Source organism: Sodiomyces alkalinus (genome assembly GCF_003711515.1).
Source record: "Sodiomyces alkalinus F11 unplaced genomic scaffold SODALscaffold_2, whole genome shotgun sequence".
NCBI lineage: Eukaryota > Fungi > Ascomycota > Sordariomycetes > Glomerellales > Plectosphaerellaceae > Sodiomyces > Sodiomyces alkalinus.
The window spans coordinates 6,436,572-6,508,660 of NW_021167080.1; the positions used below are offsets into that span (position 1 = coordinate 6,436,572).

Here is a 72,089-nt window from a genome sequence, read left to right on the forward strand (position 1 = left end):
TTTTAATGTCTTAGCGCCCCTTTATAAAGATATCTATTAACTATATTATAGGCCTATTACTGGTTTATAGCGCGACTATAGATAGGAAATAGGATACTATCCATATAGTGGTATACCGCCTAACGAAGTACTCGATTTATATCCCCTCGAGTAGTAGCCTAATAGCAGAAGGACTTACTAAGTCCCTATAGCACTACGTTTTCCGTACCTTCGGCCTACCTAACGGTATCGTATTAGACTAAGGCTTATTATTTATAAGCCGTTTTTAGGTAATATTATATCGATATTTAGGTATAGTTAGGCGCCTATTTATAGCGTGGCACCCGTAGACGGATAGATAGACAGAGCGATAGAATTAGAACCTCGAGCACTACCTCCGCGTATTCTATTCGTAGGAATAGGATAACTAGGTTAACCGACTACCGTTAGCAGAGTTTATATATAATACGGTGTAGTACTCCGCGATACGCTATACCCCGTCCGATATATTAATAGGCTATAACCCTTAAGGCCCTAATAAAGTATAGCTCCCGAGGGCAGGTAAGGTCCGCGCCGCCGAAGCTAAGACTCGGGCGGAATACCTTATAGCCTAGCGCTAATCTATTTCGGACCTTATTAAGAGAGCCCAGGCTTCCTACGAACGGTACTATAATAACGGCCGGGCCTAGCGTTCCTTTAATGTAAATAAGTATATCTTACTATCCACGAAGAATATCCGATAGAAAAGGGTCTCTAAAAAGCTTAGCGATAAGTTTATCAGGCCGTATAAGGTGATTAAGATTATCAGTATATATAGCCTGGCCTACCAATTAGAACTACTAAAGGGTATAAGGATTTATAACGTCTTCCCGGTATCCCTGCTAGAATTATAGAGGTCCCGCGATAGGTTATAGCCGGAGCCACGCATGGTCGACGTCGAACTAGATTCGGATAAGTATAAAGTCGAAGTTCTTCTAGACTATCGAGATTAGGGTAAACGGCGCTAGTACCTAATTAAATAGGCCGGCTATAACGACGAAGAAAATACCTAGGAGCCGAAGCGGAACGTCCCCGATAAACTCGTCGACGCCTACTTTAAGGCAAGACTATCAGGGAACTAGACGGGTTTACACACTATTCCTATAGGAGACCTTATAGACACGATATAGGGCGTTACTCTATCCTCCCTCCTCCTTATGGATAATAAGACTTACTAGGAATATAATAGGTTCCTACACTATTCCCGCGGGGGACCTAATAAAGACACGGCGCACGTATTGGCTATATTAACCTAGTAAAACCCTTTAGTAGGTCGTGGAGATAAATTCTTAGTCAGGGACCCCCCCTTAATCTAGAAGGGGACTATATAGGCGTTACCGCCTCGGTTACTGTATTTCTCCCTATTTAAGCGTTTTAGTCTCTTCTTAAACGCGACGACCTAACCCCGTTCCTATTCTTCTAGCATAATAGCTTATCGCCTCGAGCTTTACTTTCCCCCCCGATTAACCGTTATAATAGAGACACGATTATATTATAATAGAAGTATAGTTAGGACCGTTAGAGTTACGATAGTAATACCCTAAAGCTAGTTAAAAAAAAAAAAGGAAAAACCTAACCCGAAGGCTGGTAAAAAACCTAAAAAAAAAAACGTATTCCTCTATATATACTATCACGGCCCATTCAGGGCATCCTTAAACCCGACTAACTTATTATCTAAAGGGGTAGGCTTATACCTAATCGCCTTATGTTCCTCTATATATACCTGGCTTTACCCCGCGGTAGCAGCTATTACCCCCTTTTGCTTACCACCCGCGGATAGCGTTAAAGGATAAAAAGATAGCGGCGTCTTCGCCTACTACTTTTTTTTCTTCTTCCCTAATAAAAGAGTTAAGGGCGTTAAAGCCTTTTTCCCCTTACCCTTCTTCACTAATAAGGTCGGCACTATATCGTTATCGTCGGGCACTTTATAAGGATCCGGGGGACCCTAAGGACTTTACGGCATAAAGCCTTAAGGTTACGCAGGGCCACTATCACTAAATATATTATTACCTATAAAGCTAACCCCCGCGGGAGCTAAGGTAGGCCCTAAGGGTATAGGCAGGTCTCCCTAAGCCTAGGTTAGGTTAAGAGCGGCTATCTACTCGAAAGTAATAGCCGTCCGCTCCTAGGCCGCGAGGTCGCGCTTATATAATATAAGGCGTCATTATTTAATATTAAGGCGTTTCTGCTTAATAGCTAGACACTACTATTATAACCCGACGAATTACTTAAGGAGCGACTCTATACTATTAAGCCTCTTATAGATATCTTCCGCCGTTTTTTAGCGGGCGTCGGTATTAGCTTAACGCCGAGTAGCTATAGCTTCCTTAGTAGACGACCGGTTAACCTTTAGCGTTACTTAACCTAGAGCCTCTCTAAGGATAACCTAGTATTAAACTACTATAGCCTAGTACTATATAGGATTAGTAAGAGGTTATAGTTAAAGAGGGTATAACACTTATACGACGACTCTTATTTAGGCCACCTTTCTCGATAGCGATAATTAAAACCTTTTATAGCTACTTAGTAGCGTTCTTACCGGCGATAGGAAGCTATTATACGTATTAGATTAACGGGGACTACGGGGTAGTCTATAAAGGAGGGGGCTATAAGGATAACAATAAAGATATATAACTTACTACGCGGTATTTAAGGCTATTATACTTAGAGTAATAGTAGTACTTATTTATACGCTAACCGTTATCGGCGTATCGGCACGTCTCGGCCTTAATAGTATACGTCTTTTTCTTAAAGTTAATCGTTACTAACTTACCTGTATAACGTATATAGGGGGCCCTTAGATCCCCGCCTATACCGATATCTACTACCTTCTAGCGGGGAGCGACTAACGGTATTGTAGTCGACGATAATATAGCCGTAGTAGAAGTAGGAGGCTTTAGTATAGCCGGAGCGATAACCTACGATAAGGTAGGCTATATAGCCGATTACGGGGCAGACTACCTAATAGACTACGAGGATAACGCTATAACCACGATCTTAATCCTCTTAGAGGATCGCGTTATACTTATAGGAGTAGCGGCACGCTTATTACTATCCCCCTAGGAAGGTATAGTGATTATATTAGACGCGTGGTTAGCTAGTATTATAGACTAAAAACGTATGGGAGCATTTATAGGACGGAGGATTAACTAATTAATTAATTAATTAATCAAGACTATAAATCGTTAGTACTCGATATTTTAGATTAGGCAGGACTTACCGAAAAAGGGTAATACGATCGAAAATTAAGTATAGAAGAGAAAGAAAAGAATAGGAAGAGGAATAATAGCAGGATTACGAGATATCCCCCTAATACTAGTTATATAGGCACTTATTTTTAGTATAAAGAAGGAAGCTACAAAGTCTATAGAAGGAGTAACGACGGGCCTTACGTAATACTATAAGAGGGAGTCTTTATAGCTAGATTGAAGGGATATCCTAGGTGGATAAAGGGACGAATTCGAAGGCCCGGGAAGGAACCTATCTAGAGCCTATTAGAGTCCCGGATAGGATATTAGCTTTTCTTTAGTCTCGGGTTAAGGATAGAGTAGCCTTTATTAGTAGATTTAGTTAATAGATTAAAGGGAGAGAGTATACCCCCGGGTTAGAGCTATGGCTAAGAAGGCTCCGTGTAGGAACCCGTCGGGGGCCTATTAGGGTCCTATCGTAGAAGGCTCTGGTTCGGGGTATCGGGGTTTAGGGGACGGACTCGGAGACTAGGTTTTCGGAGGAACCGAGAGGCCGGCACGGATTAGGCGCTCCTAAGGATAGGAGTATCCGGGGGAGGTCGCTATATTAGGTGCCTATAGTAGTAGTTATACTAGGTCCCTAGTATAAACCCACAGGGATCTAGGTATACCTAGTCTAAGACCCCTTAAGGTATAAATAAAGTAAGTTATTATATAGTAAATAGAATAATCCCTCGAAGTAAATAAGGCAGCCCTCGAGGAAGTAAATAAATAGTCCTCGAGGAGTAAAGCGTAGCCTTAAGAAGCGAGGGAGCCTCCTCTTAGAAGAGGGAGGCCAGCGATTAATCTAATTCTTTGGCTATACCCACGTTCTGACTCTATTATAATCCTATCGTGATCATAACTGGTTCCTTACTTGACCCTACCTTTTCACTCTTTGCGACTACCTATTTGACAGCATACCGCTAAATTCCTCTTACTATAGTAGTAGCGATACTCTTAAACCGAAAAGGGCTTTCCGTAGTAGTAGTACCTTACCTAGTACTTTGTAGCCTTATAGTATCTTTATAAACACTTCCTCTTTAAGGCTAGCATTGACGAATACGTTAATAGCGTCGAACTACCTTATTTCCAGGTTAAATTATGCGGCGATCGCTATTAGTATACGGAAGGACCGCGAGGCTAGTATAGCGGCGTAGTTATCTTTAGTCTCTAACTATTTTTATTAATGCCCTTACACTATAAGGCGTGCCTTATACTTAAGGAGGGTGCCCTCCTTATTAAATTTATAAGTGTATACCTATCTATAGGCGAGGAGTTATTACTTATTAGCCTAATTACCGCCTACCTCCTACTGGTAGTCTATCTACCAGTAGCCCTTAAGGTATTCCCCCTTAGCCTATAATTACCGCTCCCGTAATGGGTGGAAGCGTATATCGCGGTGGTAGTTTAGTAGAGGCGGGAGATCCTCGCGGGTTATATACGATAACGGCTAGGAGGCGTTAGAGGGAGAGGGATTTATAACACTAATATCGCCGTTATTAATAGCTTACTTCCTCGCGCGTATAGGGTTATAAGTCCTTCTAGCGTTAAAGAACGCCTTCTAGGCGTTATCGTTCTATACCTTCTTAGTCGTGTAAAGGCTTACAATAGATAGGCGCGCGGGTAATAGGCGTGCGGCCGATAGGCGTACGGGCGATACGCACCCCTTAGGGGTATCCGCGGCTGCCTATTAGTAGTTATCGTCTCCTTCCACCTTAACGCCCCTAACCACCGCTAACGCTATAAGAAATACGCGCGCAGAATCTTCCGGGGATATTAGAGGCGTAGGAAACGGCTTAAACCTCGTAGTAGTAAACCGTGGAGTATCTGTAGTAATAGTAGTGTCCTCTTCCGTAGTAATAGCGGTGCCGTTTCCCTAGCCCGTAATAATAACGGTATTATTACCTTTACCCGTAATAATAGCGGTAGTATAGTCTTCTCCTATAGTAATAGCAGTGTCCTCTCCCGTAGTAATAGCGGTGGCGTTAGAGTTATAAGGTTCTAAATCTATAGCCTAGGTATTAGGCTATAGATTTAGAACCTCGTAATAAGTAGTAATATAGTCTATAATAATAGTAGTAGCCTCTCTTATGGTAATAGCGACGGCCTTACCTTTATCCGTAGTAATAACGGTGGCGTCGCCTTTACCCGTAATAATAACGGTAGCGTTAGAGTCTTCCGACTTAAGATCTAATACGTTTACGGCTATACCCCTTAATAGTAGCCTATTCGTGGCCTTATTAGATTAGGTGATACGGATAGATTATAGGCGTTCCCCGATTTCCTCGGCGGAAGCTATAGCTTATAGCGTTTTAATCCTACCGTTAAATATCTTATTTTCGTCAAAGACTACGTCTCTCGTGGTAATAATATCTATTAGGTATAGTAGCTAAATACAGAAGCTATTCGAGGATTAGTATCCGATATAATAACCAATTTATACCTTTAGTTCTAGCCTTTATAGGCGGTTCCTTTTAGCTTAGGTATCGCGCGTTTTTATAAAGGCTTTATAGCCGTAAGCTTATACGTGCGTAAGGTTAGATTAACGGCCGTGTAGGCCTTCGTATAGCGTTCGCTAGTCGTTAATATATCGTAGCGTTCTGTTATATAGATATTTAGCAGTCTTAAAGATTTTAGACTAGATAGACGTGGGCAGATTGGCCCTAATCCTTATAGCCCTGGCCCTCTTTTTAATAATACCTTTAATCTATTCTATAACGCCGTTTTAATCCTATAAATATTATACCGACGGCTAGCCTTTTACTCCCTTAGTAGCGAGGAAAGTAACGACTTCTAGGTGCTAAAATATCTTAGAATCGGCCCGTAGAATATATAGCTTAACGTTAAATTAGGTCCTAAGTAGGGTAAAAACGTCTCTTAACGTATAAAAAATAGAACCTTAGTCTCTTTTCTATAGGTAATAATCCTACGTATAACCTATATATATATCTATAACGAATATAATAGACTTATATAGGCCGCCCGCTAACGACTCCGCCTCTTCAAGATCGTCAAAATTAATAGCCAGGGCCTCTCCGGGCTTTAACAGATAAAGGGATAGTATCCACCGGATCTACGTAGGCACTTACAATTACCTATACGCATTATAGTCGGCGGTACGCGGTCCGTTTATTCTTACCCCCTAAGTGGCGTTAACGATCCTTATAAGGGTATTAGTGCCGTAATAGCCGAGGCGTTTATACTACCGCTACGCTATAGTCTTCTACGGTTATCGCGGTTATTATGATCTTCTATACGGGTTATCGCGGGGGTACTTTACCGAGACCGCGAACGCGGTAGCGGCCGTGGCTTCCGCGCGCTCGATTATATACTAGCTATAGATATCTAGTAGCTTATAGATAGGCCGGTTATCGGCGGAGCTAATACTAGTATTACTTACGGTATTCTAGTAATAGCCTTATAGGCATAGCTAGTATTCCGAGATAATATTAGTAATGAATTTCTTATAGTATACGATGTTATAAAGGCGTAATAGCCTTTTTATACCTGATAAGGATTATACACGTAGCTTAACGTCTCCGTATCCAAGGATAAAAGCCTTATAAGTACCCACCTAAAAGGATAAAGATAAAGTATCCGTGGGTAGTCTAACGGTTATAAAATAGCCTCGATTATTAAAGATATAGATTAACGATCCTAAGTCTAGGATTACGTAGTATAATAGCGCTCTAGCTTAGTCTATAAAAAGAGATACCCCCTATTCTTATTATAATCTTAATAGTGTTATCGTACGACGTCGCGCTACCCCTAGGTTAGGTAAGCGCCTAGTCTCTCCGTCACGGTAACGGATAGGTCTTTTAAAGCTATACTTATAGGCGGCGTAGTAACCCCCCGATTTTCTTATTACGGTATAATAGTTATAATAGGCGTAATATTATAGAGTTAATCTTCTTAGACTTCCTCTATCATATTAGCGGTGATAGCCCCTAAGGCTTCCCGCCTCTTCTATATCACGGTATCCACGCGGCTTTTAAAACTATAATTACGTATCTTCTTTTCTATACCCTTTATAATATCTTCGCGGCTACGCTAGGTATAAGGGCGTATATCCGGCCTTATATACTAATAGGCGGCGGTAGTATAAGGGTTCTTATATATCTTATAAGGCCTCCTTATTATAGGAGGGATGGCCTTTATGGATATATTACTATGAGGACGCTTCTTTTTAATTCTTATTATTAGTAGTATCCTTAGTATCAGGGAGGTTCCTAAGGGTATTAAAAGTGCCTCTCCTAACTCTAGGCTTTATAGCGGTGAATTATAGGCTCTTTATATTACTAAGAACTGCCTATAAAGCCTTTACGAAGTCGTTAATCGTTAGCTTATTTTCCGTAATCTTATTATAGTTATTTACTAGGTAGTTATTACTTTATTCCTAGGTAATAGGTCTAATAGCTTTTGACGCGTCTTCTACCTAATAGTCCATGCTTAATAGCTCTAAAACGTCTATATATTTATAGTGTATTATCGCTATTTTCTAGCTTATAACCTACCCGTCTATATCCTTAGGTATAGCCTTTATAGGCGTGGTATATTATCGGTATAGGACTAGGGCTTCCTTACGGAGGTTTATAGGGGTTAGTCCTACGTGCGTGTATAGGAGGGTAATCTAAGCTTATAGGTTATTTACGTTATCGTCCTATGGTTATATAAAGAGGTTATATAATATAGTATAGATAGTCCTTTCGATATATAAGCATACCTTATTAAACTCCTTCTACTACGCGTCGTAGTCTGATTTTTCCTCACGGTATACGCGGCGATCTTATAGATAACGCGTACGTCCCTTTTTAAAGAGGTCGTTAATAGATATAAGCGTCCTTATCAGTGGTTCTTTTATTACGGCCGTAACCTTCCGGTAAACGGCCGTCTTCTTTTTACTAGCGGCCATGGCCGCTATAGTACCGGCTATAATAGCCGTGGCTATAGCGTCTATAGCATCTATAGCCTTATCGCCCTCTAGCGTAATAGTAGAAGACGGAGTAACCGTGACGGTAGAAGACGGGGTAGCTATAGCCTCCTCCGTATCGGGGTCTATGGTAAGGGCTTTATATTTACAGATATTAGGTAGTATAGGCTTAAGAAGCAGGTAGGTATCGGCCGCCTTATCGCTTAGCTTTAGATTAAGATAGTTTTCTTAGTAGGAGGTAGATTTACCGCGCACGGCGTGCTCCTATATTACCTAATCCCTTTAGCTAATAAGGGTAATAGCGGCCGCCTTCTATTCGGCGTTAGATATATTAGAAGATATCTTTATTTATTTATCGGTTAGTTAATTAATAGGTAGGTTAATTAATCTTTTAATTACTCTAATTAGGTTGATAGTAGTTATTTAAAAGTGCTTATATAGACGTGATTATTGTTTTATAGTAGAATAGGGGTAGCCTTATTAATATCTATCGTTTAGGCGTTATAAACCAGGCTTATAACTATCGTATATTAAAAGGCATTTAGATAATTAACTTAGTAGAGTAGAAATCTCGTATATATATATTATATCCAGTTATATCTAGGTAAGTCTCTTATACCCTTAATTTAGGTGGTGAAGACTCTATTATGGGTACTATATTATTTAGATCCTATCCGGTCTTTTCCGGTATCCGCCCCTATTATATCCGAAGCCCTTAGTTATGGCGTGGATCCCCCCTGGATCCCCTATGGACCACGTCGGGGTCCGTGTGCCCATGCGACAAGTTTGGCCAAGTCAGACCACCCCCCCTAACCACCCACCTAACCAAGACGACTTAATCCAAGAATAAATCTATTTTTATCTATAATATAGCTCTTCTAGTAGAAATTCTATATATATAGATTTAAATCTAGCTTCGTGGTCCTTAGGTAATATATTAATTAGCTTAATTAACGCCTCTCCCTTTATTACGCCCTTATCATTACCTTAATAGAGGTAAAACCGTTCGTTTACCTTTAAAGGCACTTTTACCCTTTTTTTCGGCCTTTCTAGATCTAATTATACCTTTAACTAACTAAGCTAGAACTGCCTCTTTACTATTAAAATATCTTTTTTATCCAGTGCCTTTACTACCTTTATAATCAGCCGCTAAGTATAGCGGGTAGTAGTATAAGAGGTTTTCCGGCTAAAAGATAGCTCTCCCTATATCTCCCGAAAATCCTATAAACCTTAGGGTGTTATCTATTAATTTTAGGTAGTACTAGCCTACTTTAAAGGAGTTATTAGGCGTGTGCGGGAATCCTTATCTATAAGCTATAGGCTTAGAAATACTTTTACCCGATTAACCAGCCACTACCCTAATACCCGTTATTCTGCCTTAATATTCCTCGCGATAATAGCGTTATTTTATACCTTACTGTAATAGGTAAGAAAATTCTATTTCCCGATTAGCGCGTTATCCGTAAGATACGATAGTTTTATAAGGTGCTTATAATAGCATGCCTTAAAAGGCCTAAGCACGGATAAATTAAGCGGCTAGGTAATGGATTATAAATAAGGAGGTAAAAATAAGAGGAGCATATTACTCTAGTAATATTTCTATATGAACTTATTAGAGAGGTGGCTCCTATAGCCGTTTAGTAGTAGTAAATATAATAAACCTGCTATGTCTGCTTTTACTTTAGTATAAGCGTTAAAGACCTTTTTAAGCTACTCTACGGCTATTTTATTAAAGGCTTAACCGCTTTTAGAGGCAGTAAAGCGCTAGCTATTATAGTTATCTAGATCTTTGGGAAATTATTACTATTAGACTAATTTTCCCTTAAAAATAATAAGCGGGGGTAAGGATTAGCCCTCGGTAAAGATATACTCGATAATTAAGGACTAGATCCGCGTACTAGGTATTTTAACCTAATACTCCTCCTTCCCGCGTGCCCTATTACTAGGCTATTTATTCATTACCCCTCTTATATCCCTATTTTATTTATATTATATTAAAATCGTGGTAGAATAGCCTTAATCTTCGGTTACTTAAGTAAGTTAAAGAATTCCTATAAAACTTTAGCTATAACGCTTTTAAGATAGTAGCTCTCGATTTGTTTACCTTTTATAGTCTTTAAAGAGGGATTCCTAGCTAAATTTCTAGCTATCTAGTACCTCCTTAAAGGATATATATTATTCTAAGTATATAAGATCTTTTAGGCGAATTCCCTAACTTAATAATAAGAGGGCGTAAACCCTAACACGGCTTATACCAATACCAAATCAGTAAGGGATTACTCTTAAATAGGCGTAAGCCTTTAAAACTACCTGTAGGCGATTTTCTTAGGTTAGACGCCTTATTAACGGTCGCGAAGAGTAGTTTAAGGGATACTCTAAACGCGTGAAGCTTAGTTAATACCCGCGCCCGAATCAATATTATAGAGTGCGAGTTATATATCACTTTCCGTGTATTTTAGTATAGTAAAACAGGATATATACTTTAATCAAGCGATTTTTAATATTATATTAGGATATTAACGCGTTTTTATTCGAAGTGGTGGGTTATAATATAGGCGGTTAGGGGGGGTGGTTAGGTGGGGGGTGGTCTGACTTACTTAATCGGCTTATACGTGTAAAACCCTGCTAAGACCTATTTCCTTATCTAGGATAAATAGACATAGATACTTCCTATAGAGGAACCTTTTCCCCTCTATAAGCGAGTACATATATAATTCCGCGTACCTTAATTTATATTCTGACAGGAGCTTCTAATGGCTTATTCAGGGTGGGGGGCATATTGCTTTTACGACATATTAGAATTTGCTATAATCTTTAATCAGAATATAGTTTTACCGCGTTAAAATCTAAGCGCCTACTTGCATTCGCTGTAACGTCGATTTAAAACACCATCTCAACTCTTATCTACGAAGCAACAATAGCTTCAGCTTAAACTCACTCTCGTCAATCTCGTCAACCTCTAATTCTCAGTAAATAAAATACCACAATATTCACAAGCAAAGAAGAATGCTCGACCCCAGCTCTCACCCGGGCGAGGGGTACGAAGAACCCCTTAGACTGTGCAGAACAGAAAGGGCCTTTTTACGACATTTCGAACGCGCTGCCCCTGGAGTTATGGGCTCCAAAGTCAGCACGCTACCCGTTTGGCCGACTCGGGAAATGGCCAGTGACATTGGTAGAAGTTTTGTTGAGACCATTATAACCCTTTGGTTCTCCTTACTGATGCTCTCTACGATGCATTCAGCTCTCCTGGAGTCTCGCTATTACTTTCCTTACCAGATCTTTCCTATTTTCACTTAGCCAAAACTCAGCCCAGTACTTCCCGCATCTGTATACTGAGGGCTTCCGTAGCCAGATCATGAGGCACCGCATTCCCACACTACTTCAGTATTCGAGTGGTCTGACTATCTTACTTGTCAAAGGCCTAACGTCTCATTGTCTCCTAGGCTCCTGCAAAAAGCCTGCAAATCGGCCACCAGGTCCTCCATGACCTTATCGTCCATGATTCCATCCTGCCAAGTCACCGTGCAGGTTAGTTCACCTCCCACGAGACCGACCAGGTTCAACATCACGGCGGCCGATGTTTTCAAGGCCGACTGCGAGAATACCGCCCTGGTAATCTTCCATCTATCCGCCGCTCCCTCAGCCGCCTCATTACCGCAGACACCATCGTCATGGGCCCCAACCTGCTGCTCCGACGCCGCTGTCGTTTTGCGGGGCGGGCATGGCAGCATCGCGCCGACATTACTAACCTGCCACGTCCAAGAAAACGGCTTCCCATCAGCATAACGGACGAAAGCACGCATGTCGGCGATGTACTTCAACAGCCCCGAGACATCATCCCGCGGCAGCGTAGCCACACGTTCCCTGAGACTCGCCGTCACGGCGCGCGCCACATCCCACATGGCCTCGTCCGCATTTCCACCCCCTCTCCCCACAGCGGCGTCGCGTAGCCGGGCCAGCGTCTCCAACGGCACGGAATGCGCGATAGAAGACACCAGAATGGCGAACTGCGTCTCCGGGTCAAAGGAACCTCCATTAGTCGTTCGGCGGTCGACGCAGCGGCGCAGGCTGATGGCGGACCCGGAGAGGAAAGAGCGCGCCTCGGAGGCGGGGAGGCGGCGCGCGAGCGAGGTGGCCGTGAGGGCGTGGAAGAGGCCCGTGGTGGTGGTGTCGTGGGCTCGGGCTAGGGGTACCAGCATCGTCGCTGTACCGGCTGGGATGCTGAAGAGGCGGAGATTCATCGCGTAAGCACGTGAAATATCGGCGGGGAGGAGGCCGCTCCAGGGGTGTGTGTCGGGTTTCGATTGGAGCCAGGAGGGGCCGTAGCCGCGCCAGACTGCTCTCAGGAAGTAGGGCCAGCTTAGGCGGAAGGGGACGAGCTCCTCCTGGGTGGGTGCGAGGTCGGCGGGCTCAGACAGAGTGAGACTAACGCCGCTGGAGAAGAGAGAAGAGGTGAGTGAAGGGTCTGGGCTGCTGACGGCTCGGAGAAGCTGGTCGTGGAAGATGGTGCCGCTGGTGCCGTCGCCCAGGGCGTGGTGGTAAGTGTACAAGACTTCGACGGCTGCAATGGCATCGGGATCATTGTTGTCGTTGTATTTGTCAGTGTCTTCTTTGGACTCGCAGATGATGAAGACGGTCACTTTCCATGGGGGTTGGCGGTCGAGGTTCTCCCAGGGGTAACTGAGCTGTTCGCTGAGCTCGCACTCCATGGTCCGGTCGATGTCCTGGGCGCCGAGAGGATCGAGCCAGCGGATGTGGCGAGACAGGTTGATGGAAGGAATATGAACGTAGGCAGGGTAGTTGGTGTCTTCGTCTATGATTCCGACGCGCATATATGGCTGCTCAAGGACGACCCGGGCAACGGCACGTTCGATGGTTGGGCGCAAGACGTCAAGCTTCGAGATGCGACGAGGGACGGCATAGCGACAAGCAACGGAGACTCCAAAATAGAGGCCGAGAGAGTGTCGCGCGGTTGAATACTGTTCCCTACATCGGGTGAGTTAGCACCTCCCAAGATGTATGAGGCGATCTAGCCGCTGCCAAGTACGTGTGACTACGTAAGTAGAGAAAGGGGCTGCGGACATCTTGCCCAGAACTCTCACAATCTGAGGGTCAGCCATTGCGAAGAACTGGATATGGACGTATAAGTAGTATCCTGTAATTATATGGAGCTAGTCAACAACAGATAAAAGCGACTTGGACGAGAAATATCCGTGACATGTCGGGGTATAGGACGAGCTAGCAGGCGGTTGACACTCAGTATGAGCAAATACAGCTTCAATCAAGCAGAGTTTTTTTTAAGTCCGGGGGAGCAGGATGAGCTCCGCCATGAAAGCTGCGAAAGACAGAAGATGAACGATGGGTCACGAGGCCAAAGAGAAGCGAAGGGACGAGAGGAAGCCAGGGACGGCGTCGGCGATGGGACATCATGGTTGTGGTTCATCACTGGGACCAGAATGCGATCTTATGTACTTCGTTTATTATTCCAGACGTTGGCAATGTTGGCAAGAGTGAAGTGATTAGAATTCGGGTATGAATGTAAGTTCGTGGATCCGACCTTGATATTGTTCTTGGGTAAGGGGCTCTGTCGTTTGTCTTTGTTCTTGTGAAGATTGACCAGGGGGATCGTTTTAGCGTATAGTAAGGTACTCAGTACGGATACAGTGTGGCACGTTCTCCATACAGTGGTGGGAAGTACTTCTTCGTATGTACCGTGTGACAACGGGAGTTTCTTAGTGGTCATAGTTTGTAGGCTTTTAGCCAATCAAAATCAAGAAATATAGACCAATTTCTTCCAATCAACATCCCCAATTCCCTACCTTGTAGATCCATCTGCACTAACCTATATCAGGACTAGTTCCTCGTCCCTCTCGACGTCCGCTTCGCGCTTTCGCGAACTCGACGTCTTATTGTTGCTCCTGCTGTCTGTGTTGCTCCTTCCTCTCGAAACTCCAACATAGGATCACGGCCCCTTCTGCTTTCTCTTCTCCTTCAGCCAATATGACAATCCAATAAGCCACGAAGAGCTGCCACCTTTCAACTCTCTATTATAATCCTTTTTTCGTCACTCGCTTTCCTCTTCTTTATTTCTCTTCGTCCAATCCCTCGATTGCCGCCTGTGTCATGACCCCCTTTTGGCCCGATACCATGCACTCAGCCGCTTCTTGATCTTCTTTGTGTCGTCGACTATCCGGTGTACTTTTAATCCATTGCAGAAGTCATGGATCGCAATCTCTCTGTAGGTGGTGGTCGTGGTCGTGGTGATGGCCGTCATGGTGGCAGTTCTGGTGTTCTGCCCCCTCGACACAATCGCAGCTCACTACCTCTCGTCGTCAATCGAGAAGACCGAAAGCCTCTATTCGGAGAGAAGCAAAATAAACAGCCTATCAGGCAGAAGTTGGCATTCAATACTACTTCGTCCGACGCAAGACCGAACACCGCTCTATCCGTATCGCCGGGTTCCGGGATCCCTCGACCCGGCTCAGTCTCACCCTCCCCCTCCATAACCTCCAGCAATGGCGCCGATGGTCCGTCCCGAATTCCGCGACCCAGTTCCGCTGCCGGCGGTGCCTTTTCCAAGTCCAGGCGTCCCATGTCCCTCGCCGACGCGTACCGTCTCGCCGCAGCAGAAGAAGGATACGTCGACACCACAGCACGCACGCGCAGACTCTCGCCCGTGCCCATCGACGGCTCCCCGAGCCCCGCTCCCCGCCCTCGGCCATCATCACGAGCCTCCAACGACCACAGGATCCGCCGTATGGTCAGCACTGGACCTCTCGAGCTTGGACGGGCCCGTCACCTACCCAGACCCATCGATGACGACCCGGCTGCCGACGACCAATCCATCCATAGCGCCTCCAGCTCCGCCAGTTTCGAAAGGCGGTTGAGCCAATTTGCCCGGGATACCAATCGCTTGTCCATCTCCCCTGGTCGCGTCGTCGCGGTCGCGCCCTCAAGCATCCCGAGACCCGGGTCGAGGCATCAACACCAATACACGGCGGACCCCGCCCTGCAAAAGAGAGCGAGCATGAGCAGTCTAAATAGCATGAGCAGCGTGCCGGGGACCCCTCGCACCGAGGCATTCGCTAAGGGACACGTGCCTAGAGGTTGGGTCTCTCATCTTCTAGCCAAAGAAGAGCAGAGAGCCGTCAGCCCCAAGCCGGGGAACGCGGCCAGGGAACACGCCGCCAATGTACCGCGTCCCTCCGTCGAAGGAGGCAGCCCGCTGCATCAGCCCGCACCGCCTTCTGCGCGGCCCGCCCCTGACGAACTACAGAACCCCTCCCCCAACAAGAGCTATGCCTGGCAAGTCGACCAGGATTTTACCGCTCGCGACCTTCAAGTCTCCGACAGCCCCCGCCTGAACATGGATCAGGTCACACTGGAAGATTTCACCGGTCGGAGACTAGTCAACCCCGCTGCCCTCGTCCAGAATCAAGGCACCCGGATGGGGAGCCCGAGAAAGAGCGGCATGTCGATCGGGGTCGGACGTGCTAACTCCAAGCTGGCCGAAATTCGCCAGCGCGAACTCGATGTCGAGCGGGCGCTGGAAGCCAGCCCTGCTCAGGACGAAAATGACCCGCACCATCTGGTGGAGAATACGAAACTTGATGATGTCCAACAGCGCGAAACCGAGGTTGAAGACCGGTTTGCGCAACTTTATCCTCAAGGGATGCGGAAGAACACCAAGCTCGACGAAATACGACAGCGTGAAATCAAAGTAGAAGAAAATTTTGCGGAGCCCGTTCCGCCGCAGGAAGTTCGGAGGAATACCAAGCTCGACGAGATTCGAGAACGTGAAAAGGAGTTTTCATCCAACAAGGCGTTAGCTGCGAGCTTCCTCGATGATATCCGAGAGCACAACGCATCCAGGTCGTTGTCACCCGATTCGATACCCCACAGGAACCGGCAGCGCGCAAAAGAGTCCACCCCCGAACCTCCCGCGCAAAGCAAGCCTAGGCAGCATGCTCCGGGTGACAACGTCACTTTGGGCGAGCAGGGCGAGCAGATTCCCAACACTCCGGTCACGGTATACCGGAAACAAAAAATACCGAAAGACGAACCAAAGGGAGAATCCCATGGCGGCGGAGCTGCGGTTTCGAGCAAACCGAAGCCCGAAGAACCAGAGCCTCATTTTCGGCCCACTCATAACCGCGCTGATTCAAGAGATCTCCTTCGACGTCTCGCGCGAGCCGCCAGTACCAGTCCTGCGCCCGAACAGACCCAGCCGAGAAAAGACTCGCTCGACAAATCTCATCCTGACGCCGAGAAGACCAGGGACAGCAGCAACCGCCCGGCACGTGCATTGAGCAGCGACACGAATAAAATTTCTTCGGACGCCCAAGAACCCGAACAGGCCAAGTCCTCCGTTGGCTTTCTTGGCATTCGCCGTGACCCTTCTGTCGACTCTAAGAAAGACAAGAGATCGAGCATGGCCATGTCTGATAAGTCTGACAGCGATCCGACTCTTCGGATCGAAGGGGAGATGAAGCTGTTTGCTCCACATGATAATCAGTCAGAGCGGGGATCCGTACGGGCACCTTCTGTTGGACCTTCGAGCGATAAGGACGATTTGGAGGACGAGGCAGATGGGGGGGATGAGGGGGACAAGGAGGACGAGGAGGACGAGGAGGACGAGGCCGAGGGAGAAGAGAAAGAGCCGAGGGAACAAGCCGCGGACGAGACGCCACGTCCCGTGAAACCGGATCCATTGAGTCTTCCAACCCCGAAAGTTACAGGAGCCTATGTCGAAACACCGGCGCCAGCGAAGGTAGAGGCTCCCCCAGAGAAAAAGGAGGACGAAGAGGAGCGGGGAGATCAGAAAAGCCAGGAGGAGAATCAGGTCATCTCGACTCGCTACAAGGCCAAGGCGCTGGCCACTCTGCCTGCGAGAGGAGCGTTGAGAGGAGCCTACAGTTCGGAAACATCAAACGAAGAAAAGTCAAAAGACGTCACGGTCGTGGTCGTGCCGGAAGATCGGGTGCCAAGGCAATCGGAACCGACAACAACGACATCGACGCTCCGTCGGCGCGCCCGATCCCTGCCGCGAGCTCGGCGGCCGCTGATAAATTCGGCGAAGCCACCTACGGTCAAGGACGATCTCCTTGAGATGCGTCGGACCTACCAGATCGAGGATTCGACGCTGGACGACTTGGAAGAGATCTTCAGGCAGAAGCCCAGCAAATTGCCAAGGGCACCCTCCCCCGAGATCCAGTTGATGCTCAACGCGATATCGACGAAGCGCGAGCAGGTGGCCAGCAAACCTAGCCTGGACAAGGTGAATCGTGATAGCGAGCTGGAGCTCTACGACAAGATGAGCAAGTCGCTCAAGGACGGTTTGCTGGGAATCCGGGCTGCCAAGATTGGCATCGAGCGACTGGAGGATAATCTCGCCCATTCGAAAACCCTGCCCGTAAAGGTGGAAGAGGCTGGGCCGGACGCCAAGCCTCCCAAGTCCGAGAGGACGATGGGTGCGGACCATAAGCACAAACATTCCAACCTCGACGACCACTCTAAGCCGCGGCCTGGCTACACGTCTCTCACATGCCCACCCGACGTTTTCGCCTACTATCATCTTCCCATTCCGCGCCTCTATCACGAGAAACCCTTCCGCCTCAGTCTCCTCGGATTGCTCGTCCTCCTCTTCTCCGTCTGGTTCGCTGCCGAGACGACGACTTGCAGCCTGTACTGTCGGCCCTCGACTTGCTCTGCCGCCGAGGCCCCCTGCTACTGGTCGCCTGACGATCCCACCTGGGGTTACTCCCTCCCCATCAAGCTGGACGAGTGGGTCACCGACGGTCACGGCCGACACGTGGCAGCCCAGCTCGCCGAGCAAGCCTCGGACCTTTACCTCGACGCATGGGATTACCTCAGGGGCACCGACATCCGCGACGTCGACACGGAGTCTCTGGATTTTCACGAGAAGCGGCAGCACCGGCGCCGACTGCGGAAGAAGGGCCTCCTCGAGTCATACGTGCCGCCCGAGGAATACCGCGACAAGTGGGAGTCGTGGCACGAGGTGCGCGTGGGGATGGATCGGGCGGACGAGATCAGAGAGGCTGGATATGATGAGTCTGAATCTGACGATGTCGAGACGTTTGCGGCGGATGAGGAAGTCTAATCGATGTCCATTTCCAATTTCCATTCACCAGGTGGACTTGGGAGGATCGGGTTAATTTGATGGATGTGCCAATATGACAGACATTGAATACCCTATCTCCCTTTCCCTCCCTTCTGAGCTGAACTTGGAAGAACACGCCTGTCCCTTCGGGCTCACGTTATCTTTTTTCTTTTCCTATTATTATTTCTTCCTTTCCTCCTCTTACTCTTAAGTGTTTGTCATGTCCTGGCAATCGTCATGTAATTAGCTAACACTATATGAAGCGAAGGTAGGAGAAAAGGCGGACTCTGAAGAGGGAAGAGACTTCTCAGTTGGCTCTACAACGATATGAACGGAGAATGGGGACCCATAGCGCGGCGTTCTCGGAACCAAACCAGGGGGAGCAGGAGGGTTGGTTTTGGGTTTGTTCTACAATTACGAATACCAATAGTATACGAGAAAACAAAAACATAATACGTAACGCGTTAACGGAGGACGTCCGAAGGCTGTGCTAACTAACGTATTTATCAGCAACAACAATTTTACGAATGGCTGCCGTCGTGAGAATGGTGGGTGGACCGATTTCGCCCCGAGTCACGAACGTTCCGGTGTCGACTTGTGGGCTCGGTCCACAGAAGGGCACTTATTCAAAAGAAGGACACGTTATCTTGTTTCTCGAACGGTATGCCCTTCGGAGAGTTTCCAGAGATTGATTCGTCTTACTCGCTACATCAGCCCTTTCCTTCGTCGTAACGGCGCGATTACTCCGTACACGTACGTGTACAAGGTGTCCAGGAGCCTATGTGCGGATCTCCTCCTATCCACCTCTGCTTTCGAGATGAGCTTGAGCTATCCTCGCGGCGGACGGTAGGTAGTTTACTTGGCTCTCTTCGATAAGCACGGGAATATCATAGTGTGGCCACTTCTTCCGTATTCGAAACACAGCTTACGAGGTCCGAGTGGATCAAGTAACGGGCGGCAAAGAAGGGAAAGGCACTGTACTCCGTGGAATATAGCAAACGAGTCATGCTGGAAGTTTATCTTATTTAACCTTTCCGCGTCGCCGAATGCGGGAGTTTAAAACCGTTGGCGAATGGCAAATGGCGAATGGCGAATCTCCGAGGAGCTTGGTTTGGATCAGATATAGCATCGGGACCTTGGGTGTGCCCCAAGCTCGTTTTCGCCTCGCCCGCCGTCGAGGCCAAATTTACGGACACCTGATTACCTACTGGTTGCGGCCATCAAGTGAATGACTAGGCCAGATCCAACGTTATTTCTGAGTAGACCGGGGAGGGGGGCAGTGCACTTCAGTGTGTAGGCCAGCCATCCCCCTGACAATCTTGCTTTCTTTTCGCTGCTGCCTTCGTCGAGTGGCGGACGGCCCCATCCAACTCGGCATACCGCACTTTGCGCTTCTACTTCATTCTAGTTGTCCCACAAAGTTTCCGCCGTCGAGTCCGGACCTCGTCCATCACCGGGGGCAGTTTCCGCGGAAGAAACAGACAGACGTTACAACGTAGATGGATGTTCGCACATGAATACCTGAACACCAGTTGAATGGGTAACGTGGAGGTTTCTCGGTGCTGGAGATGGCGCAGCAGCACAGTCTTGTACGTTCTTCAGCTTTGCGATACAGAGTATGTGTACGGAGTACGGAGTTCGGAGTAGGCATGTCGACCGGCTGACTGCGTGGTCATGCGGGCTGTTTTATTACATAATCTGGGAACTAGACCACACGGAGTCAACTCGAGAACCTGTTCCCTCAAACGTACCTTCTTGAAGTACATCCAAAATTCACATACCTTAGTATTACGGAGTGCAATTGCCTTATGCCATGTCTTCGCTTTTTTTTTTCTGGGTATCCTACTAAGGTACACAGGCAAAATCGAAGCAGTACCGGACCCTTGTACCCGTACATCCTACACTTACACAAGGCGGACCAGGGAACCAAAAGAGAAACCATGGCCCCGAGGCACTTTCATTGGGTGATGTGATGCTGATCCCAAACATATATCTAAGCTTATAATCACTACCGGTACAACACGAAGTACGAATATGGCCAGTGATGACCATGGGCCGACACGGGCCGCAGACGGGGGCCCGTCAGAACGAGTGCGCCTTCGCTGCGTGCTGCTGTACGGGGTATTCAACATCCGGAGTAGTGAACATCAAATCGAGGCTACCAGGTGTTAGATTCCCCGTGGAAGGCCCGGGACTTTTCACGAACAAAACAAATAAATAAAAACATGAGCCATCGGGCGTCGTCGACAACGCACACAAGGATCAAGACCGGATCCTCGGGACATCCTGTGAGGATAGGACTTTGCGGAATTGCTCACAGCACCGCCTCCGCCTTCCCCGCCGTTCTCTCGTGTTATATATTTGCATACCTATTCACACAAACCTCCCAGGCAGCAACAAAAAATACATTCACTGCGAAGGAGAAGAAGGGCTTTGAGAGAGACGAGATGCAAAGAGTAAAAGGACGGAAAATGCTGTATCAGAGAGGGGGAGCTTCTTCTGGTGCTCCCAGAATAATTCTTGCGGTTGTTTTTCTAGCATAATTCTTCTTGTTCGAGCCTCCCATGGCAAAATGAGCCCCAGGGTCGCTTTCCGTTCCAAAACAATATAACCTCCTGTTTCCCCAAATCCTTGGGTCCGTTTTTTCCACGCAAAGAAAAGAAAACATGTCCGTAACCGTCGTAGCCCGTGAAAAGAACTGGTGGGAAACACTCAAGTCTCGCTTGGCTCAGAAGCACGAAGCATACAAAACAAAACAAAACAAAAAAAAAAAAAAACCCCCCCATCGCTTGGTATCACGCCTTCCCACCCACGCTTTCCATTCTATTGTGTTTGATATTGTTCTTCGATGTTCTCCCCTTGCCTGGAAAGAAGAAGAAAAGATCCCCGCATCTAGGAGGCGGGCCACTCAAACGGGGCAACCAGTGCAGTTTGGCTTCCCCGACCAAAGTTCGCCATTAGAAATAATGGTATATGTCCCCCCCGGTGGAAAGAGAATATAGAAGACGAAAAGAAGAAGAAAAGGCCAATGAAGTGAAACGGAGGAAGAAATCGATCGTGCCGCTTTTTCCTGTCTGAATGTACGCCCGCTGCGCCAGCAACATTTTGCTCTGATAATCGTTCATCAGCTCGCTGATGTTTTTCAAGTTGGCCCGGCCACTTCGTGACTTTTTTTGAGCTGTTCTTTTTGGACTAACCCAACGAGCAACATCGTCCATGTTGTAAAAAAAAACCTCCATTGATTCCCAACTCCGCGCTGTTCGAAGAAAAAAGAGATAGATTTGAGTCGTAACAAGTGAACGAGAAAAGAAAAAAAGGAAATAAAAAAAGGCTCCAACGATCGGATCCGTGATATGGACGTGAGGTAGATCTCGCGGAATACATACAAGTCGAAGTTAAAAAAAAAAAAAAAAAAAAAAAGAGAACGTAAATGTAGACTCTGGACCGGAGCATTGGCCGGCGTCACGGACTTGTCCTGTCTTGCGGTCCGGGAAGTGACACAACACCCAAGACAACCATGGGTCGGCATTAGCTCCAATGACCAGACCCTTCCCGAGGTAAGGAGGAAGGTAGAAAGGGTTTGGCGTGCGACGTTATCGAGGCGCCGCCGGTAGAGTAGGATCCGACAGGGAATCCTAGACCAGACAAGTCCAACAATCCCAGGAAGGTTCTCCGAGAGAAGCATGAATCCATAGAGGTTATTCCAAGAACGCAATTCTTCGCCGACCCTCTCCTCGGCCAAGACAGCGGGGGCCGTTTTGCTCAAGGAATCCATTAGAGGGAAGCTAATAGCAACCTTGAGAAAACAGAGGGACCTGGTGGTGAAACGGAATGTGCGGTTGTATGGCAGGGCCCTGTTGTTGGACGCACTTAACCATGTCCCACCAAAAAGGGAAGTAGGAGGTCTTGGGTTGTTGAACACAAGCAACATGTGGAGCAACCGGCAATGGCGCGGGCACCTGCACAACCATGGAATCCCGCGAGGAAACAGGTCCTGTGTAATGTTGTCCTTGTCCTTGTCGCGGCGGTGGTGGTTGTTGGGGCACAAATTCCTGGACTGGGTAACCAAACGGCGCTGGGGTTTGTTCCTCCGGCTCATACATGCGCGGTGGCGGAGAAATCTGCCGCTGGTCATTCTGCTGCTGCTGCTGCTGCTGCTCCTGGAGAAAGTCCTCGTCAAGGTCGTCAAGTGTCGACACGCTCGAGGTGAGCGAGCTAGAGTCGTGTGAACAGATAGAGCCATCGTCATCGCTGGACGAGGCCGGAGAGAGGCATGCGTCGTCATGGTCTTGATCCACGACGGCATCCTCACAGTGAACGTATTCGAAGAATTGGGGGGTGCTAGGCGCCGGAGAGACCGGCGGGGTAGGCAGCGGTGCGGCGCCCGCCGCCGGGACGGTCAATCCGGAGCAACCCATAATGCGGGTCCGGAGTTCCCGCAACGTGATGCGCTGTTCAGGGTCGCGCGTGAAGATCCTTCCCAGGATGTCGTTGAGCTCATCCGTCACAGGCAGGATCGTTTTGAGAAATCCCGGGTTCCGGCTAAAGGCCCGGTACGTGGAGTCGTCGAAAGACGCCTGTTTCCATGGGTTGCGTCCACAGGTCAGGTTGACCAGGATGACTCCAAGGCTCCAAACATCGTTGGGCGCGCAAAGATAGAAAGGATTCCTGGAAGAATGGTCCAAGCATTCTAGAAGAAGAGAAAAGAGTGAAACGTCAGTGGGAAGTCACGGGGAGGGGAGCGTGAGACGGATGGGGCGAAGATGGGGAAGGGAAGAATGAATACAAAATGAGGAAAGAAGAAAACGCGAGTGTGTATGAATGTAAAAATCATCCCCTCGAAGACGAGAAACCTCCCCCCCGGGAAATCTGCCTACCTGGACTCATGTAAAAGGTTGAACCGCAACCGTAGTCCTCGGATCGATCATCGGCAGTGGCAAGGCCAAAGTCGGCGAGCTTGACAGTCTCGCCCTGGTCAGTAACCAAGATGTTTTCCGGCTTTAGGTCCCGGTGGTAGATCCCAAGGCTGTGGCAGTGTTCTACGGCATCCAGTATCTGGAGGAAGACTCTCCTGGCGAGGTCGTCCTTGCCCACATAGCGGCCACGCTCGGTGATGTTGTAGAAGAGATCTCCCTCGGGGCAATACTCCAGGATGACATAGATGCAGTCCGGGTCGTCGACGATCTTGAGCAGCGACAAGACGTTCTCGTGAGTTGAGGCGAAGTAGTGAAGGCGGATCTCCCGGTTCTGGAAGGCGACTTGCCGGCGATCGAGGGGGGTTCCGTCAGGGTTGAACTTGCTGAGGCACTTGACGGCGTACCGGAGGCCCGTGTTGACGTCGACGGCCGTGTAGACCACACCATAGGCTCCAGTTCCCAAGATGCTCGTCAGCTGCAGCTTTCCTTCCAGGAACATTCCCAGGCGCTCCTCTGGTCTTAGCGGCACATGTCCCGTTTGGCAGTGAGGTGGTGTTGTTACGGGTTGCTGGAGAGAACTCTTCTCGTCGTACACCGGCGATGCTGGCGGGGTGGGATATCCAAAGCCCAGGACATGCTGCATGGTTTGAAAAAGGAGGGAGCTTCCAGGGGTCGCAAAGCGGGGGATAAGGGATGGAGATTCCTTCTCGGATACCTGGGACCAGGGTGGAACACTCCTCAACGGCCGGGAAAAAAAAGAAGAAAAAAAGGAAGAGTCCAGATAGAGACGAAGAGAAAAGGAAAACCTGGCAACGTGACCAAAAACTTTCGGGGTTGGAACGGCTGATGGGGGCCTGCAACCACAAGTGGAAACAACAGCAAGCAAACAACCTGGCAGTACGGCCTAGAGATCTGGATGAGAATGGACCTTCAGAGCGGGCGAGATCGCGAAGGTATTGATTTGACGTCGAGTAAACGAGTCAAACAAGGTTACTGCTTTTGCGCTGGGAGCATCTGGAAAGAGTCGTTTGAAAGGAGAATAAAAATATAGAGGGTGGAAAAAAAAAAGGGAAAAAAAGGAAAGGGGGGACGTCGGAGAGGTATAGTTGAGAAAGTCGACAAGTCGAAATTAAAACGTATGGGCGACGGAGAGTAGAGGCGAGTAGTCGTAAAGGGTCCGAATTAACCACCCCAATGAGCCTATCGAAGGGTAGTGTAAGTTGTTAGAGCAGGGCGAAAGGAAAGATAGTCGTAGTGGAAGAAACGTTTTGAGCGCGACTACGGGAAAGAGCCTAAGAGAGCCGAAACAACAAGGCGCACGATGGTGGGATGTAGATGGTTGATATCTCTGGCCGAACACCGAAAAGGAAACGATCGAGGCGATATGGGAGCAGGCAGTGCCCCCCGGAACGAGTGGGCTGGGAGTGCTGTGTGGTCCGTGAGGCACCCACCTCTCATCACAGACCAGACACAGACCAGCGGCCAAGCGACCAGCGACACCGGCGTTCTCTCCCCTGGCCTCCATGGGAGCGGGGCCACAAGATTAAGTGACAGGGATGGAACGACGCGCATGTCTTAGCACATGGACCCACTCCCTCATTCGCCCAGGCCACTCTTGTTTCGACAAGGCCCAGCTGCCACTCGACCGGAGAAGAAAGGGGGTGTGTGGGTTTGTTCGAGAGGGTGGATGGTAAGGTAAGGTGTAGGTACGTTGTAAGTATCCAATCCGGAGACGAGGAGTGTTGCCTTTTTCACACGCACACACACACACCACACATCTTCTGTGTCTCCTCTTTCTCCCACTGTCTTCAATAAGCTCTCTCTCTCCTCCGCTGATGGTGGTGTGGAGGCGACCGCAGACAGGCTAGCCAACCAGTTGGCCTTCGCCGAGCCAAGCTAAGCCCTTAGAGGAGAGCTGCGGGTTGCGTGGTGACGAGTCGTGAATTTTTCGAGTTCACTCGATGACACAGAGCCCTTAATAACGCGTAGTGGCTAGGTTAGTGGTCAGATGCCCGGTCCGGTGCAATTACTGCTGCCACATATGCCTAGCCACTGCAGCCAGTCCTTCATACTTAGCCAGTAACCAGCCGGGGTGACGGCTCCACGCCTCTGACGTTTTGCGCCTGATGATGCTGCTGCTGCTGCTGCTGCCGCTGCCGCTGCCCTGTGCCCTGTGCCCTGTGCCCTGTGGCGGGCAGGGAGGCGACATAACCGTTAAAAGCGGGCCAAGTGATGAGACTGGCTGCACTGCATTGCACTGTTCAGAGTCGTTCTTCGATCCTTCCGGACGGGGTTGGGCGAGCACTCCTCGAAACACATAATGCCGGATCCATGACTTTTGCCAGTTTTGGCAAGATTCCCCTTCCCCTTCAGATGGAGTAGCGGTATCCCGCATCCCCCCCTTCGGTCCTCCGCAAGCGCCTATCCCATTTAGGGCGCGCTGCCGAGGGCGTTCCTCGGCTAGGAAATTAGCGTCTATGCCCAAAGTCCCGGTACATCGTGAGATCGTGGACTACTGCTATGTCGCTAGAGGTACTATCTAGGAAGCTAGCCATTATAATTGGCTGGGGGGGTACCTAAACGATACCTAAGACTGCCCACGTATCGTATGCCTCTACGGACTCGAGCAGGGCTCTATATATTAAAGCCCTTAAGGGCGTAGGCGGCTTCGGACAAGGGAAGGACATAGTGAGATTTTGAGGCTGGAGATTAATGTAAATATCTTAAAATAGCAGCGAATTCGTACGTTAAAGCATCTAAGGTGAGTCGGATGAAAATTCTTCGTCTTCCCTGTGTCCACGATCTGTACCGGGACTTTAGGTACAGACGCTAATTTCCTCGCTAAGGAACGCCCTCGCCTAAATAGGATAGGCGCTTGCGGAGGACCGAAGGGGGGGATGCGGGATACCGCTACTCCTTCAGATGGGATTCCGATCCTGCTAGGAAACTGATTAATAGATCAGCGGGCGTTTTTGGTCCTTTCGACCCCTTTCGGTGCGCCGCTTTTCCAGTCGAAAGGATAGTCATCTTGGTCTCTGCTTGGATCAGAACGATGACGGTTCGTTCTTACAAAAGGGTTGTGCTACCAACAAGGACGGATCCGTCCGCGTTGCGTGTGGTAACTGACCACACTCGCCGGCTGTAACGGCGGCAATGCTTCATGATGGCATGTCAGTCGGGTGGTTGGCTTAAATGGATGGCGCTGCTGAGGTCTCTCTGGGGCTTTTGTGCTGGTGACTTTGGTTACAGGTTGGGACGAGTTCTGTCGCAGCACCCGTCGGCGGCTGGCTCGTACAACTCCTTAGTGGTTGAGGGTTCCATCAGCCCATAATTCAGCAGTAACTGACTGGTTCTTTCGTTTGCAAACGTCTGTTTGTATACGAAGCCTCGATCTGGTGCAGCCACTGGTCACTATTGGGACAAGTCCCCGGGGGGGGGGGGGCGTATTGCCTTTGCCGTTTCCGGCCTAAACATTGCATGCCGACGAATGCAGACAGCAGAGCGGTGTACAAAGTGCTAATCATTCGCGTGAAGTCGCGGTCGACTTTCGTTAGGTATTGCGTCGTGCCGGGCGGCAATATAAAAAAAAGAAGAAGAAAAAACGGAGCCCGGTGCCGGTAATCATCGGTCAGCGGATCGTCAACTGGGAAGTTGCTAACATTTGCATTCGACTTGACCAAGGTGGCCCGGTGAGCGATCAACCAGAGGGCTCGCGTGTCTGTCCTAGGTTAGCGTTTGTCCGAGCTGTCACCCGCTGGTTACGTAGTAAGGAATGAGATGCGCAGAGATGCCACCTAACGTGGTCATGCGGCATTGCAGGGCTTTGTTGCTGCTGTTGTTTGGGATACATGAGCGAGAAGCTGGGAATTAACGGGGCGGGGCCGTGGCTAGGGAACTGGCTTCGTCTTCCGAGGAGGCTTGGTCGGTAAGCCCAGGTCGAGTCCAGCCCCAACAGAGTTAGCATGAAAGGTACGAAGGTACAGAAGTACAGAAGGTACATACATATGTACAGAGGGATACTGTAGAGTGTGTGACATAAAGCGTGTATATTGAGTGTGTGGAAAAAGGGAGCTATCTAGATCCCACGGCTAGACCTCGAGGAGGTTTTGTCGCATTGGCACACGCGAAGATTTCCCCCAAGTCAGAAGAGTCAGAAGAGTGCATTTTTGACGTGCAACAGGTTTGGCTACCTAAATGCGGCAACCTGATTAGTTAGCTGTGGGCACGGACCACCACCGCAACACTCCCCCGTAGGCAAAGCTCTAAAAAATAACTCAAACGGCTCAAACGGCCGAAAAGCTCAAAAAACGCGTAAAACGCAAAAAGCTTATAAACAATATTAAAATTCTTGTATAAGTATTATTAGTTAGGCACTTCAAAGGCCATAAGCTAACTTATACTTTTTTTCTCTTTTTAGTAGCTAATCACACATATAAATAAATACCGATACTTCCCGACTTCTTCTAATTAACTGCTATACCAATCGTTCTTTCGAGTCTATATTATATCGAACTACCAAATAAACCCTCTAAATAATAATCTCCAATACCCTTATTACTACTACTAAACGCTTTCCTCGCGTTTTTAATCTAATCCTCCTAGGTGCCACGATAAGATAAGGTCCGAGGTGCCCTCTCGCGCCGTTAAGTTATTGGCGTGTTAATTCGCTTAACGAGGTCGCTTAAAGCAGCCTATCGCTTCTCGCGATAGTGACGAATTAGGACTAATAGTAGATTAGGTTCACGGCCTGCGCTCCTATCTCTAAGGGCCTTACTATCGTAGCTTCTGTTATAGTCGCTATTCTCGTGGTTATTATTAGGTAATACTAATTAATTAGTTACCTATATAGATATCCAACGTCTCTAGGTCTTTAGAGATCGTCTATTATTAAGTTAACAGCACCTATTAGTACTCTATCATCTCTATAAACCGTGCCTAATCGTCACTAACGGTATCAGACTAGCATTTACGGCTACGTCTTAGTAGTCTATAGTAATCTATAGTAATCTATCGGCCTTTTAGCTCCTTATTAAGGATAGACTATACTAATCCTTCTCTCCGCTATATTTTGTCTCCTAGCAAAGCCAGTTCTTAACTGTTATAATAGCAGTTTATAGGTATATAAGGCCTCTTCTATCGGCTATAGGAAGAGGTGCTAAAATAGTCTCCTCTAACCGCCCTTACGGGGGTTTATTATACCGTTAGTTCTATATAGCTAAGCCGAGTTAATCCACGAATTCGCGGTGCTTTTAACGGTTAAGGGCTTTAGTAAGGCTATCTACGGCTATCTCTCTAGTACTAACGTGCTTAAGGTCGAATTAGCCTGCTTCTATCCATTAGATAATCTATTTATATCTCGTGTCAATATACCGCGTTCATACCGTGTTAAGGGTATTTAGTACCTAGCTTAAAGCTCTAGTACTATTAGTTATTAGGAGTAAAGGTCTATTAATTAGAGAGGTTATTGCCGCGACGGGGTTAGCGATCTATTAAAGATTAAGGGCTATAGGTATAAGATTGATAAACTCGGCCTCTATAGTGCCTAGAGTAATAAACGGCTGCTTTTTAGATTTCTATATAATTAGTCCTCCCGCGAGAAATACTATATAGCCGCCTATTAAGGTTCTGCTAACTATATCTGCGTGGGCGGTATCTGCCGCTACGTATAATCCTCGCGATAGTATGCCTTTAATTCCCTTACCTCCATAGGTGATATTATATCCTAATATGCCTTTAATATACCGCTATAGATACTTTAACGCCGTTTAATATACCTCTATTAGACCTAAATTTACTTCGTATAGCTTAGAAACTACGAAGGTAATATCGGAGCGTATTCTATAAGTAAAGTAATTAAGGCTATTAGTTGTTTATAGATACTTTATCTTAATGCCCTCGTTATAGAAAGGATCTGCTATAATGTTAGCTTTAAAGCTATCTAGTAGAGACGTTATTATAGAATTATAGTTAGTTATACCAAACCTATTAAGGATCTTCTTAGTATATTATTATTAATTGATTATAACTGTCTTTACTATCCTGTTTTTTATAATGTTAAAGCCCAGGAACTACTTCACTTCTCCGAGATCTCTTAAGGTATATACCTTTAATAGGGTATCGCGAACCTTTACTATAGCTTCCTTAGTTAGGGTAGCCACGTAGACGTCGTTAACGGAGATAAGAATAATAACTCTAGTAGTCTTATTAATTAGTATGTATCTATCACTATCTAGTAGTTTAAAACCGAGGTTCTTTATATACTTGGCGATATGTCGAAACCACTATAATAATGCTTCCTTTATACCGTATAACGCCTTCTTTAGAAGGCAGACCTTACCCGGAACTATAGGAAGGCCTTTAGGTTAATTAATATATACTTTAATACCTACGGGGGTATCTACCACGAGGAAAGCAGCATTAAAATCAAAGCTCTCATATTTAAGGTCTTCTATCGTAACGGCTACGAGGAATATCATAAGTAAAGCTATCTATACCACTACTATGTATAGATCTTAAACTAACTAGTCGCTAGCTTATTAATTTCTATAAACTATCTATCGAGCTCTATGCCTAACGAGGTTACCTTCCTCGTTATACTTATTGTTATAGACCTATTTACCTAGAAGCACTCTAGTATCTTAAGGTCTATTAACTAGTTCCTGGACTCGACGGTCGTTAAGGGCTTTTAGTTATTATTCTATGACGGGTTTATAGATTATTATAAAGTCTGATCATTTATAAGCTTCTTTATAGGTCTTTAGTATCTAGCTATAGCTCGAGGATATTAGTTAAACGACCTTATCTACAGTAGGCATACTAAAATAGGTAATCCGTTCTTAATTAATGGAATCTAGTAATATTAATTACGTGACTTTATTAGTTATTTGTTCTGGGGTTACTCTGTTAGTTTAAAGCTCCCCCGTAAAGAGACGATCCTACGACGCATCTAATTATTAGTGGCCGTCCTATGAAACTTATTAAGGCTATTAGGTAATAGTCTTAATAATATCGATAATCACCTTATCTATAGATATATTCACGTTAACTAGTACAGCTTCGTAATCTAGAGCGGACCCTTAAGATAGATCTTCTTAACTATTCTCCGTAAACTTAATATCTCGAACTCTTAGTACTTAGTCTAGTTTAGGTACCTATATACTATAGATATATCTATAGATAGAATCGTATCTAACTAGCCTGTCTTTCTACGCCCTTAGCACTATCTTATTAGCCTTAGGTGGTTTAAATTAACCCTTCTTATAAATATAGGCCACGTAGCTATAAGTTCTAAGGTATTTAATATAGAGTTTCCGTTAACCTTCTGGGCACTTAAGAGCTCTAGCTAGCTTTTGGTGAGGGCTAAGTCCTAGCAGAACTCCCTTATTTAAGGGCAGGAGATTTAATATCTCTGCCGAGGTCTTTAGGGTATATACCTTAATCTATTCTAGGAGGTAATTATTAATAATAAAGGTGCGTGTTATTTCTATAATAACAGCGTCTACTCTTTTGCCTCTACCGTTTTAGGCTAGGGTATAGATAGCTATAAAGAGAATCGTGATCCCTTCCTCTTTAAGATACTTCTTAAGGTTATCGTTATTAAATTCGCCGCCGTTATTACTATAGAAGGCTCTAATCTTAACGTTAGTCTAGCATTCCTATCTTACCTTAAAGTCTTGAATTTCCTTAGCTATTATTATTTTTTTCTTATCACGAAGCCACCGTATATAGTAATAGCCGGTATACTATTTAACCTAATAGATAACGTATCTATATTCTCTATAGACGATAGGCTTAACTTTAATAAGCTCTATATTAAATTTACTAGGAGTAGAGGGTACTGCTGGTTTAATTCTTAAGGGCTATTCCTTGGATTTAGCCAAGTAGCAGGCTTCGTAGTAGAACGCGTTTACTTAGACTACGTTAAACGTAATGCCCTTAGCTTTATAGGCGTTAACGATCTTAGTCCTACCAACGTGGCCGAGTCTTTTATACTATAGTTCGAAGTCGGCGTTACGAAACTTTATATTCATAGCTACACAGGCCAGGGCGTCCTATATATTGTAATTTCTATCTTCCACTTAAATAATAGCGATATCTGTTTTCTTACTAACCTTAACGAGGTATTACCCTGTTTTCTTTATATAAAGGACTTCCTATTCGTTACTATAGCTAATTCCTTAGCTACGAAGATATCCGGAAGATATAAGATTTACTAGAGCGAAAGGATAGTACTAAACCTATTTTATAGTCTATTCGTGAATTTCCTTAGTAGTAGGATCCTTAGTTTTAAGAAAGATAGAGCCTATTCTGTGTAGGCGAGAGTTACTACTATCTACGGTCTTTATATATAGCAGGTTATCCCTTAGGGTATAATTCTTAAACTACTTAAGGTCGTTAAAGGTATTAACCTAATAGCCTAAGTCCTAAACCAGATTATTATAAGCTACTATAGTGGATTAGACTACTATAATAAGGAGAGCACCGTAAAGAGATTATTAATTAAAGGCTAAGCCTCTAGACTTAACTTAGACCTCTTTTATATCCTTAGATATAGCTTCCATGAGCTTATTATCTAATACGCCAGAATAGCGCAGGACTATATGTATAGATAGTCCTCGCGCACTAGGCACTATACGCACGTATAGTGCCCGGGCCAGGTTCTCTATACGTATATATAGCCCCGAAGACTAGGAATAGACCGGTCGTATAAAGAAATAGATAGTCCGGGGCTTAGCGAGGATATATTCCCGGTAAGCCCGCCTTTAGATTAGTAGAGGATATCTTTATTATACCCTATTTTCTATACCTAAAGGTTATTATTCCGAACCCTAGAAGCCTTAGGTCCGATAATACTGGCTGGCTAGAGATATACCTGGATAGGGTATATTAAATAGTAGTAACTAAGCTTTCGAGTAAGGTTCGCGTACCGTCGCTTAACGCGAGCTATATATCCTACGATTATATAGACACGTAGTATACCGATAAAACCTTATAACCTTTAGAATGCTAAGCGAAGACGCCTCTCCTTTACTAGATTAAGGCGTAGAGTATATAAGAATTATAGCCTACTATTTATACGTAGGTTCAGCGACTATACTAACTCTACTAAACGAAAAATCGCCGTGGAACTTAAAGCTCCGCTATTATAACCGACGTAAACCTCTTTAACGACTATCCATATCCGCGAAGCGCTGAAAGCGCGAAAAATCTTATTAAGTTCCTAGATAATTTCCCGGACCCTATCGCTAATCTCCTTATATCCAAAGATATAGCTTTACTTAATATAGCTAGGAGGGCCGTGTACGCCCTAAAGATAGCCGGCGCGAGCGGCCTAACCTTAAGAGGAAGAATCTCGCGATTAGAGTCTATATCCGATATATTCTACCTAAAGAAATAGATCCGAAGACCGGATAACTTCGTGGACGCCTTTAAAAAATAGCTTAATAGAGAACCTGATTATGGGGAGATCCTAGCGGGTATAGGAGAACCCCGCGATATTAAGGGGAAATAACCTATATAGCCGTTTATTACTAGTCCCGCTCCTTATATAGGTAAGCTAGATCCTAAGGCTAACTTAATTAACCGTATTAGAGGGAGCCTTATTAGTGCTAGCCTTATTAATACTAGCCTTACTAGTACTAGCTCCGCTAATACTAGCTCTAATCTACCTAGTTCCGCCTAGCTTATTATAATAGGGCTTAGGATATAAGAGCTAGGTAGTCGGCGTCGCCTTAAGATCACGGGAGAGCTAGGGGAACCATTATTTACTATAATAAAGGCTGCCTCGCTCCTTATCCGTCCTACTATAAAGGCCACGAATAAAGAGCCTATAATTAAGGAGGAGGAACTAATATACTTCCTAAATAAATCCTCCTTATACTAATTAACCGCGTTTTATATATCTCCTACTAAGACTATTATTTATTATTTAAATACTCCAGAACGCTAAACGTCTAACGCCCCCAACGGGGCCTTTTTAGCTAATTACCCGGTTAACTCCGAGAGTATAGTATCTAACGCCCCTGGGCCTAGCCGTTAAAATATCTGCTAAAGTATTAGTCCGCCGGATAAAACGCCTCCTCCTCCTCCTCCTCCTCCGGCGTTTATTTAGCCGCCCCTTATAGACGGAGACTAAACGTATATACGTTAGTCGGACTTACTAGCTATTATCGGCGAACTCTAGCGCGGATCGTAATTATAATAACCCTAAATCCGCTTTAAGGCGGACGACCTCGGATACTTTAACTTACCGGAATACTTTACCGTTACCTAGAATATCCGTATAGAAGGCACTAAGCTAGTTTTCCTTAATATATTCCGCTTTACGGATATTATAGAGTAATACGCCGGGATAAGCCCCGGGTATAGCGAAGCTTTTACCCGCGGTATCTCCCGCTACCTACTAGGTAAAGCCTTTAAATAGCTAATAACTATAAACCCTAGACTCCGTGAATAGTACAATAAGAACGCTACTCTAAAGAATTAAAAGGATAGTTTAGAGAGCCGATTCCAGCTCCCGCGCGAAGAAGCCGAGTACCGATTATATAAGGAAAAGTATACCCTAAAAGATATCGTAAACTGCTATAATATCCGCGTATTCGTGGATAATATTACCCGACTTATAAAGGCTACTAATAAACCCTAAGGAAAGCTCTTATCTATTATTTAGGATAAGCTTAATGCTAACCTAGCCGCGACTATAGTCTGACCAGGCCTTAAGATAAAGTTAGCCGACTTCTTAAATTCCCTAATAAACCTAATACTAGGATAGTACCGGAACTACACTTAAGGAGTCTAAAAGCACTATATTAGCCGATATAGCCTCCTTAAGCCAGACCGCGGAACGTATAGCGCTTTACCCCTTATTATAGTAGTTTAGTAACCCGCGCCGCGGTACTATAATAGGCGCTTAACGCTTAAGCGCCGCCGAATACCGTAGCCTAACCGCTACTCCCCTAATCCTAGCTAACTCTATTGCTAAAATAAGAATCGCGCGCTTCCTACGCCGAACGCTAACCGTTATACTAATAATAAGGGTTAGCGACTCCTAACTAATAACGCTAACGAATAGTCTAATCGCCGATATAAAGACTATCGCCGCGATTACTCCTAAGACTAAGTTAACGCCTCCGCTAAAAAAGCCGCCGTTAAGCCTATATCCGGAGCTAAAACTAACGTAGAACCTAAGTACTACTATACGAATAAGAACTCCGAGGGTTTTATAGACTCCGAGGACGATAATAGCGCGGGTAGCCAATAAAGTAACTAACTATACTAGGTCGCTAATAGACCCGGATTTATACCTAAGTACGCTAATCTTTATTAGGTATATTAGGAGTATAGTAAATACTATTAGCCTATAAGATTAAATCTAGAGACTATCCAATACAAGAAGACCTACTCTTAGCTATACTAATTAGAGGAGTAAAGCAGATAGGACTCGCTGCTAATAAGTATATCGATTCTACTAAGCGCGCTATATTATAAGATATAGGATCGATAAAGACCCTAGGATAGGCCACCTTTACCGTGCTAATTTAAGGTATAGTAGGCGATAAGAAGAAGATTAGCCGCTTATACGTTAGGGCTTAAATCGTGCCTAAGCTTAACACCGGTCTTCTCCTAGGATAGGAGTTTAATTATTCTAATAGGCTAAATATCCTTAATACGTAAGAAGTTATTCATATTAGCGCTTACCGGGACTTAATAGTTCCCGTAAGGGTATTCGCTAAATATTCTTTAATTTAGCGGAAACTTAAGGCCGCTAAACGTTTAGTTATCCCGCTACGAATATATGGGTTCGTGCTAATTAATAAGCCCGATATTAACCTTAATTCTATAGAGTTTTCCCAGATATAAAGGGCTTTCCGAACTATAACCTTAATAACTAGTCTATAATACCTATCTTTAACGCCGATAACTAGCTATTAGTCGTCGCTAAAGGTACTAAGCTAGGTTACGTGGAGTTATTCTAGATAGATAGTTATTAGTATACCAACTACGATAACGGGCGAGATATTCTACTTAAATATCTAGAGGAAGAACCGCTTAATAAGGCCGAAGGGGACGTTTTCTATAGGTATATTACTTCTAAAGATAAGCTAGGTATCGCTAAAAGCCTAAACGCCCCTATAGAGATTTTTAAAAAGGGGGTAATAATCTACCGCTATAATAACCGGTTTATACGCCGGTTTAGTAAGATTATTAAGAAGTATCCGAAGGTTTAGACCGACTAAGACGTTATTAATATATATCCCGAGGAGTATATAAAGGCCCCTTTAATCGACGGATAGTATAATTAAAAGATTAGCTAAAAGCTATATCCCCTTAGCCGTAACGACTAGCGATTTTTGGATAAGACCGTTAACGAACTCTATAAGTAAGGACGAATAGAATAGCCGACTTAGCCTATACTATTCGGGGCCTTAGTATTTATTATATAGCGAACCGTAAACGGGAAGCGTAAAGGCCGAATAGTAGTTAATCTCTATACCCTAAATAAGGTTACTATTCCCGATATATACCCGATACCATTATAGGACAAAGTAATCTAGTGCCTCCGGGGGAAGAAGTTTATTTCCGTTATCGACGCTTAAGCCTTCTTCTATTAGTTCCCGGTATATAAGCCGTACCGTAAAAGGTTTACTATTATCTTATATTAAGGATAAGAGCGTTTAAAGGTCGTGCTTATAGGCTTCCGTAATTCGCTAGTCTATATCTAACGCTATATAGATAAGCTACTCTAACCGTATAAGAAGTTCGCCGCCGCCTTTATTAACGATATTATTATAGCCTCCGATACTAAGGTAGAATACGCCTAGTATCTAAAAGCCGTCCTATTATTATTTAGCTAGAAACGGATCTTTATCTCCTCGGGTAAATCCTTTATCGGTTACCTATTAGTATAGCTTTTAGGATTTAAGGTCGACGCTTTCGGCCTCTTTAACACGAAGGAATATACTAAGGCCTTATAAAGGATCCGCCTACTATTATCGCTTTAATCGCTTAAGTAATAGATTAGTATAACCGGATAGCTATAGCACTTTATCCCGAGGTTCGGCTACTAAATTACCTCCCTCTAATAACGGAAGACTACCCTACTCACGGAGGCTTATTAACTCGGAAAGGACTAGGGCTAAATATATAAGGCCTATACTAAATAAACGGTATTTAAGCTTACGACTAAAAAGATAGTATCGTTTAAGGATATCACGGACGCACTTACCTTTAATATCTGCCTTTTCCACTATAACCTAGGGAAGATCCTCTTTATCTAGCTAAACGCCTTTAAGGAGCACGGGTTCTCCGCTATACTATTCTAGCTCGTCGATAAGACTAAATAGCTTATTAAAGGCACTATTAATAAAACCCTTATTCGTCTAGTACTTTATATTAGTAAAGGTCTTAATATAGCCGAGTAGAAGTATTAGCCGACCGAACTAGAGGTCGCCTACTTAGTATGGGCTATTCGTAAGACCCGAACTATTATTTAATCCGCTTATCGTAATCCGACCGTTATTCTTACGGACTACGCCGCCAACGTTAGTATTATAAAGTCTACTACGCTATATAGTATAGATAAGACTAGGTTAAATATAAAGCTTATCCTCTCCTCGGAGTTTCTTAACTAGTTCTAGTTAGACTATCGGTATATCCCCGGGAAAATAAACGTCGTGGCTAACGCCTTATTACGGCTAGCCACGATAAACCCTCCGGAAGCAGAAGATAATAGGGAACTAAAACGGATTTAGCGTGATTAGGCTATTTATTACTTCTCCGAGCTTAAAATAAACGCCGATCTACGATAAAGAATTAGCGATAATTATACTAACGATACTAAATAAGGACTTATCCTTACCTAGCTATAGGACTATAATTCGCCGGTTAAGATTCTTTTCGAGTTAGAAAACGGTCTCCTTTACTATCTAGAATAAAGCGGGAAGCGTCGGCTTTATATCCTATTCTCCCTATATTAGGAGTTTATTTAAGCCGCCTATAATAAGCGTTACTACTTTAGCGTTAAAAGAACTTAGTATAAGCTAGTTAGCCAATTTATTATTCCTAAGCTCTATAAGGAAATTAAGGCCTATATCGCTAATTACACGATATATACTACTAATTAGACTAATTATTAACGCCCGCTTAGCGAGTCATAACTAATTATAACTCCCCTTATTCCGTTCTATACTATCGCTATAGATTTTATTATCGGTTTACCTAAGGTGCCCTCGGCTAGCTCTCCTTAGTAAAGGGAGGGCTTTCCTTTATTTAACTCCCTCCTTATAGTAACGGATAAATTTACTAAGGCGACCCTCCTTATTCCGGGGTATACTTCCTATACCGCGGAGGACTAAGCTTATATCCTCTTTTAGTTCCTCTAGCTCGGTAATTAGGGTATTCCCTAAGGGATTATTTTAGATTATAACCCTAAATTCCTATCCGCTTTCTAGATAGCGCTTTAGAAGGAGGCGGGCACGCTACTTAAGTTCTTAATAGTATAGTACTCGTAGATAGACGGACTATCCGAACGGAAGAATTAGATAGTTAAGATTATTATCCGTATATTCCTCGCTATATATCTAAACGTATTATAGATAAAGGGTATTATCGCGTTATAGTTTAACTTAAATAACGCTTTTAGCGAAGTCTTAGGGTATTTACTAAATAAACTACTATATGGCACACGAATAAACGGTCCCCTTAATATAATCGGCAATACGAACCCGCGGTTTACTCGGAAACTATTCTAGGAAGACGCTAAACTGTTTATCGTCTTAGCCTAAATATATATAAAAAGACTATACGATAAGAAGTATCGTAGTATTCGGTTCGCTTTAGGGGACTTCGTCTTTATTAAGCTCGGGTATAGCTACTCGTTACCTAGTAAACCCTTAATAAAGCTTAGTTAGTAACGAATAGGACTATTTAAGATTAAGGAATAGGTCTTACTACTAGTATACCGGCTAGAACTGCCCGTAACACTTAATATCTATCCCATTATTAGCATTACGTATCCATAACTAGCGAAGGAACTAGGTTCGGACCTATTCCCCGGCCGAATAGCCGATAAAAGTCCTATTCGCCCTAGTAACCCCGATAAGAATAGGTATAAATAGCGCGACTTATATAAGCACTATAAGATTAAAGCTATCCTGGATAAAAGAGTTACTTAAAAAGGCTATAGTAAGCCCCGTGTTAAGTACTTAATTTATTAGAAGGGATAGCCTAGTTAATATAACATTTAGATACCTAAGGAAGCTATAGACGTACTAGAAATAGTTAAAGCCTTTAAAGAACGATAAAGAGCCTTAGAAACGCTATAAGTAGTAACGAAGGAAGTAAAGGCGAATAAGGCATTTAAGCTAGGAGATATTAAAGGATTTAGGGTATTAAAGAATACTCGAGATAAAGAACCTTTAACGACTACTAGTATAGCCACGTAGCCGCGTGACTTACTAAGGTCACCGCTTAAATCACCCACGGTAACCGAATACTATTCACGTATAATAAGGAAGGTATAAGGGAAAGCGCGAGGGCTATTATCTTATATTTAATGGGAAGGTATATATAACTAGAATAACGTAGAATACTAAAAAGCTCTACACCGCTCCGCTAGATTAGCTATACCCCTAGAACGGGTATAAAATTTATACTAGAGCTATCCTCTCCTATATTCTTCTACTCTTTACCACTATAGTAAGCTTTATATATATCGTGATCCCTAGAGTTCCCTTACATATTTACTATTACTACTCGTAGGGTAAATAAGCGTAGACCCCCGATTATCTTTGTTTTATATTAAGTATATACCCTTCTATATATATTTTATTCTTTATTATATTTATAGCCTATTAGTATATTGTTAAATACCTATTAGCTATTAAACGGTTAAAGGATAGTATATTCGAATACTAGTTCTTTAGATTCTTCTATAGGGGACGTATAGGCGAAGACCTACCGCTCAAAGGATACTTCTATACTATTATACTATTTAGTAATAAGAGTTTGCTTATTTCTAAGCTCTCTATATCGGGCGCTATATTCCGTGTTTAGCATAGAGATAATAAAGAAATCGTTATAGACTACTAAAGCCGCGCCACCGTATTAGGCTAAAATAACCCCCTTACCTATACCCTACGTCGAATAGTATTTACTCCTATAGTCGAGGTAAATCGTGTAGTTAGTATAGACGACGCTAAAGTAATCGCCCTCGTCTATCCCTAGCCTTAGTTTTTACTAGATTATAATTTAGACGTGTAAAATTAGACTAGACCTAAGTAAATATTTAAGTAATACCTTAGAAGTATACCTAGATATAACGCGCTATAAGGGCCGGACGGCCGGTTTTTACCCGATCCGCTATCCGCCACGCGCGGTACTAACCCTTCTACGCTATAGAATAATAATACCCTAACTATGTTTACTATCCGGTTAGGTATAAGTGGTATTAATATAGCCGCTCTATTCTTACCTACTAATATCACTATAATAGATAGAGTAATACCCGGCTATATTCTATAGTAAATAAACGAACTCGCTTACCTAGTACTTAAACTAGCGGACGTAGTAGAGGTTCGCTATAGGGGCGATATCGATAAGGCTATATTCCTAGCCAGAACGGGGGACTATAATAGTCTTATTAAGCATTATATCGTATCCGTCGGGTAATTCCTTTAATTACCCGCCTAGAGAATAACGCTAACTATCCTATAAGGCGTCGATATTCTCGCCTAGCTATATTTAGGTATATTTAGTAATACTACTACGATAGCTATCCTAATAACTACCGCTATACGCTCCGGCGGCCTTAAAAGACTATACTAGGGCTATATAAGCTCCCCGACGGCTAAAAGGTTCTTCTTTAGGCCTGGCTAGGAGATAGTTTAGATATAGGGTTATAAATACCTAGCTAAATATCTATTTACCCGTAATACCGGCTATGTATATAAGGAATTTATATATAACGGGTAAAAGCTAAGCTTATTTGTCTAGCGAGGATATAGTATTATACTACCCGCGCTAGTAGGGATATAGGCTAAAAACTTCCTTAAGGACTATATTATCCCTAGCGAAGTTTAGAATACCGTGGGGTTACCCTTCCTTCTCGCGCTTTAGTGTATAGAAGACGCGATATAGATTACCGCGCTTAGCCCTAATAGAAGTATAGACCTAACTAAATATACACTAATAGCTAATAGGTTTAGTAAGCACTAAACGCGCGCGTGGGATCTTATACTCTATACTACCGCCCTCGCTAACTTTTATAATAAGCCGGGAAATAAGGGCGTTATCTTATCGTACGATATCGATCGCGCCGAGCTAGATAAATATGCGGCGGAGGTTACCTCCGCCGATATCGAGGACTTACTTAAGGTCGACGAGGAATATTAGGGTTTCCCCGATAAGGAAGCCGAGTTAGCTAAAGTAGAAGAAATCTAAGTGCACGCTTATTTAGGAAAAGAATAAAGGGTTTAGTAATATATATAATCTATTTAGCTTAGGAGTCTATTTGGTTCCTATAGTCTATAGTTAGTATTCGGTATTCGGGTATATAGAATAATTACGAGTATATTAGGTATACGAGCTTTAGTATTGAGGTTATATCACTTATATTTTAGTTCGGGAGTTTAGATTTCCGCCTATAATAGAATAGATATATACTAAGGTAAGGACGGCGTATACGTGCGTTATCGTAAAAAGATATATAGGCGGTTTATTTAGTTATATTAATTTTTTTTTCTCCTTCTTCTTTTCGTTATTTATTTTAGTCTTCCTTATTATTCGTTATCGCATAAAGCGCGATAGTATTATATAACCGCTAACACAGCGCGAAAAAGTTAATAAATAGCGTAGCTAGCGTATAATATATTCTATCCCCTATTTCCTTTCGTTATAAACGCCGTCCGTTTATATAGATTGTAAGTACCGACTACTCTATCCAGTACGCCTAACACGCCGGCCGCGTATACGTCGTATACCTTATCACCTAACGGCTCCTTAAGACGCCCGCGGGATATAGGCCTTTTTTTGCCCGGGGTATATAATACGCCGGAATAGCGTAGGACTATACGCATAGATAGTCCTCGTGCGCTAGGCACTATACGCACGTATAGTGCCCGGGCCGGGTTCCCCATATATACGTATGGCCCCGAAGACCAGGAATAGACCGGTCGTATAGAGAAATAGATAGTCCGGGGCTCGCCGAGGATATATTCCCGGTAAGCCCGCCTTTAGATTAGTAGAGGATATCTTTATTACACCCTATTTTCTATATCTAAAGGTCGCTATTCCGAACCCTAAAAGCCCTAGGTCCGATAGTACTGGCTGGCCAGAGATATATCTGGACAGGGCATATTATTATTCGTGGACTTATTATTGGGTTTATTCTCCTAACGACGCTATACGTATTTACCTATCTTCTTATATTCCTCGTGCTTCTTCTAGATAGTCTTCCTTCTATATTCCGGGGCCTTATTAGCGTATATAATAAAGAACTAGCTCTTTAGATATCTATTACTATACGTCTCGTACTTAGGAGGGTTATAGTCTTAATCTTTACTAGGCTAGGACTTAATTACGGCGTTATTATTATTAGATATCTCGAAGTCCTCGGACTTAGCCTTAAAGTAAAGGTCGTCGAGCAGGGCCCTTAAATTAATAGTCTTCTTACTTATATATCTTTCTATAAGTACCGAATACTTACCTTTAATAGCTACAAGGATTATATATATATCTTCCTTATTACTACTTAAACTAATCCGGTTATCGAGCTATTTCCTAATAGCGTATATCCTCTATAGCTATGTAGAGGTTAACCTAAAATCCTTGATTTTTATAGTATTCTATTCCTATACTAAGGCTATTATAGCTTTTCTAATACACGGGGAACTATATCCTTTACTGCCTTAAGTAGTTCGTGCGGATCTATATCGTCTTTTTTCTATGTAAAGCCTTCTAGCCAAAGCTTTATAGGCTTAACTATAGTTAGAAGAGCGCTATAGACTATTACCCTTTATTAACGTATCGTTCCATTACGTGGGTGGTCTTAGGGGTAGTCTATAATATCTAATAGCTCGTAGCTAGCTATTAAGGCCTTAACTTCGTATTCCTAATTGTTATAGTCAGTATCTTCTTTAAGAAGAGAAAACTTAATTTATATCGGTTATATCTTTAGATTAATAACTAGCTACTTTATAAAGTCGTTTTACGGATTACTTTATCGTTAAGGCAGTTAATGATCCTTTAGGGAGGGGGGGTTATATATTCGACGTCGAGTATCTTAAGGCTCGTCGGTTTTAAAGAATGATAGACCGAAAGACTATCTAATACTCTCTCTAACATCTTAAGGTATATCCCTTTAGTTATTCTTAAGGGTACTAACGAGGTTTTATATATTATCTATAGCTACTCTTCATCAGTTGGGGGTTATGCTTTAGTTCTGTTATTACGCTTATATATTAGCCTTTATTTCTTCTTAAAGGCGCGCCTTGTCGTATTCCTCTTCTTCGTCTTCTAGGACTACTCCTAGCGATTCTTATAGTCTCGAGGGCCCTACTTAGCTATATAGCATTTCGCGAACTATCTTATCTACGCGTTATTATAATGCATTTTAGTATTGTAGATACATAGAAAATCCGTGAAAACTTTACTTTAATCCTAAAAAAGGATCGAAAGGTGGTATCCAACCTGGGAAAAGGGCTAGACGATTAAGGATCAGAGATCCTATTAACTTTTTAACCTATTTACTTCTTAATTACGGAAGTACGGGCTTATAATCTGTAGAGAGTATAATATAAAGCGTGTATATTAAGTGTATAGAAAAAGAGAGCTACCTAGATCTATCAGAACAATCGGGTTAAGGTACCGCGGAATTATCTATATCTTATTTCTCTAGACTTAAGGGTATAAGTCTAGAGCACTATTTATACTAAGCTTTGGGTGCGGGGAGGCCCGTGTTAAGTACCCGAGGTCGCCGACTATATATACGGTTATACCTAATAACCTCCTTAATATAACCCCTGATTAGGTGGAAGTCCAGCACGCTATAGCGTATAATATATCCCCCTAGAACTATAGAATTAATTCTAACTATTCTAAAAACCAAAATCTAGTAACGGTGCCTAGATATTAATCGTAGGATTAACGGCTTTTTAAAAAGCACGTATTATAAACAGAAAAGACGATTAAAACGAACGTAGTTAATCTATAGATCGTTATAAAAACAGAACTAAAATAATAGTAGCGTTAATCGCTCTGTTCTATTACTAGTCCGTCGCTTATTCCTCCCGTATATCTCGCTGTAGCGGCGGCTTCTTCGGTATCTCGAAAGTGAAGTGGGAGGAATCCCTATATCGTACTGCCGACCGACGGTTCCTCTATGGCCTACTGTTCTCTTCTGTAGATTACCTATTAGCAGAGGAAGAGGAAGTAGTAGTACGAGTAGTAGGAAGAGGAGTAGTGGTAGGAGGAGTAGCCGCAGGAAGAGCAGCTATAGGAGGATCTGGTTTAGGCAAAAGAAAGCCTATAGGTTATAGAGTTATAGAACCATTAGAATCCTCTTCTTTAGCTTATTCCGTAATATCGGGAGGTGGTAATAGATGCATAGCGGCGGCTAATGCCACGATAGGTACCGTAGTGGTAGTAGGTACTCTAACTTTAAGCATAGTGGCAGTGGTTACTCTAACTCTAAAGGCAGTGGTACTAGTAAAGGTTAAAGCCGTGGAGGCCTTCGAGGCTAAAGGCGTTAACGAAGTCGTTATTATTAGAGTAGGGTTAGTCCGACTAGGGCACTTGGTTATTCCGACTAGGGCACTACTGAGAGCACCTTATGCCAGCCGCCGCCACTTCCTATTATACTTAGATACTTCTATATAATCTACGTGCCTATCTTATCTATACGTCTAATTACGATATCTTCTAACTATTTAATTAACGATATCGTCGCTTATTCGTTCAATTGACGATATCGTCGCTTGTTCGTTTAATTAACGATATCGTCGCTTGTTCAATTAATAATATCGTTGCTTGTTTGATTGACGATATCGTTAGTAGATTATATAGAAGTATCTAGGTACAATCGGAAGTGACACTGGCTGGGATCAGGTGCTGTCAGTAGTGCCCCAGTCGGAATAACCAAGTGCCCTAGTCAGACTAACCCCACCCTATTATTATAGGTGGAAAAACCGTAATAGCTCTCGAGGCTAAAGGTGTTATTAAGGGCGTTAACGGCACTGAGGCTGCTACGGAAGGAGTAGTATTCGGCCTCGGAATAACTAAAGGAGCCGAAAGCGTGTCTGCCTCTGCTAGCGACGTTATTAACGATATCGTCGTTAATATCACCCCCCTAGAAATCGACGATTGATTCAATAACCCTTTTTCTTTCTCTTTAAACAACATATCTTCTTCCTCTTTAAGTAACCTATCTTCTTCCTCTTTAAATAACCCTTTTTCTTCTATAGCTAACCTATTCGGAATGACCTATACTGCGGTATATCGAACGGTGGCACCTCGTAAAGGCTATAATTCCTTAATCGTTGAGTTATGCTGCAAAGCTCTCTCGTGGTCAAAACTGACGATCTGTTGACTAGGTAGTCGCGATGCTACTTTCCGTGCCTTCGACGTCGCGAAGGTCTTCTTAAGAGCTCTAGGACTATCGTGGCCTAGGCTCTAGCGCCGCACCGAGGTGGCTTTTACCACGCTAAGGGTGGACTTCCTCGAGCTTTTATTCGAGACGTTTAACACCTTTAATTAATCGACGGTTAGTTCCGTCGACCAGTTATTAAAGAATAAGTATATCCCGTATAAGCCGTACTTATTATCTTCCGAACCTATAGGACCGTTATCGACGAAGTTGGATAATTCCTTTACTAATTCTTTTGCTAGTGACTTCTTCGAGATCGACTTTTCCTGCTTTTTAAGGTCCGTTTTAATATTCTTCCAGAACTGCTTTTATCGATCTTTATCCTAGGAACTAACGATACGGTCGTAGTGTTCTATAACCTCTTTAGAGGGGTCCCACCCGTTCTTCCAACACCCCTCGTTAACGTTAAGGCAGGTCTATATAGGGCGGTAAAAGGTCTTTACCTTCCGAAGCTGCCGGCAGTTATAAATCCACTCCTTTAGCGCTAATAATAGCTTCCCTTCTTCGTCTTGTCCTAGGAACGTCGCCGTGTAGAAGGAGGAAGTCGGTCTCTGTTCCAGCCATCATAGGTGCCGATATCGCAGCCACGTCTTATACTCGTTGATAACTAACGATACTGAAGGCAGTTCATCTAACGACAATAGCATGATAGAAGAGTATCGTGGTTCTGACTATTCCGTAGCTACTAAAGCTATCGAATCAAAGAACGTATATAGTTAATCTTCTATGGAATCGAACGCCCTTACTTCGTAAGTTATAGCCTCCTAGTATAGCTTTTCGAAATCGTTAAGCTATCTATTATAGGACGTTTTCCTGATATTTATAAGGTAGTCGTCCTAACGGCGCTTAACTAAGGCTTTTTATACTATATTCGAGGGTTCTAACTTTTCCTTCAGGGTTTTTAGCTTACTCTTCGTATCCTATACGTCTATATAAGCTTCTTAAAGCTATTAGTTAATCGTCGAATTAATATACCGCGCGATAGCTATAAGGCTATCTCTCTATCGCTCGTACTTCTTATTCTTTAGTATCCATAGCTTATATCGTACTTCCTAGGTTGCGTCGATTATTGTCGATAGCTCTTCCAGTTCTGTTAGTAGCGCAGGGCGACTTACTTCTTGTATAGAGAGAACTATAAGCTCTTTAACGCCGAGGGCAGCTACTTCTTCGAGTATACGAATAAACCATACGTGCTACTCGTGAGGGGAAGAGAGGATAACCGTTATGCTGACTATCGTGATGAATACTTAAACGATAGAGTAGTGGTTATTAGCATAGATGAAAGGTAAAGGTAGAATTAATAGTAGAGGAAGGGATTAACAGTAGAGGAGGTCGATAAGTAGGCGGATACTTCTAATAGAATACACTATCCATAGCAGTATTCGAGGCAAAAAGGTAAGGCTATTTATAGCCAGGGATCTACTAAATCGATCGGAAATAGGGTATTTTTGTTAGTTAAGCCGGGCTTATAACTATTAGAATAATCGGGCTAAGGTACCGTAGAATTATCTATATCTTATTTCTCTAAACTTAAGGCTATAAGTCTAGAGCGCTATTTATACTAAGCTTTGGATGCGGGGAGGCCCGAGCCAAGTACCCGAGGTCGCCGACTATATATACAGTTATACCTAACGACCTCCTTAATATAATCCCTTATTAGGTGGAAGTCTAGTACCCGATAGCGTGTAATAAGATCCCTTAGGTAGACCTCAAGGAGGTTTAGCTACTTAAATACGGTAACCTGATTAGTTAGCCGTGGGCACGGACCACCACCACAACAGATATAATATAATTTCACCTTAGGTACTCCGTTTAAAGACTAAAAAGACTACATACTATACAACCCTTATTTAATTATATTATAGGGTATATTCCTGTTTTACCCTTTTAAGTAAAACAAGAAGATTCAAGTAACGTACCTGCACTAATAACACTTGGGTACGTAACTTCTATACAACATCGGCTTTACTTGTTAAGAAGTTATAAGGTAGTTTGCTAGGATACAGAGTCCCCCCGGCTAAGTACATCGAAGCCCCTATATTTTATATAGGAAAATATGTATCTGGTTGTATTTCATTCCACCTTTTATCGTGATATTATTGGTTTATTCGGATCCGCAAGTACACCATACATAATTAAACAGGGGTTAGAGTGTACGTTTGCAGCAGTACGAAGTATGAGGGCGGGGAATGGAAATGGGTGGGGAAAACGTGTCATTCGCCGTTCGACCATGCTGGCAGATGGTCGGTGTGCCAGACCATAAGGTATGACTGCCTGAGGCCACAAGGAAATGGACGTCCTTGGCTAGGCGTGCAGCGCGCCTGCACACCCTGCGCTCAATCCCCTGTCCGTCATCTCGTTCCAAGTTCCAACGCCTTCGTTGGGCCAATGAAATGATCGGCTCGTCGTTCCTCTTTGCTGCACGAGACAGCCTCGTTATGGGAATCGACGGGGAAGGGAGTGTCATAATGCGTTGCATTTTGCTGATAGAAGCCATAGGAGCGATATGAAGTTGGCTGGGCACGACCGCCGGGGGCGGAGTGAGGCTGTCGACGAACGAAGAACGGGGGGACATGGACATTAACATCATTGCCAATAGAAGCTATAACCGGCCGAACGAGGATCTTATCGTATAGACACACGGACACGACGTGGTCCATAGGGGATCCAGGGGGGATCCACGCCATGACTAAGGGCTTCGGATATCGGGGACCTCGGGTATTAGGATCTAACAGGGGCGGATACCGGAAAAGACCGGATAGGATCCAAATAACATAATACCTATAAGAGAGTCTTCACCACCTAAATTAGGGGTATAAGAGACTCTCCCAGATATAACTTAATATAATATATATATATATATATATATATATATAAGATTTCTACTCTACTAAGTTAATTATATAAGTGCTATTTAATATATAATAGTTATAAGCCCGGTTTATAACGCCTAGATATTAATAAGGCTACCCCTATTCTACTATAAAACAATAATCACGTCTATATAAGCAGTTTTAAATAACTACTATCAACCTAATTAGAGTAATTAAAAGATTAATTAACCTACCTATTAATTAACTAACCGATAAATAAATAAAGATATCTTCTAATATATCTAACGCCGAATAGAAGGCGGCCGCTATTACCCTTATTAGCTAAAGGGATTAGGTAATATAGGAGCACGCTGTGCGCGGTAAATCTACCTCCTATTAGGATAACTATCTTAATCTAAAGCTAAGCGATAAGGAGGCTAACGCCTACCTACTCCTTAAGCCTATTCTATCTAATATTCGTAAATACAAAGCCCTTATTATAGACCGAAACGCGGAGGAGGCTATAGCCACGGTATTAGAATATACAGTGCTTATACGTTGCTATAGGACTATCACTAGACTTATACATAGATAGGGGGATTATAGTCAGGTCAGACCATCAGAGATATAACGCGTTGGGGTCTAGTAAGCTAGTTAGCTTAGAAGCTAGCTTAGATCTAATAAGCTAGTTAGCTTAGGAACCAGTTTACACCTAAACTTAGTCCTAAGGAGGCCTCTCGCTACCCATTTAGTTAGAGGACCTTAGGTAGGTATAAAGAGGGGAGTGCCTTTTATAGTTCCTAAAGTCTTAGAGGGACTTCACGAATAATCTTATCACGATACCCCCTCTTTAATTCCTACTAGTCCCTATGTGACCTTATATCGTTCTGTAGTGGCCTATTACTCCTTATAGTACACCTATAATATTTTATTCGTTCTTTCCTTCTACACAGGTATAACGACCGACAGGAATTATAACGACTAGTCTCTAGTAAAACACTAGGAGGCCACTATACCTTAATACGCTAATCCGATAGTTCCCCCTCTTATAGGATCTATAGACGATAACGAGGAAGGATTATCTTCCCTTTCGCCCCCTCCTTCCTCTAATAGGGCCCCTAACCCTAACACTCCTAATCCTAAAGGATAAGGGGATAACCGTATAACGCGATATACTTACTTAGACCTTTAGAATCTCCCTACGATAGACCTGCAAGATACTAAACTTATAGTAAAGACCCGTCGTCTTAAACTACGCCTTAAAAGAAAGAAGACAGAACGCCGACTTAAACTTCTACGTAACGGTATTAACCCCGATACCGTTACCCCTATAACCTCCTAGGAGCCCTCCTAGTCCTTTTTAGGTATACCCGCGTAGGGTAATAAGGTAATGAAAATTAATATAGATATCCCTAAGTAGGATAGAGTATCTTACGATAGTTATTTTATTTTTATTAAGGATATTAAGTCCCGGATCGCTATAAACCCTAACTACTTTCGCACTAAACTACCCAAAATCTTCTACGCCTTTAATAGTCTCCTATAGACTACTAAGTTATTATAGCGTTAGTATTAAAAGACTACCTTCGGATACATAAATCGTGAAGGAGGAGCTATTTAGGAAGATATAAAGAAGTTCCTTACTAGTCTACTAGTTAACGATAATGTTAATATTATTATTATTACTAATAATATCCTTAATATCCTTCGAGTATATCCTTTATACTCGAACAAAGGATATCTTCCCCGCAAGCCTAGACCGTTCTCTTTCGAGTCAGTATATCTAATACGAGTCAGACAAACGATATAAAGGATTACGATATTACTACGATATCGATCTTTATTATAATACTATTACGATATCGATCCTTTTATAAAGAATAAAGGATATCCAAAGGATATTAACCCGTTCCCTCGGTTCGGTTCCTTCCTTTCTTTGTTCTTTATTCTTAATCCTTAATCCTTTATCTTAATCCTTTTTTCGATCTGAAGAAGATAATACGCGTGCAGAGATCCTACCTTATAATCCCATTATTACCTTCTTATTTTTTCCACTGCTTTTCGTGACTTTCGTCCCTTCCGCTTATCTGATATCTTCAAAGATCTTCAAAAGGTTACACCCGGGAGAAATCTATCACGGAATAACTATTCTCTAACCGTATACGGCAGAAACCAGACTAATCCTATAATAGATTCCTAGACTTTATAAATAGACTTTTTACGGAAGTTCCTATTATTCTTAACGATAGAATTCGTATATAGTTAATTCTTAATAAGTCACGGAAGCCCCTTAAAGACCGGATCCGTGCTAGAGGGTTACCGAAGTTAGTTAAAGAGCTCTATATAGCCCCCCGCTAGGCCTATATTACCTTAATCCAGGATACTGAGGATAATACCTAGCCTCGCTCTTCCCTACTAGCTTATTAATAGGCTAAGCGTAATAATAAATGGAAAAGATAGTTAAGTCCTTTACGCGGTCGTAACTAGAATAATACTTAAGGCATTAAAGGATAAGATAAGGATATATCGGATAAACCCTAGAAAAACCCCCGTATTAGACCACTACCCCCTATTAAGGAAATCGAGTATTTTTACTATCACAAAAAAGGCTATTATCGCTTATTATACCTAAAGAACCCTAGGAAGATAAATTGAAACGCTAATAGGCCTTAGAATAATACCCAGAATAAATCGCCTAGTACTAATTCCGTACTAGTGGATCCTAAGAAAAACACTATAGTAGGTTAAGTATAGGTTATACCATCTAAGGAACCCTTATAATAAGAACGCGCGCTATCTATATCGGCACCGCTTTCCTATAATCCCCTAAAGGTATAACTTAGTTTACGATAAGACGGTATATAATAAGATAACGAATAAACCTTTTATTATACTTATATAAACTTAGGTTCGGACTTAGATATTATTAACCGCGCTAGCCTCCTACCCGCTTATAAACCCTTGGGACCTATTAAGGACGTCTCGTGGTTAGTACTAGGTTAGTAGGTAAAGACCTACGGTGTTATAAAATTAATCTACTAAACTATAAATAGTTAGGGTAAGACCCGAGCCGAAACTATTATAGTTCACATTATAGATTTAGATCCTAATAGCGCCTAGATTATCCTTAGTCTCCTATAGCTCTAGTCCTATAGTCCTAGTATCCACTAAAAGGATAAGACGTGGACTTTTCGTCTTTAGAAGTCCGAATTAGCTCTTATTACCATAACCCGCTAGCTATATAAGGCTATTAACCGCGCGACTATAGTAGTCCCTTTAATAGTATAGACTACTATAGCTATTTATCCTACGCGTCTCGGATAGATTATAACTACTACCCAGAACCCTCCTTAAGACTATTAAGAGTATATCTAAAACCCCCTTAGCCCCCTTGATAATGATACCCTCCCTAAACTATACCGAGATTTTACTAATATTTTTAATATAGTTAAAGCCGGTCGCCTCCTACCGCACTATAAGTAGGACTATATAATTAAACTTAATAAAGGTAAATCGCCCCCTTTTAGTCCTATCTACGCCTTAGCCGAGGAGGAACTCGTAGTCTTAAGGGAGTATATTAAAGATACTTCGGCGAAATAATAGATCCGGCCTTTATCTAATCTAATAAACGCCCCTATCCTTTTTATCCTAAAGAAGGGTAGAAAGCTAAGACTATATATAGACTACCGAGGACTTAATAAGGTAACTAAGAAGGACCGTACGCTACTCCCGCTAATTTATAAGATTTTAGACCGCCTATCTTATTCGACGATCTACGCGAAGTTAGACCTTAAGGACGCCTATTACCGGTTACGGATCCGAGAAGGCGATAAATAGAAAACCGTATTCTGGACTAAGTACGGTTATTACGAGTATCTAGTAATACCTTTTAGTCTTTATAACGCTCCTGCCTTTTTCTAATAGTATATTAATAAGTCTTTATACGGACTTCCAGACACTATTTACGTTATTTACCTAGATAATATTCTAATCTATAGCTCGAATATAGTATTATATCGGCGATATATACGGAGTATCCTATAACAGTTATAGGAATAGTCCCTATACGCTAATCCGAAGAAATATATCTTTAAGATTTCAGAGGTGGAGTTCCTCGGGTTTATCTATAGCCCTTATAGTATCATTATAGACCCTAAACGGGTAAAAGCTATCCGAGATTAGGAAAAGCTAGACACGATTAAGAAGATCCAGGTTTTCTTAGGATTTACGGGTTTTTACTAGCGGTTTATTAAGGCCTACTCTAAAATTATAGTATTATTAACTAACCTATTAAAAGACGGGGGAAGAGTAGGAGTCTTTATATTAACCTTTAAGGAGCGGGATACTTTTCGGCTATTATACTAGAAATTTTAAGAGGCGCCTATTCTCCGATATTTTAACCTAATATTACTAATCCGGATTAAGCCGGACATATCGAGTTTCGCCCTAGGCGTAGTTATTAGTCAACTTAACGTAGACCGATAGTAAAGACTTATAGTATTCTTCTCTAGGAAGCTATAAAGTCCTAAATTAAACTACTCTACCCCGGATACAGAGCTTATAGCTATTATAGAAGCTTTTCGATAATAAAAACACTATATCTCCTACGTGTAGACCCCCGTAAAGGTACTAATAGACTACTTAAACCATTACTACCTTCTCGAAAAACCTAAGGTAAAGGCCTAGCACGCCCGATAGCTTAAGGAGTTAGTAGTTTACGACTTTATTATATAACACCGACCGGGTATTAATAACCCTATAGATAGCCTTTAAGGAAGCCCTAGCACGTAGCAGGAAGTCTTAACCTTCGTATAAAACGATAGAAGCCGGTTAAAGTATTTACGTAAAAGTTTATAGTCGGATCTATTTACGTTACCCCTAGTACTACCCCTACCCCTTATAAAGATATAATAACGTTATTACCTAGTCTTAAGGATAATATCGTAGAAGCCTAATAAGAGGACCCCTTTTATAAATCGCTACGGGAAAGTAACCCGGCTAACCCGTAATCCTATAATAAATAAGGTCTAGCCCTTTTCCGTAATAGGCTTTTTATTCCGAAATACTCTAGTCTCTGGGAATAGGTATTATAGGCTTTCCACGACTACCCTATAGCTAGATACTATAGAATTATAAGGACCCTTCGGCGTATTACGAATACCTTCTTTTAGGAATATATAAAATACGACGTTAAGACTTTTATCCCTATTTACACTATTTATTAGAGGACTAAGCCTAGATATTATCAACCCTATAGGTGCCTCTAGAGTCTCTCTATACCGGGCCGTCTATTCTACGAAGTTTTAGTCGATTTTATTACCGGCCTACCGCCTATAATATATAGAGCTAGGAAAAAGAACGCTATTTTTATTAGTATACACCGGTATATAAGATTAACCATATATATCCTATATAGCTTGAGTTCAAGTATAGAGGGCTTAGCGAACCTTATATAGTAAAGTATCTTCTCTATCTTCGGCCTACTAGATAGTATTATTTCTAACTATAGTTTTTTATTTACGAGTAAATTTTAGTTTACCCTATATAGACGCTTAGGACTTAAGAGGCGACTATTAATAGCGTTTTATCCGTAGACTAATAGTTAAACTAAGCGGTAATATTAGAACCTAAAGCACTACCTACGGACCTATTATACCTATTAGTAGGATAACTATGTAGATTAGCTTTTATTAGCTTAGTTTACGTATAATACCGTGTTATTATTATTAATCTTACTCCGCTATCCTGACTAATCTATAGGAGCCTTCCTAAGCTACGCGGTCCTTCTTAGGTGGCTATAGAGGGGAAAACCCGGGTAAAACCCGGGGAAAACCTCTATACACTTCCTTAGGTGGAGAGGTGCCGCTACGGGGCCGATATAGCCCCGGTTCTTCCCCGTTACGTATCTGGATCTTACCTTTAGGCTAATAGCTAACGGGAAGTAAAGTAGGCTAGTGCTTAGGTAAGTTAGCCTAAGCTAATCTTTATCGGTGGAGCGGGGGGGGCGAGGGGCGTTACCGCGCTCCCGCTATACGGCGGCTACGGCTTTTTAGCCTTAGTCTCCCTACGTCTATTAAGGATTATGCCTTTTATTTCTTTTATTCGGTTAATAAAGAGAGTAAGGTGGGTAGGCGCCTCCTACCTCCCTTAGGTAGGTTCCTGCTATATCCTGCGGTAGGCAAGGGGGATAAGGCTTTACCCTATTATAAGAATTAAATAGTTACTATCCCCCGAGGCCTTTATACCTTAATCCTCCCTTTTCCTTTTATAACGCTAATAAATTTATTATAGGTTTCCTCCTAATCTATTCCTGTTTACGGTCTTATAAGTTTATCGTTACGGCTTATACTAACTAGTAAACCCCTTTAGGATTCTTGTTATTTTCGTATTATAGTTTTACTATAAGTGTCTCGCGGGTAGCGTTATAGTGGCGTGGTGGTATAGGGTTAACTAGGTAGTATAGTAACAATTTATATATATATATAAGTAATTAATAGTGGTAGCTTAATAGAAGTTCTCTTTATAGCGTAGTGGTGCCTTTACGGTAGCGTGCTAATAGTCGTAGATATCTTCTCCTAATAATAACGCTAATACTAATAATAGTCGTAACCGTTATAAAAAGGGCTTAATCCGGGTTATACTATATATAAACCCCGGGGGTATTAAGGCGGTGCTGTAGTGGCTAACTTAGGGTAATTATATTCGTTATAGTAAGTGCTTAGGTATATACCTAGACGATATAGAGGCCTGCTCTAATACTATAGAAACTAGTATAGTCTATTTTTAATATACTAATAGCCGGCATTTATATAAGGATATAAGTCGTATTAGTGCCGCTATAGTGCTATAGGTATACCGTAGTAGTATATTCTAATCGTCTTAATAAGTCCCCTCCGCTACTAAAAAATGGTAATAGCGTTTTATAGATCTCTATAACGCGTATATAGCGGTGAAGGCTGCTAGTAGTAACGGTATCGCTGCTATAAGCGTCCCCTTTCGGTGCCGTGGTAGTCCCCTGCTAATAAGTTTGTAGGCTAAGGAGCGCCTAGGGATAGCGTCCCGGTCTTTTAGCTAGGCCCTAAACCAGGCGTTACCTTCCGGCCGCGGCCACGGCGGTACTATATTAGCGGAGGTATAGAACTTATCTCGCTAGATAAGGTGTTTAAAGGGTAAGATAGACCTGATTTTAGAATACTGTATAGGTGGCCTCCTTTCGGCCCTATTACGGCCCTTAGTAGTAATAGTTAGCGGATTAGTCTTTATAGGATTTTAAGTATATTAAGAGTAGTATTAGCGTTACTAAGGGTGATAAAGACGATAATAACTAATAGCGCCCTATTAATGCTAAGCTAATACCGCCGGGGTCCTAGCTTATAGGACCCCTATTAATACTTTACTAGTTCGCTATACTATTCTATGCCCGCTCCGGTCTTACTTCGGTATCGTCTTTATTTTTATAGGCCTTTATAACTTCAAGGGTAAGGCGAAAGTCCTTAAGCCTTTTCCGTTATAGGAACTACTTAGTTATTATCCCGGCTTTAGTATTATAGTCTAGTGCGTTATATAGATCTCCTTTAGTCGTGAGTAGTCTCCTTATAGTACCGAAGAGCTTTTTACGCTTTTCCTCGGTTATATCCTAGTATTAAAGTATTATATACTCCGCTATTTCTACCCGCCTATTATTATAGGGGTACTTTATTATCGGAAATCCCGGCACTTTTACTCTTACTAAGAAGGCTTATAGGCCTAGCCTTTCTAATTTAATTTAGGTAAGTACGGTACTCTATAGCTTTAGGAGTCCTCTATATTTCCGGAGGGAGCGTTATATTAGGGGGCGGCTTAGTGCCGCTACGGCGTAGGTATAGGGCCTCCGTGCTTTTACCTAGGTTTAACCCTATTCCCTTATAAGGGCTTTCCTCGGGGCCGCGTTTCCGGCCTAGGTTATTAGGGTGTTAAGTTAGGCTATCCACGCGAGGGCTATATAGGTCCTATAATACCGATTCGGTGCTACTAGAGCTCTCGTTACGGCGTATACTCCGGCTAATATCTTATCTTCGGTTCCCTCTTTTTATATCCGGCGGAATTTTCGGGTATTTAGGCTTAAGAGGTATAGATTAAGGGGGCGGATAAAGGTCTTTTTTTCGAGAACCCTAACCGGCGTGGCTTTATAAGCTCTGGCTATTAACCGGAGGCACCGGTTTTATACCGTTATAAGTGCCGCTACGGGGCTATACCGGGGGCCGGCCCTTATCTTATAGATAGTTAAGGCGTAATAGGCGATTACTAGTCGTGTTACTATAAGGTATAGTCTTTTTACATCTACGAAGCTATACCCCTACGCTACCGCGCTAAGCCTTGAAAGGGCGTATATTTAGGTAGCTAATTAGCTTTTTATCTTTTTAGTATTTTATCGGAAGTTAAGCTTCCTATCGAGCTAAACGCCTAGGAGCCTTATCGCCTCCGCCGCCGGTACCGAAGTGGTATTAAGGGGAAGCGGGGTAGGTAAGGGTTAGCGTGATTTCGTGAAAGGGATATAGATATACTTAGCTAGTTCGAATTATAGTCCGCTCGCTATCCCCTAATTTAGGTATATCCGCTACGTAGCGGTAAGGCGGTGCCGTGTTTATACCTCTATCCTGCTAAAGACGATAATATTCGTGTTATCAGTAAAACCTACTATTATCGTTTTAGGGACCCTTTTTAGTTTTTTATACAGGGTGGAGATATAGAGGATAAAGAGAATAGAAGAGATCGGGGAGCTTTACGGTACCCCCCCCCCCCCCGGAGGTGTTATAGGGGGGCTATTTCGCTATTAAGTAGTAGCTAGGCTATACAGTTTTATAGAAAGCTACTAATTAGGGTAGTAAGCTATTAGGGGAAGCCTTTCCTTTTAAGTACCTTAAGGAGGCGAGGGTAGGGGATAGTATCGAATACTCCTTTAATATTTAGTTAGAGTATTAAAGCGGTGCCGTTATAGGCCTAACTCGCCCTTATAGTCTCTATAACTCTTTATACTACTATCTCTATACTTTACCCTATCCGGTTACCTATCTATCCCTTTAGGAGGAGCCGATACTCCTCCGCTATAGTAACGATCCAGTTAGCTAGTATCCCGTTAAGGACTTTATTTATTATGCTAAGGAGTGATATCGGTTATTAGCCCTTTACTCTCCCGTAGTCGGCCGGCGGCCGGCCTTTTTTCTTAAGGACTATTATAGTAGCGTGGCGGTACCTTTTCAGGTAATAGCTTACTTTAAGACACGCTATGAAGATAGCACTAAGCTTTTAGTATAGGGGGGGTCTATATGCTTTTAATAGTCTTACTAGGAGTCTATCGGGTCCTAGTACCGCCTAGGGTTTAGTTTTCTTAAGACGCCCCTATATATCCGTTACGGTAATATCGCGGCGGACGTCTTACCCCGGGGGAAATTCCGTGCCTAGGGGCCTAGGGGCGGTGGGGAGGGGGGTTAGGAAGAACTTCCGGTTAAGGATTTCGGCTTTCTCTGCGTGTATAGTTACCGGGTTATCGTTATTATCTTAGTATAGTAGTGGCACTAATAGGGGGTTTAGCGGAGCTCCCCCTTTAATTCGTGCCTATTTCTATAGCCGTTAGAGGAGGCTATTATCTTTCCCGGTTAAGTAGAGTAGGTGTTATTAGTATAGCCGCTTTATTACCGCTACGGCCTTATCTTAGCACCTCTCTATTTCCTAGAACTCGTCCTATCGGTTCCGGGATTTCCTAGATATATATCTACGGTAAAGGCGCCTTATTTCCTGGGTAAGGGCGGTTAGCTCCGCGTTCTACTAAGGGGTAGATAGGTGTTTAGGAGTACCCCCGTAGCGGCGCGGCGCGGCCTTATCGGCTAGAGTTATAAGGTCCGTTATTAGGTTATTTAGTGCTAAGTTAATATCTTCTAGTATTATAAAGGGGCCGGTCTACTATAATTATATAGCGGTAAGCTAGGGGACTTATAAGGGGTCCAAGTCTTTTTAGACTTAGCGGGGCCTGGCTAGGTCCCGTGGTGGTGTTATTGCGGTACTCGGCGTAGTATCCGTTTCTATAAGGATTCAGGCTATCTATAAATAGTGGTCTAACCCGATAATAGCCTTATCCGGGCCGCTAAAATCGATCGTAGCGGAGCGCCTATATTACCTATATAAGGTTAATAGTGCTAGTACGCTAGCCCGGGCGGTGCTATATAGTTATTCCGGGGGGGGGGTTACTAGGTCTAGGTTCTACCGGGTTATAAGGATAAGTATAGTATTAGCTAAGAGGTAGTACCGCGGTGGCTAAGACTATAGGGGTGTTACGGCCAACAAGCCTAACATGCAGGAAACCCCGACAGAAACACTGGAAATCACGTGGGGGCTCACGTAACCAAAAGACCAGGGTGGAACGATGGAGCGTAGGACTCGGAACGCTCCCGCGTTCCAGGAACAAGGGAGCGTCTAGAACCATAACTCTCTAACGCTCCTAACAATCTAAGAATATATGGCTAGAGGAAGTTATAGATAGCATTACTATATATACTAGAGTATTCTAGGTCTTGCTTCTACTAGAGAATAAGATATCGATTAATCTAAGTCTTCACCTGGACTACTATTCTACGCTTAAACCTACCTTATAAAGAAGACGCCTAGTCTTTATAACGTAACTACGACTAGACCACTATAAACGATAGTTACTACTCTTTAGTTAATATCCTCTTCTTATTTTAAACTAAAACCTCGACACTAGTCCCCTATCGTCCGCTATACTATAGAGGACCGGAAGTCGTTATAATATTTTAATCGATCCTATTCGGTAAGTAGACCTTAATACCTAACGAGTAGTACTCTTTTAATAAGAACGATATATCGAATAACGCTAATACCACGGGCAACGCTACTAGTAACGCTAGAATAACGGCCACCGCGGCCGCCGACCTAATATAAGCTATACGTAATTAAATTATATAACTCTATTAAGAGAACTAGTAACTCCGAGCTTAGATTAAGGCACTACGTCCTAGTAATCTAAGGTATAAATACCCAGAGCCACCTAAGTACGATAGGACTCGGGGATAGCTATAAGGCTTCCTAACCTATCTCTGGGGGTATTTCTTATTCTATAAGGACACCCTTAACACGGAAGAGGCGAAAGTTCTTTACGCTATAGTACTCCTTATAGCAGACGTCTATAAGTGGTTTAAGCCTATCTATAGGGACTATTTAGAGCACCTTAACGATCCTACTAAAAGGGAGGACGATACTATGGCTATCTTCGGCGACTTCGAGGTTTTCGCTTAGCGACTCGGCGGTATCTTTAGATAACCCGATAAAAAGAGGGTTACTGCCTAACGACTTAAAAAGCTTCGATAGACTAAGTCGGTAGCCGACTATACCTCTAAGTTCTAATAGATCGCCTCGAAGCTTAACTATAATAATAAACCCCTTATAGACTAATACTATTATAGACTTAAAGATAAAGTTAAGGACGAACTATATAAGCTTAACTGCCTAGAAGATTTTAGCACGTGTATAGCTATAGCTATTCGTATCGATAACTAATAATTTAAATAACGAATAGAGAAATATTAGAACTCGAATACTATAATATATACTACTTACTATAGGAGGAACTAAGCTAATACTAGTAGGAAGTAGCTATACCCACGCTAATTCGGGAGTACCTTATATAGATACTATAATAATCCTATAAAGCTCGATAATATTAACTAATAGAATAATAAGCAGAGTAGGAAAGATATAAGTAAAGTTAAATACTATAATTATAATAAAATAGGCCACTTCGCGCGCGATTACTAATATTCTAAAAGAGAATAATCGTAACGATAGGCTAATACGATCGGAAGAGAGAAACCCTAGAAGGAAATTAACGCTATTAGATACCTAGAAATTTATAGGGACGAAATACTATACGCTAACCTTTATTAGATAACCTGCTGCGATAAATATTATCTAGTATACTAATTAGAGAAGGATAGAGCTAGATACTACCCTAAAAGACCCTAGAAGATACTTACTATAGTATCTAGTAACGAGTACGATAACGACTATAGCCTTAAAATCCCCGACTAGGATAATAATAGACTAGCTTTATAAATTACCGTAGAAATCCTTTAAGAACACGGATAGATAAAAGAAGAAGCTAAAAGATAGAAGCAGATCTTAGAAATCCAGAAGAAATAGAAAGTCTATACGAATACTAGTAGTAGAGGCTTTAGCGCCCTCTAGGAAGTAGGACTTACTCCCGAAAAGAAACACTAATTTAAGAAAGAAGATTATACGCGTTACGTATAGGAGGAAATTGCTAAACTCGAAGAATAAGATTAGGAAACGGAGTCCGATAAAGTTCCGGATAATAATATAAACTTCTAGTATTAACTTATAGAAATAGCTAACCTAGTTAAGGAAGAAACTATCTAGCTACGGATATTTAACTAGCTCACAGAAGAACCACTTAGGTAAACCTACTAAGTCCGTTTCACTAAACTTAGCTTTAATAACGCCTATTATAGAGTACCTATAAATACTAGCGAAGAATAGTAATAAACTATATATTAACGACCTTATTATACTTAGGAAGACCGAGATACCTTTACCGGCCTAATAATAAGTCTATAAGGATCGGACGATTAACTACCTAAGTACTAAATATATAAGAGAGGATAGATAATATACGCCGATTATCTAGGCTATAGCCTAATCCTTTAGGCTAATTATATCGAGGATATATACCCTATATATAAGGAACGTAAATAAGCTAATAACTTTTAGCCTTAGAATAAAGAACGGACCCTAGAAGATAGAGTCTATTTAAAGAGATAACGTGACGACTAGGTTATCACGGAAACTATGGATAAAGGACGCGAGATTCGCCTTTAACCACCTAAAGATAACTATTACGAGTATCGGTTAAGCGGATATAAAACTAATAGCTATATAGTATACGCTACCGGAAAAATCCTATAACTAGAACGAGACTAAGAAGCTTAGGAGTTACGCTTTTAGGCCCTCGATAAGCGCCTATAATAGATAAAATAGATCTTAATCTAGAATAGGTTCTTAGATAAAGAAATATCCCTCGAATACCGAGCTAAACGGGTAAAAAACTGGGAGTATACTATTATAAGGAGCACGTGAGAGATACTCGATAGATATACTCTATAATATATAGCAGTATAGGATACTACTATATTAGAATACGACTCGATAAACACAAAATAAACGCACTATTAGATATAGGCGTAGCAGGAAACTTTATCTTATTAGTAGCCGTGAGAAAGTTCTTTATGTCCTAGGTTAGAAAACACCTAGAAGACGAGTATTACATTACTCCGTATACGGGAAAGAACTAGTCCTAAGAAGAAGTTATTATTAGCTAGGAGACTATACACCTTTAGGTTAAAATTCAGAATAAAACTAAAATAATAAAGTTCGATATATACGATATAGGCTATAAGGATATTATCCTTAGTAAGCTATAGTTTAATAAGTAGAATCCTGATATAGACTAAAAGCTTAGCTAGCTTTAGTGGAGATTAAAGAGTAAGTAAAAGACTATAAAGGAAACCTTACCTAATCCCGATATCTATCGAAAACAGTAGGAAGACTTACCGACGAAGGAGCCTTAGGGAGACTTAGATAACCGCTAAAAACCAGAGATTAAGGCGAAGGAAGTACGAAAGACTTTAAGATAGCAGTAACGGTATAATAACTAACGCGTAATAAATATTATTAAAGGAATCTATTAGATTATCTAAGTAGAGAGAGGACTCGTAAAAGGCGATCACGATAAACTCGCTAAGGTATTACCAGAATACCGTAAATACGGAAAGCTATTTACCGAAAATCTAAAGACTAAATTACCGAAATATCAATACTACGATTATAAGATACCCCTTAAGGAAGGTATATACCCGAAATTCTTTCTAATCTATAGACTAAATTAAAAGGCATTAGATACCTTAGAAGAATATCTTAAAGAAATACTAGTAAAAGGCTATATCAGAGTATTATAGTTATTACCCTATCCTATTTATACTAAAGAAAAACGGCTATCCTACTTATACTAAAGAAAAACGGTAAACTACGACTATATATCGACTATCGATAACTTAACGATATAACTATTAAGAACCGCTACGCACTACCTTTTATCCTAGAGATACGAGATTAGCTAGTTAGAGTATAATAGTTTATAATACTCGACTTAAAAGGAGCCTATAACTTAATTAGGATTAAGGAAGGAGAAGAATAAAAAATAGCGTTCCGAATAAAGCGAGGATATTTTAAATACCTTATAATACCCTTTAGATTAATAAATACGCCGGTATTATTCTAAACGCTTATTAACGATATCCTAAGGAAGTATCTAGACTACTTTGTTATAGTATACCTAGACGATATCCTTATTTTCTCTAAAATATTCGAAGAATACCGATAACACGTTTATATAATCCTATAACTCCTATAAGACGCCGACCTACTAGTTAAACTAGAAAAAGTATAATTCTATACGTAAGAAGTTAACTTTTTAGGGTATACGATACGACCCAATAAAATCTATATAGATAAAGCGAAAATCTAATACGTCTCTAAGTGGCTATAGCCGTAAAATATTCGCGATATTTAGTCTTTCCTCAGACTTATTAACTACTATCGACGGTTTATTAAAGAGTATAGTAAGATTACTATCCCCTTAACTAAAGTAACTAAAAAAGGGCTTAACTTCGAATAGAATAGAAGAATAGAAGAAGTGTTCTAAGCCCTTAAAAGAAGGGTTACTAGCGAACCTATCTTAGTAATACTAAACCCCGATAAAGAATACGAACTCGAGATAGACGTATCCGACTAGGCTCTAGGAGTATAACTCGGGCAACGCGACGTAAAAGGAAGACTATATCCTATAGTCTTTATATCTAAAAAACTTAGTAGACTAGAACTTAACTATTAGATTCATGATAAAGAGCTAATAGCTATTATCGAAGCCTTTAAAGAATAGAGACTATATCTATCAGGAATAAAATACCCGGTATAGGTCTACACGGATTATAAGAACCTTACGTAATTTACTACTACTAAGGTTCTTAATAAACGATAGATCCGATAGGCAGAATTCCTATCCGAATTTAACTTCTATATTTAATATATAAAAGGAAGCGAAAATAGTCGCGTAAACGCACTTCGCCGACTAGGAACACCTGATAAATCATCTAAACCATAAGCTATACTCTAATAGAAAGAAGAAGCTCTTACCCTTAAAAATAGAGAAATAAATAGTATTAACCGGATAATTGATACTATATTTAAAGAAGTATACGCCTCGCTAATATATAGATATTAAGGAGTTTATAAGACCTACCGCCGATTACGATAATAATACGGCTATATAGGAACTAAAGAACGAGTTAGGGACTTTATTCGTAACTGCGATATTTACTAGAAAGCAAAGAGTAGCCGATATAAACCTTACGGATTACTAAAGCTATTACTAGTAGTCAATAGACCTTAGGAATCGCTTATAATAGACTTCGTGATAGGATTTCCGATATCTAAGGATCCAGTAATAAGAATCGCCTATAATAGCGTATTAGTAATTGTCGACCGATTCACGAAATACACTCTTTATATTCTATATATTAAAAACACTATAGTAGAGGAACTAGCTAGTATCTTCCTCGACCGCCTAATCCGGGATCACGGTATACTATATAAGATTATTATAGATAAAGATAAAGTATTTACTAGTAACTTCTAGAAAGCAGTTATAAGCTAGCTAGGGGCGAAATATAAGTACTTAATAGCATTTTACCCTATAACCGACGGATAAACCGAAATTATAAACTAAATCCTAGAATAATACCTATAATACTACGTAGGATACAAGTAAGATAATTAGGTATAGTACCTACCGCTTATATAATTCGTATATAATAGCTTATTAAACGAGTTAATAAAGAAAATACCGTTCGAAGCAAACTACGAATATAATCTGATAGTATTTAGGAAACCTTTAGAAGGACTAGATACGCTAAAAGCAATAAAAATAGTTAGAAGTATGAAAAAACTACACGAAGAACTACGAACCGACCTAGAGATAGTCAGAACACGAATAAGTAAGTACGCGAATTAATTAAGGATTAAAGGACTAACCCTTTTAAGGGGGGACCGCGTTTACCTTATTCGTAAAAACATAAAAATATAATAACTAAGCGATAAATTAGATTTTACAAAACTAGGACTATTCGAAATCCTAGAGAAAAAATCAGATACGAACTATATTCTATTACTACCTCCGATAATAAAGATATATAATAATTTCTATATCTTACTACTTAAACTAGTATTAAAGAATATAAAAATAATATAAGACACGATTATAGTCGATACTAGTAATATATATAAAGCAGAACGAATCCTTAACTATTAAGAGATGCTAGATAGCTAGATAGCACCGAATATCTTATAAAATGGAAAAACTACGGACACGAAGATAATGTATAGGAACCCTAAGACTACTTAGTTAACTATAGAAGGATCCTATAAGAATACCGAAAGGAATACCTTAAATAACGGGTTATTAATAGTATAAGTATATCCCTACGTATATGACTATAACCCCGTTTCGGTAACGGTAATAGGACCGGTATTATAAAAGTCCTCTAGACTAAGGGCCGACTAATTAATATCCCCCGAAATACTTATCGATTAAAGATCCTCTACGATAAAGCCCTCCTCGCGAAATAACTTGGCGAGGCGATAAGCGATCGTCTTTGTCTAAACCCTTTATACCCCACTAGAACGTCTTAGTACTCTTCTCCTCCACCCTTTAACGAAGCTTCTGAATACGAGTAAGGCGGTTCACCGCTATCGCGAGCTATTACTAGAGCACGAATAGCTTTTCTTCGGCCTTAGCCTCCTCCGACTTAAGGCGCTTCTCGGAAGATAGGAGATAGGTGACTAAGAAAGGACGGAGGGTTAGCGAGGGGTAGCGAAAGGGCTATGAACGAGAAGGAAACTCACGGGAAGAAGCTACCAGGACCCTATCTTACGTCCGACTATGACGAACGCATTCTCCATAATAAGAGGAATCTTCCTTAACTATATAATAAGCCGTATTATTTCGGAAATAACAAGTATAAGGTATATCTACGTTAACACCACGGAGATCGATATATACGAGAAGGGCGGCTTTTTCAGATTTCTTTCGGACGCTGCGTTTCTGCACGCGATCCGATATAATGGTTAGCTATAAGGATGGAGGAAAGAGGCCTAAGGAAGCACGGACCCGGGACGACGACCTATTTATACGACCGCTGGGATAGCGCTTAGGAGAGGGGAGGTAATATTACGGCTAATAAGCCTAATATGCAGGAAACCCCGATAGAAACACTAGAAATCACGTGGGAGCTTACGTAACTAAAAGACTAGGGTAGAACGATAGAGCGTAGGACTCGGAACGCTCCCGCGTTCTAGGAATAAGGGAGCGTCTAGAACTATAACTCTCTAACGCTCCTAACGATCTAAGAATATATAGCTAGAGGAAGTTATAGATAGTATTACTATATATACTAGAGTATTCTAGGTCTTGCTTCTACTAGAGAATAATATACTATAGAGGACCGGAAGCCGTCGTAATAAGGGGGTAGTATAGGTTAAAGTCCCTTATAAGGATATATTAGCCCTATAGCGGTGCTATATCGAATATATCTTATAGAGATATGTTTTAGGGGATCCTAGCTAACTAGTAGTTCTCTAAGTAAATCGACTAGATTATAAGGGTATTATCTCCGGTTCCGAATATAACCGTGTAGGTATCGTGGTAGGCCCGCTACGTCCACATGTATAGCGGGTGTCTTTCATAGATATATAAAAGGGTATAGCCTCCTCCTTAGATTAGCTAGTATACCCTTTAGGAGGGGTAGGCAGGGCTTTTTGTGAAATAGTTAAGGCCGGGTTTCTATATCGCTAGTATATTATACTTAGCGTGGTACCGGAGCGGTAGCTCCCGCCGCGCCTAACTCCTCCCTATATTCTATAAAAGGATATGGATTTCTATTAATTAGAAGGGGGGGGGGGGGGGTTAAGACGATATGCCTAGTATAACCGGGGTCTAGCTTTAGGGTTCTTACTACGGTGCTTTACCGGCCCCGCGGGGGACTATATAGGCGCTTATCAGGCCTAGTATCGGGGAGCCCTCCTATCCCCTAGTCCTTTTCGGGGGCTAACCCCTGCCTTTACGGAGGGGGCGGTCCTAGTCCTAGGTAATAATAATCGTGGGGAAGATCTACGGCTATTATAGGTATACCGCTTCGGTCTAGCGGGTAATATCGAAGTCCCTAGCTTAGTACTTATACGCTTCGCGGGTTTTCTTAGTCTTTTTTTGTAGTAGTCGGTATAAATTATTAAAGGTATTATAATTTCCGGTATAGGCGGCGTAGCGGCGGGGGCGCCTAAGTACTATAGCTTTATAGTATCCTAGGCCTTATAGGTACGCCGACTCGGGCTTAGCGTAGTAGCGGTATATCCTCTCCGCTATAGGGTAGCCGTTCGCCCGGTAGCCGAAGTATAGGTATTTCTAGCACCTTAGGGGGCTAAGGTTAGGATTATATAGCTTATAGATATAGCTACCCCCCTTAAAGAGGAGGGTATTCCGGATAAGGCTTATTACCCTTTCCGGTAAAGCCGATTCGATAAGGAGAAGCGCTACCCTTCTAATACCGCGGCGGGGTACCCGCTATCGTGCTTAGATAATTTTTGCCTCGGGGTTTATATTTTATAGGGAGACTAGTAGGTCTTCTTCAGATAAGGTGTTAAGGGCCTCCCGGGGGATAGCCTTAGCTAGTATAGGGTTGGTGCGTATGGCTAGGGTAGCTCCTTTACTAAAGGCCTTCTTAACCTATTATTCTTTATAGGTGGCTTACTACTATACCCTTTTAGTAAAGGTAAGGTAGATATCTCCGCTCGGTAGCTTCTATACCGTTACGATATTATATCGGGTAATCGTGGTATTTATAGCTTAGATAATTTCCTTCGAGGTCCTGGCTTTAAGGGGCTAGTCTTCGGGGAGGGTTTTTTAGCGGATAATTAGCTCCTAGTAGTGCTTAGCGGGGATTATTTTAGGGGGGGCGGGGTTTTACGGCGGTGCCGCTACGGGAGCCCGGGCTATAATATTAGCCTAGGTCTTTTTTATACCGCTTATTCCTTTTCGGAGTTCCTCTCGGATAACGTGATAGATAGTAGCGTATAGGTATACTAGCGGTATCACGCCGGTGTCTTTACGGGTACTACGTATCGTGATTAGTTCCTTTACTAGCTCTATAACCTATTCGATTATATTCCTATTACCTAGTAAGGCCTGAATTTCTGCCTTAATCTTAGTTACTCTCGGTTCCGGGGGGCGCGGTAGTCCCTTTTTAGTCTTATATCGGTTCCGCGTTATATCCCGCCACGGGCGAGGGGGGGAATACTTATATTACGAAAATTAGGTCTATTATAAATTCTGCGTGGTCGAGGTCGGGACGATACTATTCTATATTTCTTCCGGCTATACCGTAGCGCTAGTATTACGGTGTCGTTATAATAGTATCCCGGGAGGGAGGCCGTAGTTATAATCTCCGTCTCGGTGGTTTTATCGATTTTACTCCTATTACGCGCCCGTGGTTAATAGGCGTGTCGATTATAAATGCTGTCTTGAATACCGCCTTATATTCTACGATCTAGTAATCCCCCGCTATAGTATTTATAGGCTATACCCCCCGAGGACCTAATAATATTACGCTCCCTAAGGCTAATAGGTTCTACGCCGTATCGGCCGATAGATATATTAAATAGCTAGTAAGAAATAGAAGAGCCCTTATAGACCTTATTAAGAAGGCCTAGGATATATATACGAAGTACTATAATACCGATAAGCTTACCTATAGATTTAAAAAAGGCGATTATATCCTCCTCTCTACTAAGAATATTAAGTAGAAACGCCCTAGTAAAAAGCTCTTATATAAGTACCTAGAACCCTATAAAATTAAGGAAGTTATAGGGAATTATAGCCTCGCCTATAAATTAAAGCTCCTATTAACTATAAAACTTATAATATATTTCCTATTTCCCTCCTAAAGCCATAAAATCCTTATATAAATAGTGTCTAGGCCCCCTAAAAAGTCGAGGTAAAACTTTAAGAGTCCGATAAGTATAAAGTTAAGAATATCCTAGCCTACCGTTATAATTAAAACCGCCGCTAATACCTAATTAAGTAGGAAGGCTACAGATATAAGGAAAATACTTAGGAACCCACGCGAAATATCCCGGAATTACTCCTTCGCGAGTATCACGCTAGGAGGTCCTAATATACTCCCTAAAAAGACACTCAGAGCGCCTTAGAAGTTTCATCCTAATATACTAGGTCCAGGAAACACCTTATATATCAGAACTTTAGGAATTTATATACCGAACCCGTAAACCTCCTAAATTAGGGTCTGAAAAATTAATTATTACCCCGTAGGGACTTACTATTATACTAGATAGAAACACTGGAAAAAGAAATTTTAAGGCCTAAAACCCCCCCTAATATAAATACTCGGTAACTATATATTAACTGCCCCTTAGCCACCCCTCTTACTACGGCTATTTACTAAGTAGGTACTCGTATAAACCTTTAACTATAGCTATAAAATAAAGTAACGCACTCTCTATAATCTCCTGATAAGACTAAGTATCTTAAACGGCCTATTTAGCAGCGCGGCGGATAATAGAAGCCTTATTAAAGCCTTAACGGTTTTACGCCTAATAGCCGCTTTTAGCCTTACCTAGTAAAACCTATAGCTCCTTTAATTCGGCCTATTACTAAGTTAGTAAAATACACTCTTTTAGGGGCTAAGATTCACTTATAAGCTATATATCAGTATAGTAGCTATATTTATTAGCTTTAATTAGATAATGCTATATATGCTTACCTAGTAACTTAGCCTTAAGGGTTATCTAGAAGTCTATTAGTAATCCACGGAGTAGCTTATTAGGAAGGGGTTATAATTACTTACCTTTATATAACCCCGAGAATTATTACCTTCGTAATATTTAGATTTATACGAATTAATAGTATACGCCTCCTTATAGGCGCTAAAGATAATATAGACGAAGGAAGTACCATGTATAACGGTTATAAGGAGCGCGGGGGTAAATACCCTTTACGTCCTCCTTAACCATGCACGTAGTATCCTCCTACGGCTTATTATCGCCTTTATAGGTATCGGCTATATCCTTGTCCTTATCGATATTATTAACCGTGTTAGGGTCCGTATCGTCCTTATCCTCCTTTTCCTCCCCGTAGTTAACTATAATAACCTTATAACCCTCCCCCTCGGAGAACTCCTTAAAGGAATTATTATTAATTATAATAATACTATTATTATTATTCTTTTTATACTTACTATAAGCGTACTCCCTACCTGATAATAGCTTAATAATAGGGCTATTACCCTAGTTAACCACTCTAGTAGGAGTATTATTATTATTATAAGTAATACTATCTTACTAGCCTAGTATTAGCTGTAGCGCTATATTCTCCTGATAGAGAATTTCTATATACTCTATAATAAGCGCTGGCTAGTCTTTAGTTAGGTTATTAGATATAATAATAGAGGAGGTCGGCGCGTTAATATTAGAAATGATCTAGTATTATAGATAAAGATTGCCCCTTAGTACTTATTAATCGTTAACGGGAGATATATAGAGCCACTTACCTATACCACGAGAGCTATAAATATATACTTAAATTAGGAAAGAAAAATATCAGGAGAAGGTTATATAAGAAAATAGGTAATATTATTATTATTATTATTATAGTAAAAGGTTAACTAACCCTATAGAACTGCGTATACCTTCCTTATATTTACCACGATAATATATTATACCTACTATTAGACCCCCTATATCCTTTTATTCTTACCGCGATAAGAACCGTGGTGGTTAACGGTAACACTATAGGTAATCTCTTTATATACTTACTTTAAGGATATTTTATGTATATTACTTATTTACACGATAGTTATTTATAAATTCCTTTTTACTTCGCTCTTTAACCTAATTATACTGCCCTTAGGACCTCTATACCTAAATAACGTCTTCGTTAGATATAGCTATATTTAAGGTTTAAAGGCGAACGCTTATTATCTTCCTCGAGTACTCTAAGTAAGAAGAAAGAACCCGGTCTAGATAAAGACGGTTATCCTAATGAGTTTCGTAATAATATAGGTTTCCTTTACTAGATACCTAATCCTCCCTTAATTATCCGTACTTACGCTCCTAAGAATAGGAGTATTTTTAGAGAGGGGTATATTATCAGAATATGTAGTGCTTATACGTTACTATAGAACTAGTACTAGACTTATATATAGATAGGGGGATCGTAGTTAGGTTAGACCGTTAAAGATACGACGCGTTAGGGTCTAATAAGCTAATTAACTTAAAAGCTAGCTTAGATCTAGTAAGCTAGTTAGCTTAGGAACCAGCTTATACCTAAACTTAGTCCTAAGGAGGCCTCTCGCCACCCACTTAGTTAGAAGACCTTAGGTAGGTATAAAGAGGGGAGTGCCTTCTATAGCTCCTAGAGTCTTTAAGGGACTTAACGAATAATCTTATTATAATCCCCCCTCTTTAGTTCCTACTAGTCCCTAAGTGACCTTATATCGTTCTGCAATAGCCTATTACTCCTCATAGTACACCTATAACACACGGCTACTATATCTTCTACTATTATGCTAAAGGGCGATAAGGCGACGGATGCCACGGACGCCGTCGCTACGGCTATTATAGCTAATACTATAGCGGCCACGGCCGCCGGTAAAAGGAAAACGGCCGCTCGCCGGAAGGCTATGGCCGTAACGAAAAAACCTCCGATAAGGACGCCTACGTCTATTAACGACCTCTCTAAAAAAAGGCGTACGCGCTACCTATAAGATTACCGCGTATACCGCGAGGAAAAGGCAGACTACGACACGTAGTAGAAAGAGTTTAATAAGATACGCTCCTATATCGAAAAGACCGTCTATACTATATTATATAACCTCCTTATATAGCTATAGAATAATACCATAAATAACCCATAGGCCTACATTACTCTCCTATACGCGTATATAGGAGTAATACTTATAGACCTTGATAAGGAAGCCTTAGTTCTATATCGACGATACACTACGCCTAAAAAGGCTATAACTAAGAATATAGACGGCTAGGTTATAAGCTAGAAAATAGCGATAATATACTATAAATGTATAGGCGTTTTAGAGCTATTAAGGGTGGACCATTAGGTAGAAGACGCGTTAAAAGCTATTAGACTTATCGCCTGGGAATAAAGTAATAACTACCTAGTAAATAACGACGATAAGATTACGGAAAATAAACTAATAATTAACGACTTTGTAAAGGCTTTATAGGTGGTTCTTAGTAATATAAAAAGCCTATAATCCACCGCTATAAAGCCTAGAGTTAAGAGAGGCACCTTTAATACCCTTAAGAACCTCCCTAATACTAAGGATACTACTACTAATAATAGTAAAGATAATACAAAGCGTCATCGTAGCGATATATCCTTAAAGGCTACTCCTCCCATAATAAGAAGGCCCTATGAAATATACAAAAACACCTATACTACTACCGCCTATTAGTATATAAGGCCGGCTATACGCCCTTATATCTATCGTGGCCGTGAAGATATTATAAAGGTCGCGGAAAAGAAGATACGTAATTATAGTTTTAAAAGCTGCGTAGATACCGCGATATAGAAAAGGCGGGAAGTAGTGGCTATCACCGCTAATAAGATAAAGGAAGTCTGGGAAGATTAACTCTATAATACTACGCTTACTACTATAATAGTTTATAAAGACCTTTCCGTCACCGCGAGTATACGGCTAGGCGTCTACCCCTCCTAAGAAGGGGGGGTAGCGTATCCTCGTATAATAATACTATTAAGATTATAATAAGAATAAGGGGTATCCCTTTCTAATAACTAAGCCAGAGCGCTATTATACTATATAATCCTAGACTTGGGATTATTAATCCACGTCTTTAATAATTAAGGCCGTTCTACGGCCGTTAGACCGCCTATTAATAACCTTCTACTACGCTAGGGAGGTATATATAAGGCTTTTATCCTCGGATACGGAGACGTTAAGCTATAAGTATAATCCCTATTAGGTACGAAGAGGCTATTACGCCTTTATAATATTATATACTACCAGGAATTCGTTACTAATATAGTCTCGGAACGCTAGCAACGCCTATAAGGCTACCATTAGGATACTATAAATAATACTATTATCCGCTGTACTAATAACTAGCCTATTTATAAACTACTATATATCCACGGCTAGTATATAATCAAGCGCGCGGAAGCTATAGCTATTACCGCGTTCGCGGTT

At 42.2% G+C, this 72,089-nt stretch overlaps 6 protein-coding genes across 6 annotated transcripts; 1 reads left to right on the forward strand and 5 right to left on the reverse strand.

Moving 5' to 3' along the window:
• Window positions 1-11,331: 11,331 nt before the first annotated feature.
• Window positions 11,332-13,695, reverse strand: SODALDRAFT_331555 (hypothetical protein). The gene is made up of 2 exons (XM_028611476.1): window positions 13,264-13,695; window positions 11,332-13,167 (listed from the first exon to the last, which is right to left on the reverse strand). The coding sequence occupies exons 1-2, from the start codon at window positions 13,299-13,301 to the stop codon at window positions 11,595-11,597; spliced, it is 1,611 nt and encodes a 536-aa protein (XP_028469577.1). The 5' UTR covers window positions 13,302-13,695; the 3' UTR covers window positions 11,332-11,594.
• A 515-nt stretch (window positions 13,696-14,210) lies between these two features.
• On the forward strand, window positions 14,211-18,776 carry SODALDRAFT_331556 (hypothetical protein). Its single transcript, XM_028611477.1, has one exon. The coding sequence runs from the start codon at window positions 14,402-14,404 to the stop codon at window positions 18,299-18,301; it is 3,900 nt and encodes a 1,299-aa protein (XP_028469578.1). The 5' UTR covers window positions 14,211-14,401; the 3' UTR covers window positions 18,302-18,776.
• Window positions 18,777-20,759: 1,983 nt separating this feature from the next.
• On the reverse strand, window positions 20,760-21,094 carry SODALDRAFT_331558 (hypothetical protein). Its single transcript, XM_028611478.1, has one exon. It carries the CDS (start codon window positions 21,085-21,087, stop codon window positions 20,836-20,838), a length of 252 nt encoding a protein of 83 aa, XP_028469579.1. The 5' UTR covers window positions 21,088-21,094; the 3' UTR covers window positions 20,760-20,835.
• On the reverse strand, window positions 21,082-21,920 carry SODALDRAFT_129502 (hypothetical protein). Its single transcript, XM_028606689.1, has 2 exons — window positions 21,499-21,920; window positions 21,082-21,411 (listed from the first exon to the last, which is right to left on the reverse strand). Exons 1-2 carry the CDS (start codon window positions 21,752-21,754, stop codon window positions 21,194-21,196), a joined length of 474 nt encoding a protein of 157 aa, XP_028469580.1. The 5' UTR covers window positions 21,755-21,920; the 3' UTR covers window positions 21,082-21,193.
• Window positions 21,921-22,086: 166 nt separating this feature from the next.
• SODALDRAFT_322842 (Pkinase-domain-containing protein) lies at window positions 22,087-23,860 on the reverse strand (the record flags this gene model as incomplete). Its single annotated transcript, XM_028609759.1, has 2 exons — window positions 22,087-22,991; window positions 23,179-23,860. 2 exons carry the CDS (start codon window positions 23,858-23,860, stop codon window positions 22,087-22,089), a joined length of 1,587 nt encoding a protein of 528 aa, XP_028469581.1.
• Window positions 23,861-26,760: 2,900 nt separating this feature from the next.
• On the reverse strand, window positions 26,761-27,299 carry SODALDRAFT_129507 (hypothetical protein). Its single transcript, XM_028606690.1, has one exon. It carries the CDS (start codon window positions 27,215-27,217, stop codon window positions 26,915-26,917), a length of 303 nt encoding a protein of 100 aa, XP_028469582.1. The 5' UTR covers window positions 27,218-27,299; the 3' UTR covers window positions 26,761-26,914.
• Window positions 27,300-72,089: the final 44,790 nt, after the last annotated feature.

Coding starts and splice junctions, on each gene's coding strand:
- SODALDRAFT_331555 (XM_028611476.1), bottom strand. CDS start 13,301: ATGGCTGACCCTCAGATTGTGAGAGTTCTGGGCAAGAT. Junction 13,168..13,263: donor GTGAGAGTTCTGGGCAAGAT/GTCCGCAGCCCC, acceptor CACCCGATGTAG/GGAACAGTATTCAACCGCGC.
- SODALDRAFT_331556 (XM_028611477.1), top strand. CDS start 14,402: ATGGATCGCAATCTCTCTGTAGGTGGTGGTCGTGGTCGTGGTGATGGC.
- SODALDRAFT_129507 (XM_028606690.1), bottom strand. CDS start 27,217: ATGTACCTTCTGTACTTCTGTACCTTCGTACCTTTCATGCTAACTCTG.
- SODALDRAFT_331558 (XM_028611478.1), bottom strand. CDS start 21,087: ATGGGGGGGTTTTTTTTTTTTTTTGTTTTGTTTTGTTTTGTATGCTTC.
- SODALDRAFT_129502 (XM_028606689.1), bottom strand. CDS start 21,754: ATGCTCCGGTCCAGAGTCTACATTTACGTTCTCTTTTTTTTTTTTTTT. Junction 21,412..21,498: donor TGGACGATGTTGCTCGTTGG/GTTAGTCCAAAA, acceptor AACGATTATCAG/AGCAAAATGTTGCTGGCGCA.